Source organism: Phalacrocorax carbo, unplaced genomic scaffold (assembly GCF_963921805.1).
Source record: "Phalacrocorax carbo unplaced genomic scaffold, bPhaCar2.1 SCAFFOLD_32, whole genome shotgun sequence".
NCBI classification, from domain to species: Eukaryota; Metazoa; Chordata; class Aves; order Suliformes; family Phalacrocoracidae; genus Phalacrocorax; species Phalacrocorax carbo.
This window is the reverse complement of record NW_026990280.1, coordinates 1664904-1736219: the sequence shown is the minus strand read 5'-3', so window position 1 is coordinate 1736219 and position 71316 is coordinate 1664904. Positions and strand designations below refer to the sequence as shown.

Genomic DNA, 71316 nt, shown 5'->3' with positions numbered 1-71316 from the left:
CTTTTAACACTCAAAGCCTCAGTTTTAACACCCAAAACCGCACTTTCAGGGTCCAAACGCCTCTTTTAATGCTCAGTGCCTCATTTCCAGGTCCCCAAAACTCACTTTAAAACAACCAAACCCCTCTTTTAACATCAAAGACTTAGAGTTGGGACTGCAAACCTCACTTTTAGGGTCCAAACCCCTCCTTTTCAGGGACAAACCCTCTTTTTTAAATTCCAAACCCTTACTTCTATTACCCAAACCCCTCTTTTCACGCTCACTGCCTCATTTTTAGGTCCCAAACCCTCTGCTTTTAGCATCGAACTTGGACTTTTTATGGTCAAACCATCATTGTTTTGTTCCAAATAGTAATTTTTAGAGTCCAAACCCCTCTATTAAGCTTCAAAAACTCATTTTTATCATCCAAACCTTCACTTTCAGAATCCAAACCCCTCTTTTAATGCTCAGTGCCTCATTTTTAGGTCCCAAACCCTCTGCTTTTAGCATCGAACTTGGACTTTTTATGGTCAAAACATCATTGTTTTGTTCCAAATAGTAATTTTTAGAGTCCAAACCCCTCTATTAAGCTTCAAAAACTCATTTTTATCATCCAAACCTTCACTTTCAGGGTCCAAACCCCTCTTTTAATGCTCAGTGCCTCATTTTTAGGTCAGAAACCCCCTGCTTTTAGCATCCAGGCCTTCACTTTCAGCAACCAAAACATCATTATTAATGCCCAAAGCCCTCTTTTAAGGCTCAAAGCCTCATTTTCAGCACCCAAAGACTCACTTTAAAACACCCAAACCCCTCTTTTAACATCAAAGCCTCAGAGTTAGGACTGCAAACCTCACTTTTAGGGTCCAAACCCCTCCTTTTCAGGGACAAACCCTCTTTTTAAAATTCCAAACCCTTACTTCTATTACCCAAACCCCTCTTTTAACGCTCACTGCCTCATTTTTAGGTCCCAAACCCTCTGCTTTTAGCATCGAACTTGGACTTTTTATGGGCAAACCATCATTGTTTTGTTCCAAATAGTAATTTTTAGAGTCCAAACCCCTCTATTAAGCTTCAAAAACTCATTTTTATCATCCAAACCTTCACTTTCAGGGTCCAAACCCCTCTTTTAATGCTCAGTGCCTCATTTTTAGGTCAGAAACCCCCTGCTTTTAGCGTCCAGGCCTTCACTTTCAGGAACCAAACCATCATTATTAATGCCCAAAGCCCTCTTTTAAGGCTCAAAGCCTCATTTTCAGCACCCAAAGACTCACTTTAAAACACCCAAACCCCTCTTTTAACATCAAAGCCTCAGAGTTAGGACTGCAAACCTCACTTTTAGGGTCCAAACCCCTCCTTTTCAGGGACAAACCCTCTTTTTAAAATTCCAAACCCTTACTTCTATTACCCAAACCCCTCTTTTAACGCTCACTGCCTCATTTTTAGGTCCCAAACCCCCTGCTTTTAGCATCGAACTTGGACTTTTTATGGGCAAACCATCATTGTTTTGTTCCAAATAGTAATTTTTAGCGTCCAAACCCCTCTATTAAGCTTCAAAAACTCATTTTTATCATCCAAACCTTCACTTTCAGGGTCCAAACCCCTCTTTTAATGCTCAGTGCCTCATTTTTAGGTCAGAAACCCCCTGCTTTTAGCATCGAACTTGGACTTTTTATGGTCAAAACATCATTGTTTTGTTCCAAATAGTAATTTTTAGAGTCCAAACCCCTCTTTTAAGCTTCAAAAAGTCATTTTTATCATCCAAACCTTCACTTTCAGGGTCCAAACCCCTCTTTTAATGCTCAGTGCCTCATTTTTAGGTCAGAAACCCCCTGCTTTTAGCATCCAGGCCTTCACTTTCAGCAACCAAAACATCATTATTAATGCCCAAAGCCCTCTTTTAAGGCTCAAAGCCTCATTTTCAGCACCCAAAGACTCACTTTAAAACACCCAAACCCCTCTTTTAACATCAAAGCCTCAGAGTTAGGACTGCAAACCTCACTTTTAGGGTCCAAACCCCTCCTTTTCAGGGACAAACCCTCTTTTTTAAATTCCAAACCCTTACTTCTATTACCCAAACCCCTCTTTTAACGCTCACTGCCTCATTTTTAGGTCAGAATCCCCCTGCTTTTAGCATCGAACTTGGACTTTTTATGGTCAAACCATCATTGTTTTGTTCCAAATAGTAATTTTTAGAGTCCAAACCCCTCTATTAAGCTTCAAAAACTCATTTTTATCATCCAAACCTTCACTTTCAGGGTCCAAACCCCTCTTTTAATGCTCAGTGCCTCATTTTTAGGTCAGAAACCCCCTGCTTTTAGCATCCAGGCCTTCACTTTCAGGAACCAAAACATCATTATTAATGCCCAAAGCCCTCTTTTAAGGCTCAAAGCCTCATTTTCAGCACCCAAAGACTCACTTAAAAACACCCAAACCCCTCTTTTAACATCAAAGACTTAGACTTGGGACCGCAAACCTCACTTTCAGCGTCCAAACCCCTCCTTTTCAGGGACAAACCCTCTTTTTAAAATTCCAAACCCTTACTTCTATTACCCAAACCCCTCTTTTAACGCTCACTGCCTCATTTTTAGGTCCCAAACCCTCTGCTTTTAGCATCGAACTTGGACTTTTTATGGGCAAACCATCATTGTTTTGTTCCAAATAGTAATTTTTAGAGTCCAAACCCCTCTATTAAGCTTCAAAAACTCATTTTTATCATCCAAACCTTCACTTTCAGGGTCCAAACCCCTCTTTTAATGCTCAGTGCCTCATTTTTAGGTCAGAAACCCCCTGCTTTTAGCATCCAGGCCTTCACTTTCAGGAACCAAAACATCATTATTAATGCCCAAAGCCCTCTTTTAAGGCTCAAAGCCTCATTTTCAGCACCCAAAGACTCACTTTAAAACACCCAAACCCCTCTTTTAACATCAAAGCCTCAGAGTTAGGACTGCAAACCTCACTTTTAGGGTCCAAACCCCTCCTTTTCAGGGACAAACCCTCTTTTTAAAATTCCAAACCCTTACTTCTATTACCCAAACCCCTCTTTTAACGCTCACTGCCTCATTTTTAGGTCCCAAACCCTCTGCTTTTAGCATCGAACTTGGACTTTTTATGGGCAAACCATCATTGTTTTGTTCCAAATAGTAATTTTTAGCGTCCAAACCCCTCTATTAAGCTTCAAAAACTCATTTTTATCATCCAAACCTTCACTTTCAGGGTCCAAACCCCTCTTTTAATGCTCAGTGCCTCATTTTTAGGTCAGAAACCCCCTGCTTTTAGCATCGAACTTGGACTTTTTATGGTCAAAACATCATTGTTTTGTTCCAAATAGTAATTTTTAGAGTCCAAACCCCTCTATTAAGCTTCAAAAAGTCATTTTTATCATCCAAACCTTCACTTTCAGGGTCCAAACCCCTCTTTTAATGCTCAGTGCCTCATTTTTAGGTCAGAAACCCCCTGCTTTTAGCATCCAGGCCTTCACTTTCAGCAACCAAACCATCATTATTAATGCCCAAAGCCCTCTTTTAAGGCTCAAAGCCTCATTTTCAGCACCCAAAGACTCACTTTAAAACACCCAAACCCCTCTTTTAACATCAAAGCCTCAGAGTTAGGACTGCAAAGCTCACTTTTAGGGTCCAAACCCCTCCTTTTCAGGGACAAACCCTCTTTTTTAAATTCCAAACCCTTACTTCTATTACCCAAACCCCTCTTTTAACGCTCACTGCCTCATTTTTAGGTCAGAAACCCCCTGCTTTTAGCATCGAACTTGGACTTTTTATGGTCAAACCATCATTGTTTTGTTCCAAATAGTAATTTTTAGCGCCCAAACCCCTCTATTAAGCTTCAAAAAGTCATTTATATCATCCAAACCTTCACTTTCAGGGTCCAAACCCCTCTTTTAATGCTCAGTGCCTCATTTTTAGGTCAGAAACCCCCTGCTTTTAGCATCCAGGCCTTCACTTTCAGGTACCAAAACATCATTATTAATGCCCAAAGCCCTCTTTTAAGGCTCAAAGCCTCATTTTCAGCACCCAAAGACTCACTTTAAAACACCCAAACCCCTCTTTTAACATCAAAGCCTCAGAGTTAGGACTGCAAACCTCACTTTTAGGGTCCAAACCCCTCCTTTTCAGGGACAAACCCTCTTTTTAAAATTCCAAACCCTTACTTCTATTACCCAAACCCCTCTTTTAACGCTCACTGCCTCATTTTTAGGTCCCAAACCCTCTGCTTTTAGCATCGAACTTGGACTTTTTATGGGCAAACCATCATTGTTTTGTTCCAAATAGTAATTTTTAGCGTCCAAACACCTCTATTAAGCTTCAAAAACTCATTTTTATCATCCAAACCTTCACTTTCAGGGTCCAAACCCCTCTTTTAATGCTCAGTGCCTCATTTTTAGGTCAGAAACCCCCTGCTTTTAGCATCGAACTTGGACTTTTTATGGTCAAACCATCATTGTTTTGTTCCAAATAGTAATTTTTAGCGTCCAAACCCCTCTATTAAGCTTTAAAAACTCATTTTTATCATCCAAACCTTCACTTTCAGGGTCCAAACCCCTCTTTTAACGCTCAGTGCCTCATTTTCAGGTCCCCAAAACTCACTTTAAAACACCCAAACACCTCTTTTAATGCTCAAAGCCTTATAGTTAGGACTGCAAACCAAAATGCTAGGGTCCAAAGCCCTCTTTTATGCTCAAAGCTTCATTTTTAACAGCCAAAACCTCACTTTCTTTGCCCAAACCCCTCTTTTAATGCTCAATGCCTCATTTATACCTCCCAAAGACGCACTTTAAAGCACCCAAAGCCTCTTTTAACCTCAAAGCCTTTTAGAGTAAGACTGCAAATCTCACTTTTAGGGGCCAAACCGGTTTTAACGCTCAAAGCCTCATTTTTAACAGCAAACCCTCACTTTTAGGACCTAAAGCCCTCTTTTAACTCCCAAAGCCTCGGTTTTAACACCCAAAGCTGCACTTTCAGGGTCCAAACCTCTCTTTTAATGCTCAGTGCCTCATTTCCAGGTCCCCAAAACTCACTTTAAAACACCCAAACACCTCTTTTAACATCAAAGACTTAGAGTTAGGACTGCAAACCTCACTTTTAGGCTCCAAACCCCTCCTTTTTAGGGACAAACCCTCATTTTCACGTCCCAAGGACTTCCTTTAAAGCACCCAAACCCCTCTTTTAATGCTCAAAGCCTTATAGTTAGGGCCGCAAACCACAATGCTAGGGTCCAAAGCCCTCTTTTATGCTCAAAGCTTCATTTTTAACAGCCAAAACCTCACTTTCTTTGCCCAAACCCCTCTTTTAATGCTCAATGCCTCATTTATACCTCCCAAAGATGCACTTTAAAGCACCCAAAGCCTCTTTTAACCTCAAAGCCTTTTAGAGTAAGACTGCAAATCTCACTTTCAGGGGCCAAACCGGTTTTAACGCTCAAAGCCTCATTTTTAACAGCAAACCCTCACTTTTAGGACCTAAAGCCCTCTTTTAACTCCCAAAGCCTCGGTTTTAACACCCAAAGCCGCACTTTCAGGGTCCAAACCTCTCTTTTAACGCTCAGTGCCTCATTTTTAGGTCCCAAACCCTCACTCTTAGCACTGAACCCGGACTTGTAATTGTCAAACTCTAGTTCTAGTACAAATCATGACTTTTAGAATCCAGCCCCTTGTTTTTAAGCCTCAAAGCCTCATTTTTATCATCCAAACCTTCACTTTCAGGGTCCAAACCCCTCTTTTAATGCTCAGTGCCTCATTTTTAGGTCAGAAACCCTTGCTTTTAGCATCCAGGCCTTCACTTTCAGGAACCAAAACATCATTATTAATGCCCAAAGCCCTCTTTTAAGGCTCAAAGCCTCATTTTCAGCACCCAAAGACTCACTTTAAAACACCCAAACCCCTCTTTTAATGCTCAAAGCCTTATAGTTAGGACTGCAAACCTCACTGCTAGGGTCCAAACCTTGGTTTTAAAATTCAATGCCTCATTTCTAACAGCCAAACCCTCACTTTTAGGACCTAAAGCCCTCTTTTAACACTCAAAGCCTCAGTTTTAACACTCAAAGCCAAACTTTCAGGGTCCAAACGCCTCTTCTAATGCTCAGTGCCTCATTTCCAGGTCCCCAAAACTCACTTTAAAACACCCAAACACCTCTTTTAACATCAAAGACTTAGAGTTAGGACTGCAAACCTCACTTTTAGGGTCCAAACCCCTCCTTTTTAGGGACATACCCTCATTTTCATGTCCCAAGGACTTACTTTAAAGCTCCCAAACCCCTCTTTTAATGCTCAAAGCCTTATAGTTAGGGCCGCAAACCACAATGCTAGGGTCCAAAGCCCTCTTTTATGCTCAAAGCTTCATTTTTAACAGCCAAAACCTCACTTTCTTTGCCCAAACCCCTCTTTTAATGCTCAATGCCTCATTTATACCTCCCAAAGACGCACTTTAAAGCACCCAAAGCCTCTTTTAACCTCAAAGCCTTTTAGAGTAAGACTGCAAATCTCACTTTCAGGGGCCAAACCGGTTTTAACGCTCAAAGCCTCATTTTTAACAGCAAACCCTCACTTTTAGGACCTAAAGCCCTCTTTTAACTCCCAAAGCCTCGGTTTTAACACCCAAAGACGCACTTTCAGGGTCCAAACCTCTCTTTTAACGCTCAGTGCCTCATTTTTAGCTCCCAAACCCTCACTCTTAGCACTGAACCCGGACTTTTAATTGTCAAACTCTCGTTCTAGTACAAATCATGACTTTTAGAGTCCAGCCCCTCGATTTTAAGCCTCAAAGCCTCATTTTTATCATCCAAACCTTCACTTTCAGGGTCCAAACCCCTCTTTTAATGCTCAGTGCCTCATTTTTAGGTCAGAAACCCTTGCTTTTAGCATCCAGGCCTTCACTTTCAGGAACCAAACCATCATTATTAATGCCCAAAGCCCTCTTTTAAGGCTCAAAGCCTCATTTTCAGCACCCAAAGACTCACTTTAAAACACCCAAACCCCTCTTTTAATGCTCAAAGCCTTATAGTTAGGACTGCAAACCTCACTGCTAGGGTCCAAACCTTGGTTTTAAAATTCAATGCCTCATTTCTAACAGCCAAACCCTCACTTTTAGGACCTAAAGCCCTCTTTTAACACTCAAAGCCTCAGTTTTAACACTCAAAGCCAAACTTTCAGGGTCCAAACCCCTCTTTTAACGCTCAGTGCCTCATTTTCAGGTCCCCAAATCTCACTTTAAAACACCCAAACACCTCTTTTAACATCAAAGACTTATAGTTAGGAGTGCAAACCTCACTGCTAGGCTCCAAACCCCTCCTTTTCAGGGACAAACCCTCTTTTTAAAATTCAAAACCCTTACTTCTATTACCCAAACCCCTCTTTTAACGCTCACTGCCTCATTTTTAGGTCCCAAACCCTCTGCTTCTAGCATCGAACTTGGACTTTTTATGGGCAAACCATCATTGTTTTGTTCCAAATAGTAATTTTTAGCGTCCAAACCCCTCTATTAAGCTTCAAAAACTCATTTTTATCATCCAAACCTTCACTTTCAGGGTCCAAACCCCTCTTTTAATGCTCAGTGCCTCATTTTTAGGTCAGAAACCCCCTGCTTTTAGCATCCAAGACTTATAGTTAAGACTGCAAACCTCACTTTTAGGGTCCAAACCCCTCCTTTTCAGGGACAAACCCTCATTTTCACGTCCCAAGGACTTACTTTAAAGCACCCAAAGCCTCTTTTAACCTCAAAGCCTTTTAGAGTAAGACTGCAAATCTCACTTTCAGGGGCCAAACCGGTTTTAACGCTCAAAGCCTCATTTTTAACAGCAAACCCTCACTTTTAGGACCTAAAGCCCTCTTTTAACTCCCAAAGCCTCGGTTTTAACACCCAAAGCCGCACTTTCAGGGTCCAAACCTCTCTTTTAACGCTCAGTGCCTCATTTTTAGCTCCCAAACCCTCACTCTTAGCACTGAACCCGGACTTTTAATTGTCAAACTCTCGTTCTAGTACAAATCATGACTTTTAGAGTCCAGCCCCTCGATTTTAAGTCTCAAAGCCTCATTTTTATCATCCAAACCTTCACTTTCAGGGTCCAAACCCCTCTTTTAATGCTCAGTGCCTCATTTTTAGGTCAGAAACCCTTGCTTTTAGCATCCAGGCCTTCACTTTCAGGAACCAAACCATCATTATTAATGCCCAAAGCCCTCTTTTAAGGCTCAAAGCCTCATTTTCAGCACCCAAAGACTCACTTTAAAACACCCAAACACCTCTTTTAATGCTCAAAGCCTTAGAGTTAGGACTGCAAACCTCACTGCTAGGGTCCAAACCCCTCCTTTTTAGGGACATACCCTCATTTTCACGTCCCAAGGACTTACTTTAAAGCACCCAAACCCCTCTTTTAATGCTCAAAGCCTTATAGTTTGGGCCGCAAACCACAATGCTAGGGTCCAAAGCCCTCTTTTATGCTCAAAGCTTCATTTTTAACAGCCAAAACCTCACTTTCTTTGCCCAAACCCCTCTTTTAATGCTCAACGCCTCATTTATACCTCCCAAAGACGCACTTTAAAGCACCCAAAGCTTCTTTTAACCTCAAAGCCTTTTAGAGTAAGACTGCAAATCTCACTTTTAGGGGCCAAACCGGCTTTAACGCTCAAAGCCTCATTTTTAACAGCAAACCCTCACTTTTAGGACCTAAAGCCCTCTTTTAACACTCAAAGCCTCAGTTTTAACACTCAAAGCCAAACTTTCAGGGTCCAAACCCCTCTTTTAACGCTCAGTGCCTCATTTTCAGGTCCCCAAATCTCACTTTAAAACACCCAAACACCTCTTTTAACATCAAAGACTTAGAGTTAGGAGTGCAAACCTCACTGCTAGGGTCCAAACCCCTCCTTTTCAGGGACAAACCCTCTTTTTAAAATTCAAAACCCTTACTTCTATTACCCAAACCCCTCTTTTAACGCTCACTGCCTCATTTTTAGGTCCCAAACCCTCTGCTTCTAGCATCGAACTTGGACTTTTTATGGGCAAACCATCATTGTTTTGTTCCAAATAGTAATTTTTAGCGTCCAAACCCCTCTATTAAGCTTCAAAAACTCATTTTTATCATCCAAACCTTCACTTTCAGGGTCCAAACCCCTCTTTTAATGCTCAGTGCCTCATTTTTAGGTCAGAAACCCCCTGCTTTTAGCATCCAAGACTTATAGTTAAGACTGCAAACCTCACTTTTAGGGTCCAAACCCCTCCTTTTCAGGGACAAACCCTCATTTTCACGTCCCAAGGACTTACTTTAAAGCACCCAAAGCCTCTTTTAACCTCAAAGCCTTTTAGAGTAAGACTGCAAATCTCACTTTCAGGGGCCAAACCGGTTTTAACGCTCAAAGCCTCATTTTTAACAGCAAACCCTCACTTTTAGGACCTAAAGCCCTCTTTTAACTCCCAAAGCCTCGGTTTTAACACCCAAAGCCGCACTTTCAGGGTCCAAACCTCTCTTTTAACGCTCAGTGCCTCATTTTTAGCTCCCAAACCCTCACTCTTAGCACTGAACCCGGACTTTTAATTGTCAAACTCTCGTTCTAGTACAAATCATGACTTTTAGAGTCCAGCCCCTCGATTTTAAGTCTCAAAGCCTCATTTTTATCATCCAAACCTTCACTTTCAGGGTCCAAACCCCTCTTTTAATGCTCAGTGCCTCATTTTTAGGTCAGAAACCCTTGCTTTTAGCATCCAGGCCTTCACTTTCAGGAACCAAACCATCATTATTAATGCCCAAAGCCCTCTTTTAAGGCTCAAAGCCTCATTTTCAGCACCCAAAGACTCACTTTAAAACACCCAAACACCTCTTTTAATGCTCAAAGCCTTAGAGTTAGGACTGCAAACCTCACTGCTAGGGTCCAAACCCCTCCTTTTTAGGGACATACCCTCATTTTCACGTCCCAAGGACTTACTTTAAAGCACCCAAACCCCTCTTTTAATGCTCAAAGCCTTATAGTTTGGGCCGCAAACCACAATGCTAGGGTCCAAAGCCCTCTTTTATGCTCAAAGCTTCATTTTTAACAGCCAAAACCTCACTTTCTTTGCCCAAACCCCTCTTTTAATGCTCAACGCCTCATTTATACCTCCCAAAGACGCACTTTAAAGCACCCAAAGCTTCTTTTAACCTCAAAGCCTTTTAGAGTAAGACTGCAAATCTCACTTTTAGGGGCCAAACCGGCTTTAACGCTCAAAGCCTCATTTTTAACAGCAAACCCTCACTTTTAGGACCTAAAGCCCTCTTTTAACACTCAAAGCCTCAGTTTTAACACTCAAAGCCAAACTTTCAGGGTCCAAACGCCTCTTTTAATGCTCAGTGCCTCATTTCCAGGTCCCCAAAACTCACTTTAAAACACCCAAACACCTCTTTTAACATCAAAGACTTAGAGTTAGGACTGCAAACCTCACTTTTAGGGTCCAAACCCCTCCTTTTCAGGGACAAACCCTCTTTTTTAAATTCCAAACCCTTACTTCTATTACCCAAACCCCTCTTTTAACGCTCACTGCCTTTTTTTTAGGTCCCAAACCCTCATTTTTAGCATCGAACCTGGACTTTTTATGGTCAAACCATCATTGTTTTGTTCCAAATAGTAATTTTTAGCGTCCAAACCCCTCTATTAAGCTTCAAAAACTCATTTTTATCATCCAAACCTTCACTTTCAGGGTCCAAACCCCTCTTTTAATGCTCAGTGCCTCATTTTTAGGTCAGAAACCCCCTGCTTTTAGCATCCAAGACTTGTAGTTAAGACTGCAAACCTCACTTTTAGGGTCCAAACCCCTCCTTTTCAGGGACAAACCCTCATTTTCACGTCCCAAGGACTTACTTTAAAGCACCAAACCCCTCTTTTAATGCTCAATGCCTCATTTATACCTCCCAAAGACGCACTTTAAAGCACCCAAAGCCTCTTTTAACCTCAAAGCCTTTTAGAGTAAGACTGCAAATCTCACTTTCAGGGGCCAAACCGGTTTTAACGCTCAAAGCCTCATTTTTAACAGCAAACCCTCACTTTTAGGCCTTAAAGCCCTCTTTTAACTCCCAAAGCCTCGGTTTTAACACCCAAAGCCGCACTTTCAGGGTCCAAAACTCTCTTTTAACGCTCAGTGCCTCATTTTTAGGTCCCAAACCCTCACTCTTAGCACTGAACCCGGACTTTTAATTGTCAAACTCTCGTTCTAGTACAAATCATGACTTTTAGAGTCCAGCCCCTCGATTTTAAGCCTCAAAGCCTCATTTTTATCATCCAAACCTTCACTTTCAGGGTCCAAACCCCTCTTTTAATGCTCAGTGCCTCATTTTTAGGTCAGAAACCCTTGCTTTTAGCATCCAGGCCTTCACTTTCAGGAACCAAACCATCATTATTAATGCCCAAAGCCCTCTTTTAAGGCTCAACGCCTCATTTTCAGCACCCAAAGACTCACTTTAAAACACCCAAACCCCTCTTTTAATGCTCAAAGCCTTATAGTTAGGACCACAAACCTCACTGCTAGGGTCCAAACCTTGGTTTTAAAATTCAATGCCTCATTTTTAACAGCAAACCCTCACTTTTAGGACCTAAAGCCCTCTTCTAACACTCAAAGCCTCAGTTTTAACACTCAAAGCCAAACTTTCAGGGTCCAAACCCCTCTTTTAACGCTCAGTGCCTCATTTTCAGGTCCCCAAATCTCACTTTAAAACACCCAAACACCTCTTTTAACATCAAAGACTTATAGTTAGGACTGCAAACCTCGCTTTTAGGGTCCAAACCCCTCCTTTTTAGGGACATACCCTCATTTTCATGTCCCAAGGACTTACTTTAAAGCACCCAAACCCCTCTTTTAATGCTCAAAGCCTTATAGTTAGGGCCGCAAACCACAATGCTAGGGTCCAAAGCCCTCTTTTATGCTCAAAGCTTCATTTTTAACAGCCAAACCCTCACTTTCTTTGCCCAAACCCCTCTTTTAATGCTCAATGCCTCATTTATACCTCCCAAAGACGCACTTTAAAGCACCCAAAGCCTCTTTTAACCTCAAAGCCTTTTAGAGTAAGACTGCAAATCTCACTTTTAGGGGCCAAACCGGTTTTAACGCTCAAAGCCTCATTTTTAACAGCAAACCCTCACTTTTAGGACCTAAAGCCCTCTTTTAACTCCCAAAGCCTCGGTTTTAACACCCAAAGCCGCACTTTCAGGGTCCAAACCTCTCTTTTAACGCTCGGTGCCTCATTTTTAGGTCCCAAACCCTCACTCTTAGCACTGAACCCGGACTTGTAATTGTCAAACTCTCGTTCTAGTACAAATCATGACTTTTAGAGTCCAGCCCCTCGATTTTAAGTCTCAAAGCCTCATTTTTATCATCCAAACCTTCACTTTCAGGGTCCAAACCCCTCTTTTAATGCTCAGTGCCTCATTTTCAGCACCCAAAGACTCACTTTAAAACACCCAAACCCCTCTTTTAACATCAAAGACTTAGAGTTGGGACCGCAAACCTCACTTTCAGCATCCAAACCCCTCTTTCAAGGCTCAAAGCCTCACTTTTAGTTCCCAAACCCTCATTTTTAGCATCCAAACCCCTTACTTTTATGGAGCAAAATCTCATTTTTAACGTCCAAATCCCTCTTTTAAGGCTCAAAGCCTCTATTTTAGATGCCAAACCCTCACTTTCAGGGTCCAAACCCCTCCTTTTTAGGGACATACCCTCATTTTAACGTCCCAAAGATGCACTTTAAAGCACCCAAACCCCTCTTTTAATGCTCAAAGCCTTATAGTTAGGACCACAAACCTCACTGCTAGGGTCCAAACCTCTCTCTTAAAGCTCAGTGCCTCATTTTTAACAGCCAAACCCTCACTTTTAGGACCTAAAGCCCTCTTTTAACACTCAAAGCCTCAGTTTTAACACTCAAAGCCAAACTTTCAGGGTCCAAACCCCTCTTTTAACGCTCAGTGCCTCATTTTCAGGTCCCCAAAACTCACTTTAAAACACCCAAACACCTCTTTTAACATCAAAGACTTAGAGTTAGGACTGCAAACCTCACTTTTAGGGTCCAAACCCCTCCTTTTTAGGGACATACCCTCAATTTCATGTCCCAAGGACTTACTTTAAAGCACCCAAACCCCTCTTTTAATGCTCAAAGCCTTATAGTTAGGGCCGCAAACCACAATGCTAGGGTCCAAAGCCCTCTTTTATGCTCAAAGCTTCATTTTTAACAGCCAAAACCTCACTTTCTTTGCCCAAACCCCTCTTTTAATGCTCAATGCCTCATTTATATCTCCCAAAGACGCACTTTAAAGTACCCAAAGCCTCTTTTAACCTCAAAGCCTTTTAGAGTAAGACTGCAAATCTCACTTTCAGGGGCCAAACCGGTTTTAACACTCAAAGCCTCATTTTTAACAGCAAACCCTCACTTTTAGGACCTAAAGCCCTCTTTTAACTCCCAAAGCCTCGGTTTTAACACCCAAAGCCGCACTTTCAGGGTCCAAACCTCTCTTTTAACGCTCAGTGCCTCATTTTTAGCTCCCAAACCCTCACTCTTAGCACTGAACCCGGACTTTTAATTGTCAAACTCTCGTTCTAGTACAAATCATGACTTTTAGAGTCCAACCCCTCGATTTTAAGTCTCAAAGCCTCATTTTTATCATCCAAACCTACACGTTCAGGGTCCAAACCCCTCTTTTAATGCTCAGTGCCTCATTTTCAGGACCCAAAGACTCACTTTAAAACACCCAAACACCTCTTTTAACATCAAAGACTTAGAGTTAGGACTGCAAACCTCACTTTTAGGGTCCAAACCCCTCCTTTTCAGGGACAAACCCTCTTTTTAAAATTCCAAACCCTTACTTCTATTACCCAAACCCCTCTTTTAACGCTCACTGCCTCATTTTTAGGTCCCAAACCCTCTGCTTCTAGCATCGAACTTGGACTTTTTATGGGCAAACCATCATTGTTTTGTTCCAAATAGTAATTTTTAGAGTCCAAACCCCTCCATTAAGCTTCAAAAACTCATTTTTATCATCCAAACCTTCACTTTCAGGGTCCAAACCCCTCTTTTAATGCTCAGTGTCTCATTTTTAGGTCAGAACCCCCTGCTTTTAGCATCCAGGCCTTCACTTTCAGGTACCAAAACATCATTATTAATGCCCAAAGCCCTCTTTTAAGGCTCAAAGCCTCATTTTCAGCACCCAAAGACTCACTTTAAAACACCCAAACCCCTCTTTTAACATCAAAGCCTTAGAGTTAGGACTGCAAACCTCACTGCTAGGGTCCAAACCTTGGTTTTAAAATTCAATGCCTCATTTCTAACAGCCAAACCCTCACTTTTAGGACCTAAAGCCCTCTTTTAACACTCAAAGCCTCAGTTTTAACACTCAAAGCCAAACTTTCAGGGTCCAAACGCCCCTTTTAATGCTCAGTGCCTCATTTTCAGGTCCCCAAATCTCACTTTAAAACACCCAAACACCTCTTTTAACATCAAAGACTTAGAGTTAGGACTGCAAACCTCACTTTTAGGGTCCAGCTGCAGGTTTTTGTGCAGAGGGAGGCCAACATGGACATAGCCAACGACTACGGCTGCCCATGACCCACCGGCCCAGCACCATCCCCTGCTTGTGAGCTGCCTTCTCCTCTCTAGCATTTGACTACTGACAGAGTAGTGCCACAGCAAAGGCCTCATTCAACAGCTTCCTTCTGGCTGCCCTGCGAGGTCTTTAGACCTATCGTGGTCAAGACAGTCTTACCCTGCTCTACCTCATTTGGCTGCAAGTAAAGGAAAGGAAGAATCAGCTACCAGAAGCTTCAGCAAAGAGTTGGGCCAGGTCTTCTAGCCTGCTTCCACAGTCACAAGACCCAATTGTGTTGGTATTACGTCTTGTTGCCTTCTCTAGAAAGCCACTGAAACAGAACGGCCTCCCTGTCACTACTCGCTACCAGCAACAACAGAGTCCTCAGACGGACCAGGATTTCGAGTCTTTCACCAGCAGGCCAGGAGTAGTGCCTACTACAGGATGTGGCCATTGTATGCACTTGCAGTCCAGACACTCAAGCTGGTTTTAGCTTCAACTGCGGCGGTTGTAGCCGCTGAAACTTAAACCCAAAAGGAAGGAGAAAAAGAACAGCTGCCCAGGCATATGCTGTTTGGAAGTTAAAGCAGAAGAAAGGCCGGCGTGGCACGCGCTCAAGGACAGGGCTGCCTATAGCCCTTTGGCAGGGAAGCTGCTCCCCAGCTAAGCACATTTCTTCTCCTCTCCTACAATTCCCCTCCCTCTATATCCATGTACCTACACCTGGAAGGTCTGACTGTGATTCAGCACTGCCCAGAAATTGAACTGTCCCAGGAGCGTTCCCTGCTCCTCAGGTTCTTGTGCTCCCTAAGGGCCCCCGCGACCTCACGCCCTGGACCTCTGCAGGCACCTTTTCCACTCTGCTTCCGTGCCACGCTGACAGTTTTCACACTGACTCGGAAGACACAGACTGCAGGACCAAGTGACCCTGTTAGAAGCTTGTGCAGAGGACCTGGGGCACTCCGGGGGAGAAAATACTAATTAAAATTCATTAAAAGAGTTGGGTGTTGCCTTTGCAGCACCTCTCTCTGCCTGCGGGCATTTGCTCAGCGGGAGGGAGTGTGGGGTTGTTAATGCAGCCCCTGCCCACCCCGTGGGTGGCTGAGCTGGGCCGGGCATAGCTTACATACAGAACAGTGTATTTTTTCTGTAAAATACTACTATGCTATACTTATAAATATTAAAGTATGTATAAACAAGTATTTCATGTTATAAGATTTGTATTATGTCTATGTATAATATAAATTACATACATACACATAAATACATATGTACCTACATATCCCACCACAGAATCCACAGAGGGAAAGGGAAGAGGGGTTTCAGGAGGGACTGGGGTGCGGAAGAGGGGTGACAGGATCCCAGGGGCCCAGGACTCACCGCAGTTCCTGCTCTCTGCACTGCCACGCACATGGCACAGCTCAGGCACTTCTGTCTCTCTCGGTCTGTCCATCCCTCCCTCCCTCGCTGCCTCCCTCCCTCTGCTGCAGCCCCACTCACTCGACTGCCTTCCACCTCAGGGAATCCACGGGTGCCTCACAGCTTGTGAGCTTGCCGGGCGGCCATGTTGCCCCGGCCCCAGCCCCTGCCCCAGGCCTACAGCTCCCAGCATGCCCCGGGGCGCGCCCTCCCGCCGCCCGACCCTGGGCGGGAACCGCCCCCCCGCAGGCCCCGAGAGCAGCAGGGCCAGCCGAGCGGGGGATACAGGCGGGAGAGAGGGGACAGGCGGCAGCACAGAGGGGAAACAGGCGGCCAGGACGCGGTGACAGAGGAAGGAGAAGGCCAGGGAGCGGGGGAGAGAGGTGTGGGGAAAGGAAAACATAGGAACAGGCTGCAGGACAGACAGACAGGAGTCAGGAAATACAGGCGGGGAGTCAGGCAGAGGAGAAAGAGAAAGGGAAAAAAGAGTCATGGGAATTGGGGAGAGAGCAAAAATAGAAATTCTGGGCGACTGCCCGATTTCTTGATCAATCCCCAGCGACTGCATTACTGGGAGCCTCAAGAAATGTGCTGCCTGCAACATCCCTGTTCTGGGCCCTCTCCTGCACCCTAATATTGGTGACAAGCATCGCCTTGCAGAGTGGCCAGGGCTGGGGAAAACAAGCCCAGCTGAGGGGGAAAAAAATCATCCAGCTTTTTTTTTGTTGGTTTCCTTGTTGGTTTTGCCTTTAAAAAAACCTGAGGCTTTTCACCATTGGCAATAGCATTTCACCCAGGAGGAGGTGGTCTGTGGTGGAAATTTTGGCCCCTTACCACCTGACTAATGTAGATTGCCTTGTGTTCTCCCTAGCCCGTCTTCTGTGAGCAAGGTCTCTCAGCTCTCCCGTAGGAGACAGGTACAATTGAGAACAAGTGCCCGCATTTCAGATGTTACCACCCTCTTTGCTCTCCAGCCTGGCAGGAGGACGAGGAGCCACAGCCAGGCAAGCTGAAGAAGGAGGGGGATGAGGCAAAGCTGGGCTCACAAACCCTGTGGCAAAACAACCCCACCCCTATCTGCAGCCAGTTTCTGAGGCAAAAGCAAGGCAGAAGACTGCTGCCCTAGAAGCAGTCATGCTGCGGTGACTTTGCCTCATTAGATGTCTGAGCAAGAGGACAAGCCTGAGAGCAATTTTTGTCTGTGCCCCGTACAGCTGTAAGCCAAGCAGCCAGCTTAGCCATGCTCATGGTGATAACTCCCTAAATGAATACTTGCAAGGCTCTGAAATACAAACAAGCATCTTCCTACCTTATAACCGAAGCAGTAGCACACGTGCACCCCTGATTTCCAAGCAGGCAGTGGATGGTCCCAACCGGCAGTAAGGAGAAAAGGCAAGCTTTTATTATCCGTTGTTACTGTGTTTGGAGATCAGGGCGTGCTAAGGCAGCAGGAAAGGCTTAGTCTGGCCAGTCACAAGAGACTTGCTTTTCAGACTTAGCCAAAAGAAAACGGGTACGTCGAGGAAGAAGTTCCCCTCTAGCCCGCGGGGGATTTGCTGCTGCACAGGTTGAATGTGAGCCTGCTTTCCAGCACTTTCTCCTGTGACTGTTTTTTGCAGAAAGAGAGGCAGGAGGGACCAGGCGCTGCATATACTGATGTCCTGGATGGTTGTGTTGTTTGCTGAGTCAGTCTTCCAGATCAGAGGAGCAACATGTAAAGCCTGAAGGTTTTACAGGCAGCATTGTCTTGGCAGGAACCTTGCGAGCGCCAGCAGACACAACCACTGCGGGCACAAGAGGAGACCTCCGAGAAGTGGGCAGCTTGGGCGTCTGCTCAGCAGGTCTTGGCTGAGCTTGTTCCCTTGGTCTTTAATAGCCTTTGCTATTCAAGTGAGAATAGCAGTGAGAGCGAGTGAGTCAGGAGGAGAAGGTAACACCTGAGAATTTTAACAAGATAATAAACAATGCTTGGGCCAGAGAGGAGGCTATTAGCAATGACTGCCCCATTGACAGGAACCTCCTAAAAGAATACAAATCAGTAGAACTTCAAGGACTGACAGTGGGAACATCCTGCTACAAAGAAGGGTGTGAAGGGAAGGCCCCAACTCAGTCAGCAGTGATCAAAGGGAACTTCTGGCCCCAGAAGGCCCTGAAAAACTGCACATTTGCCCACGCAGAGTCACTGGGGGAAAGGTAATTCCAACAGCGGGAGATAGTGACCCCCGACTCAACTGAGGGATGAAAGGGCTGACCCCCATCCCACTCCTCTTGAGCATGCGCAGTGAATTAAAATCACACTGTACCTTTAAACTTAAGCGGCGGAGATAGAGACCCATGGAAGAAGGGGGTGCCCAGCCAGGTCAATGATTATGTATTAGAGAGGTGCGGTGTGTTAACTTCCATGTATGAATGTCAGAAAGGAACTATGGCAGGTGTGCACGCTTGGAGGAATCATCCCCCGTTCGTTACATTTACATGAATGTTAATAATGGGAGATAAACTAACTGACTGACCCACAACTGTGTATTACTGACAGCTGCTTCCAGTTGGTTCTTTGACTCAAGGCTTACCTGGCCCACATCACTGTTGGATCCTGCGGAGACGAGCGTGCCGTTCTCGTCCTTCAGGAAGCTGCTATGAGACCAATAGGCTAGATCAGAAGCAAAGCTTTTCCTGTGCCCTGGATTCCTAGGGTCATCTACGCTTGTGCTGTCGGTGTTCACAGAAATCACACACCTACTTCCTGCATCCCTCTCTCTCTGTGTATTAACATTACAATTGTAGTATCAAACTACCAGCGATCGGGCTTTCACTAATAAGTCGTGGTCTAGTCTGGGTTTAAACCAAGTTCAACGCAAGGCACACCACACCCATGGCTGCTGTGGGATAAGCCTGCTCTTGAGCCATGCCGGGTGATGCACAGCCCAGGAGTGAGTGACCTGAACCAACAGGCACATCAGGAACCGTCACCTGCATTTTTCCCTCTGCCTCACATATGGGTCACCCACACAGCACAGTGCATTGGAAAACGCTTTTTATTTGAGGAACAGCTGTAATTCAGAAGGAACCGCAGAACATTTCTCTCTGAGCATCTCAAAGGCACTCATTATCGTGACTGCTTTGGTGAGAACAGCATTCCTGCTATGGAAACCTGCAAGTTTTGCACAGAAGACAAAAGTACCAACAACATAAGAAACAAATGCTATCTTTCGACGAGAAATTCTATTCTTTCATTGCATTTTCCGACTGGCCTAGGCTAAGAGGTTACAAGCATTGCCTAACAACTCACAAGAGGCTATGGGTTGGCTTCTGCCTGGAGCTTGCTTCTTCCCCACCAGAAGCTATTTATGGTTGGTTACATGGGAAGGGATGAATTGCAGCAAATAAATGGAGTGCGCTGACAACCCTGAGAGTCATCTTCCATGAGAAGGGGTTCTGATGGGGGATTAAACTACTTAGTTATCTGCGGCCTTATTTGCACGCCGGGCATGCCCTTATAGTACGATCTGCCCAAGGTCTTGGTCTTTTCTCATGGCAAAAGGACAGCAGAGAAGGGCAGTAACTGACCTTCATTGCCCTCAAGGCCAAATATACCCGAACTGGGGTTGATTTGGCCACACCACCTGTAGGAAACTCATCTGACAGCTACTGGCCTCTTTCCTGCTCTTTATCGTTCTGCCTATTTTTAAGTAAAAGAGGCAGAAACAAAGCAGAAATGTGTCAGCAAGTGGGAAGAGATCACTATTTGATCACACAATCAAGTCTAGCAAGATGTGTACACCAATAGCTTGATGGTAATCATTGTTTTAGTTTCAGCTCTCTTAAATTCTCTAAACATATTTACCATAATATAAATATATGTATTTTGCATAACAAACATTATCATAACAGAAAAACTCTCTCTCAACTGGGTTTCTGCTCATTTCCTACCCATAACTCTCTAACTTTGGCCAACACACGACTGCTGAAAGGTGCCCTTGGATCCACATTTCCTGCATTAGCTGGTTTTGTTACTGTTGAGAATGGCTTTGGTCTTGCAGCTGTAAAGCACGAGGGAAAAACGATCAGCCTTGTGCAATCAAAGCGATGGTGAGTTGTGCGTTATGTTCCCCCCCTAAAAATTACCTTCTCTTGGTCCGGACGAAGGCAGATGGTAAGGCTTGGCTCTCTCTACAGCCAGCTGCCTCTGACCTCTAGGAAGGGTCTTGCCGTGCTGGGCTGAGAGAGAATTTCTGGCAACTGCTCTCTGTCTCCAGCGAGGAGCACGATCATTCTGGTGAACAAAAAGCGTAAAGCAAGAAGTTTCACCCTGTATATTTAGCCAAGTGGAAGGAAGACTAGAATAATAGCAGAACCTACAACTTTAAGTTAAAACCATGCCGGCACCCTGCAGAACCTCATTCTGACACGCTTGTCAGCACCCACAAGTTTCACGCGGCTGACAAAACAGCAGCCTTTCCCTTGTTTTTCCTGAAACGCCACTGCCCCAGGTGACTGAATCTCCAGGGCAGCGGCGGGTTACGTTGGACAAAAGGAAGTGAGGATTAAAATGAGGAAGAGAAAGCTACCTACACACCCCTTCCCCTGGGATGGAAGCTTTCAAATGCAGGACCTAAACCTTCCGGAACCACCCCACAAGTTTGCTTCCCTGGAGAACTATGGTTCCGGAAAGCAGCAAATGGATCACAGAACCACAACAGAAGTTCACATAACACAGAATTTGACCTGGCTACTTTGAGACTCAGAAGTTAGGTAAGAATTTCTGTCCTAAAAGTGGTAAAACAAAAGCTGTGGAATTGCAGACCTCACGCTATAACCTGAGGAAATAATAAAAAGAACAACCCATGATGCAAACGTTGCCTGTGGGTTGGCACCCAGAGTTGCGTGCGAGATACCAGCGATGACATACAACACACTCTTCATTCCACAGTGACCCAAACAACTTCCAATCTTCTGAACGCTACATAACGTACGTCGCTGAATATCTGAATGGTAAGAGTGGCTGACAGGAGATACTTATTTAATCCTCAGACACAAACAAACTGTTCGAAGTGGAGTCAACAACAGCCTGGAACACAGAATTTCCAACTGCACGGGGTAGCTTTGGAGTAGTGACACATTCTGTTCAACTTTTAGGTTCAGCTGTAACGTAAGGTGCAGAGGCTTATTGCAAGTATTTCAAAGAAGGGTGTGATAAAGAAAGCAGGATTCTTACTGAGCGCTGTTAAACCGGTCAGTAACCCCTGAGAGAAACTGGCACACTTGGCAGGACTTTTACGCTTACCATGAGATGAACGTTCATCGCCTGGTTCAGCTGTGGTGCTGCCATACAGTTGGCACGCTGCAGGTGCCGGGCTAAAAGAATCTTATGAATCCGTAAAAATTTCTCCAAACACTTCTATGAGAAATAACACATTTTAAAACATATCTGATGACCCTGCCTCTTCTCTTGGCAAAGAAGGGATTCAGATTTTCCTCTTGCCCACACTTACTTGTTCAGAGTCTGTGAAAGGCAGCCTCAGGAAGTCTCCCACTAGTCCCATCCCCCGACAGATGTCATACATGTCTTTTAATAGCTCTTCCTCCTTTAACTGAGCGGTGTCTTCCTGCAGCAGAGCCCAAGCCTCCGCCATGCACCTGTAGTTAATTTTTTGAGATGTAAAGGCGTATTAATAGTATAACTAAAAAGGTGCCCCACAGTTATTGTGCTCAGAGTTTAAAGGAAATTTAGGGGATTGTGATTTCTAGTGTTTGTTCTCCACCTTTCACAGTATTTCAATGCCAAAATGGTGGCATATATTTCTTTACCTATTGGACAACAGCACAGTGAGGAAAAGCCGCTCTTCACGACTGCTTGAGAACGGTGGCTTCATCACCTGCATGTATCTGAGGGCTCGCCTGTGCTCTCCTTGGCACATGAGGGACCGAAGAATTCTCACGTGTTGCCACGACACAGGTTTGATTGTAGCTGGGTGAAAGAGCAGGGCCAGGGAGTTCTGCCGAAGGTGGAGATAAGGTTTACTAAGATCACAGAATCCCAGGTTGGAAAGGACCTCAGCGATCATCTAGCCCAACCTTTCTGGGAAGAGCCCAGTCTAGACAAGATGGCCCAGCACCCTGCCCAGACGACTCTTGATGGTGTCCAACGTGGCTGAGTCAACCACGTCCCTGGGGAGATTATTCCAACGGTGACTGTCCTCAGTGTGAAAAATTTCCCTCTGGTGGCCAGTCGGAATCTCCCCAAGAGCAACCTGTGTCCATCCCCCTTGTCCTCTCTATGGGACTCCGTGTAAAAAGGGAGTCTCCACCTTCTTTGTAGCTGCCCCCTAAGCCCTGGTACACGGGGATGAGATCCCCTCTGAGCCTCCTTTTCTCAAGGCTGAACAAACCCAGCTCTCCCAGCCCATCCTCGTATGGCAGCTTCCCAGTCCTCTGATCATCCTGGTGGCCCTTCTCTGGGCTCCTTCCAGCCTGGCCACATCCTCTTTGTATAGAGGGGATCAGACTGGACACACAAGCACACAACAAAACCGTTCAAAAGTTTCTTCAGTAAGGGTGAATGTCCTTGATACCGGACAGGTAAATATAAATTCTTTACTATTTGCAGGAAAAAAAAATCAGTTAGCCATACAGAAAAAAACCAGAGTCTTTGAAAAGGAGTGATTCACACTCGGCTAGGGTAACCAAATCCCCATAGGCAAACATCACTTCTTATAAATACAAGTTATTCTCCCAGACAGGTTGTATTAAAATTGTGACAGGCAAAGAGCAACCTTCAGCATCAGAAGGAACATGAATTAGATTGAAGAGTCACTTTTGCGGTCTTCAGTCTCAAATCTTGCTGCTAGGATGATCATTTGACTATTTAAAGTACCCAAACCACTGCTTTTGAGAAAGCGCTCGACTGCTCTGCTGAGAACAACCTGAACAGACGGCTTTGGCAAGTCACACGTCAAGCATTAACGTTGACTTCTTCATTGTCTTAATCCACTTCCTGTCAACGCAATTAAAACCAAACTGCAGATCATCACATATTGCTGAAGGTGCCGCTGAAGCAGGATTACAAAAGAAGCTTCCCATGTTTTATCACCTGTTGTTAGCTAAGCACCAGGTTTTTAAAGTCATTTGCTAGATCATAGCCTTGTACTACAACGTATGCCTAACTAAACTGTCACATGCTTACTTCATAGTCCTTGTGGTCTAGAAGCCAAAATCCTTGAATAAGCTTAACAAGGCCCGAAGGGATGGCAAAGGCAGCTGCGAAGGAGTCGACGGAAGCTTCTGTTTTGTTCGGAAAGGAATGTATGATGTCTAGCAGCAAGTAAATTGTCTGATATCAAGTATCTAATTAAGGCTAATAAATTTGCAAGACCAACAATTTATCAAATGAAATAATATTATTCCTATGATTAATATAATAGGAATAAATAATAAAAGGAAATAAGAATATCATAGTGGTAGGACGCAGAAAATACTCATGTATTAGTCTTGCCGTTTCATGCTGTTGCAACCTGAAGATAGTCAGGTCCTGACAACAAAATTGCATTCTGAATAAATAACCAGAAAGACAGACTCTTTGATTTCTCTAAGGCATTCAGAAAGGTTGCCTTTTGATATTTAAACAGTCCCGTTGGAAACACAGGCTCCCTCTTTAGTCACTGGAGCCACCAGCTGGACATTCAAAACACGAGAACGGCCAATGCTTGATTATTAAAGCAAACAAATTCTACAGCTGGTTTCTTCCCTCCTTTCCAGCGTATATAAAACAAGTGAAATTAGGGTGTCCTTACAGCACAGCTTAGCTCTGGATGATTAAAACTGGATTTAAACCAGTATGTGGATCACTCATCGGCAGTGTCGTTTTCTCTTTCTGACAGCTGTTTTGGGGGGTCTATTCTCATCAGAGGGCTCCGGGGTGCAACAGCTTTAAAGCCCCTGCTCTCTAGGCTCCCCTCTCGGGTCAGGCAACAAACAACCAAAGCAACACAGTGTATTTCGGCAGCTTAAAAATTCAGTTTCTGCCCAATGACTTTTCCCTTCTCTCTCTCTATTATTCTGTGTGCCCGCACTTGTAACAGCACAAAAGCAAGCCCTGTTAGCTGTGCTGGAAAATGGATGATTTCAGCAACATCAGGTCCTGGTAAACCGCTGTCAGAAATCCTTTTGCTCTGAAGCAGCACATTCCAGTGCATCGCTCGAGGAAGCAGCTGTTTGCTACAGCTGTGGGTGCTTCAAAAATGAAAAACAGTTTACATTTTGAGAAAATCTAGGGGGGCTTTCTACCTTTAACATTGCTTAGTAAACCTGTTTTCTCACATCAGAAAAGACTTTGCAACAAAACATTTCAAAAATTCCTAAACAATCCACAGTACAAAGAAATCAAACAATGCTTCTGTCTGCGACTTAATTCTTAACTACACGTGTTCATCCGCAGTGTGTTTGAAGCACAAATTAGAAAATGCATCGAACACGTAGGTGACAGACATTTCAGACCCCTGATGCGCGTATACTGGAGGTGTAACAGAAATAACTCCAAGGGATACGATTGCATGTTTGTGGCTTTCTTCAACGCCTTCTAGCAAATAGAGCTCCATCAGTGCCTGGAATGAAAAGGTAGAAGCTTTTTAAAACTCCTCTCTTTGAGAAATCATTGGCTTTGGGGGAGGGCTGGGCTGGGGCTGGGGTTTGTTGTGGCTGTTGTTGTTGCCTTCAGCGAACACAACACTCACCCATAAGCTAGGAGGTGGGTATTTCCCCGTTCCTCCTTCATCTCTCCGCCACAGCTTCTCAACTCGGTCCCCTAACTGGGAAACCATCCCATCGATCATCAGGCAGTCAGAGTCCCGTTTGCCTCTGGAACAAAACGTAGCGAGGATTTGCACAGAGGAAAACACTAATTGCGGCCTCTCGGTGTCACAGATTTCCTCCAGCCAAAACAAACCCAGCTAAAGCTCCCACGACTCCAAGAAAGGAACAAACAGACAAAGGCACGATCGTGACTTGAAATCGACTGGAAAGAAATTTCGGAGTCAGGTGAAAGGTGCTCATTAGATCCTAGTGAATTATTAAAGGAGCTCCAAATAGGAATCCAAAAAGCTCCCTTATTAAGGGGAAAGTTGCAGCGACCTTTTAGTTTTCAGTTTTTCTTTTGTGCCGCATTACTTGTAATACAAGGGCAGTGTAAGCAAAGCTACCCCAAACCTCACGCCCCCAGCGGGAGTGTTCCCACACACAGTGGTGAGACCACAGCACGGAAATGTCAGGCTTTGGTCTCAGCACCTCGCTTTTGTTACTGAAAGACAGTCACGGTCAGAAAGCTGAGCCCACAGCTGAATTCTGGTATCACCTGAAGCAGCACGTTTGCGCCTCTGCACGTGCCATCACAGTGACGGAGGGCTGGCCTGTGAAACACTGCATTCCTCAGAAGCCCATCGCAGGCTCCTGCGGGCTGCGATGCCAGCCTTTCATTTCCCGAGGAGGACGAGCAGAAGCAGCACGCTGGAGGTGGTGCTTCTAAGGAGCCCGTGAGCCTGTACGAGAGTTACCCGAGAAGGACGCGCAGGAAGAGGAGCTTGAAAGCCAACGCCTGACATAGAGCAGCTTCCACCTGGACTCCTCCTGCTGCACCTTGTTCACGGTGCCACAGCCATGGCTACTTGAGGACTTTCTTTAGGTTACAGAACAGTTGCCAAAGAAAAATCTGTTCTCACCTAACCCAAGGCACATCACCATTATGCTCGTGAGCCAGCCCAGGAAAGGGAGTTCCCGTGGGGAAGGGACTTTTATCCAGTAGCCAGGAGAGCGCTGGCCGTGCCAGCTGCATGTGACTCTGCCCATCTCCTTCAACGACACCGCGGTGCTTGGGAGTAGGAGATTTGGGCCTATCCCCTTATCGCCATCTATCACTGGTCATTGAGAGAGATTATTTTTGCTTTGTTTTTTGTTTTTGTTTTTTTTTTTCTAAAACATGCTTTCTTCTGTGTCCAGAACAATTGCTCTGCAAAGGCCGTGCCTTGCTGACCTGGCCGTGACTGATCCTGTCCTCACCACACGACCTTTTCCAGTGGTAACAAATGACACAGAATTGCCAATGAATTACGTGCACGTCAAAACAATGATGATACCAACAAAGGGCACTAAGCAGAGGTATATATCAACATTTCAACACGGGAAAGGAACCTCTCTGTTCAGCAGGACACACGCATCACTCCAGTCAAGAGTGTTGCCAGCAAATGCATGAAGCGTAGCAAATACAGCTGCTGATGGAAAAACCACTTGCTGCCGCTTCTGAATTTGCAGTGGAACTGCTCTAGAGCTTTCCTGCACGTCCTACCTTGATAAACGCTCCAGTTGCTGTCGACGACCAGCGTAGTAGCTCCGAATCAGAGGATAATTGTAGAAAGGTCTAGAGAAACGCATCTCATCACCTACAGGCAATAAATAAGAAGTAAGTTAAAGAAGTCATATCACATTTTCAACCTACAGTTTTTGACTAAAAAGACAGAAGAACACACAAGCTAAGCATCAAAAGCACAGGCAAGCCTCCGACTTTGAAAGAAGCCCATCCTCCTTCTGCCTTTGCTAAAAGAGACCTACGACACAGGAGTCAATTCCTCCTTGTCCTAAGTGCCATTTCAAGCTTACAGGTGATGTAGCATCCAGAACATGTAGTGTCAGCTGAAGTTCACTCTAAAAAAAAACCCCCAGTTCTCAAAGGAAATGGGTTTTTAAACGTGTCACGTGAACATGCGTAAGACAGTTAAGGCTGACAACAGGATTTATAACCCATCCAAATGATGAACTATTTCCAAGGTGTATTTTTTCCTCAAACAATCCGTAAAAAGTTCAAAACACGCACGTCAGGCTTTTACTGTAAAATCAAGCATTCCCGTGTTGGTGCTTTAGGAGTTACTTGTTTACAATCCCAAGGATTTCAAGCTGTGGGCACGAGCAACTCCCTCCCTCAGAGGCTTATTGCTGTTTATGAGAAACACCCCGGAAAGAAACTGTTGGCATCATTCTGCACGACGTAGTTGAAAAAACAGTGAAATCTCAATTTCAGCAGCAGAACTTCAGCATCTGCTGTCACTGAACCGGCACGACTTGGTATTGATGAAGCCTTGACAAAACCATGGGGAAGCACGTGTTCATAGGAAGCACTGACTGCTACAGACGCGTGACAGTTTAGGCTTACCTGAGCCCTCGGGCAGGAGGCGGGACCCACAGAACCAGAGGAGCACTCGTGCATACAAAGCTGCGAGGCTGGTCACCGCCAGCTTATTTGTCAAGTCTGCAAAACATGAAAAGAAGCTTAAGAGGACTGTTGCTGTGCAATTTCTTTTGTTTTTTATAAAACTCCCCTCATTGCACTAAAGAGAAAGTAGAAAAATAGCACGGTAGAAATCTTTGCCTGTGCATTTTTCACTCCGTATCACGTCCTTCTCTGAAGTAAAAGCCCACAATCACAAGCAACCCCTACAAAGAAGAAGATTCACTAAAGGTTTAATAAAAAGAAGTGAAGTCGGAACTACTAAATCCACTCATGGATAAGGCACCTGTTCTTCACGTAGCAGAGACGTTTACTCTAGCAAAGGGACATTCTCTTTTCTCCTCAATATGCCAGGAACAAGTTCTAATAGAAACAGCTACAGAAACTCATGCAACTCACTTTACATGTTACTCATTTAGGCTTCCTCTCTGATTTTAGTAATTTCCAATCCAATATTTGCATGCAATCACGCACTGCTAGCTGACAATCAAAGGGAGTATTTGTCACAGTGCCACATCCCGTTGCTGTAATTTCAAGCCGGGTGCTTGCACAGCTCCTTGCTGAACGCAGCCTCCCCACCCACTCGCACCAGCTCCCCAACAAACTCTTGCCCTGAACTCAACGCACATTAAGTGGCAGCCCCAACCCCTCCCATTTAAGCCCCTTCTCCCCGCTACATTTGACTTTCTGCCAATCAGCAAAACCAACAGAAGCTCCTCTTTCCACAATTACAGTCCCCAGCATCGTTCCAAATCTTCATAAGACATACCAGAGAGTTAGAAATACTGTGACAAACCTTCTCCAGAGAGCTCTTGTGCCTCTGTTAGAAAACAGTTCAAGACTGTGCTAAGGTTGCTCAAAAGCAACTGGTGGTGCTGCAGAGCCTGTAACATCTGCGGGTCAGTGGAGCTGCAGGAGCCGTCAAACAGCGCAACACCTTTTCAAGAACAGGTATGAAATCGTTAGCCTACAGAGCCATTGCAGAGTTTCAAAGTGCACTTCCAGATCTGCGGGCAAGACCATCTACCAGCAGATCACTGAATAAGCTCAACTGGAAAGACTGATTCTAGGTTTGCAGCATGGCTGCACTAGTACTCACAGATTCGGTCAAATGCGCCTTTTGTATAGATCACTCTGCTCCACGTCCAGTCAAGGGCCAACTGTAAATTAGCAGCAGAACTTGGCTGCTCTTTAAAAAGAGAGAACAAAAAAGAAATGAATCAAGAATTCCAAACGAAGAAACCATGCAACATAAAAAAAACATAACAAGTCTTACCTTTAGATGTCCAAAGCTTAATGCAGCCAGTCAGAAGCCCTACAGAACCTGTCTGGGCAGCAGCTGACAAGACCGCCTCTAACTGCTCCTCCTAAAAGTAACAGGCAAAATCAAAGGAGAATCCTACCTGCTTTCAACATCCAAACCACCAACAGTAAGTGCTTGTTTCTAACCCTACACTCACTCAGGCATCACAGGCTGGGCTGCTTGTTGCTGTGAGGAGCACATGGAATTTTCCCCCTGACATGACAACTTCCCAAAGGCTAATTCTAATCTTTATTTGCATGCCTCTGCATTATCCTCTCAATTTACTGCGTTCCAATTAACTATTCCCAGCAACATGCCCTGCTTATACCCATGGCACATGGGGTGCAGAGAAGTTTGCCATCAGGAATGCGCGAAGGGGACAGAACAAACAGAACTGCAACGTTTGCATGGAAGCAGTGAAGCCAAGATCAAGCAGCTTTCCAGGCTATGAAGACATGAAGGAGTTACGACACCCCAAACATTAAGTTGTCATTTCCCAAAATGACAGAAAAGAAGTGAAACATTGATGTTCTAATAGGTTTCAGTTTTAGGCGCTTCAAACACTGTGTTCTAATGCTGTGGTGATCCTTCAGAAGGGCAAAGCACAGGCAGGCACAGACGTGCACTGTTAAGGAGTAGCTTAGTGCAGCTGGTGTTCTGGTACTTCTTCCAGGTGAAATGATCATAGAAACATAGAATCATAGAATCCTTAAGGTTGGAAAAGCCCTCTAGGATCATTGAGTGCAACTGTCAACCCAACACTACCATGTCTCCTAAATCAGGCCCTCAAGTGCCACGTCTACATGTCTTTTCAATACCTCCAGGGATGGTGAGTCCCCCACCTCTCTGGGTAGCCTCTTCCAAGGCCTGACCACCCTCGCAGTGAAGGCATTTTCCCTAATATCCAACCTAAACCTCCCCTGATGCAGCTTGAAGCCGTTTCCTCTCGTTCTATCGCTAGTGACCTGGGAGAAGAGACCAACCCCCACCTCACAACAGCCTCCTGTCAGGCAGTTGCAGGGAGCGATAAGGTCTCCCCTCAGCCTCCTCTCCTCCAGGCCAAACAATCCCAGGTCCCTCAACCTCTTCTCATGAGACCTGTTCTCCAGACCCTTCCCCAGCTTTGTTGCCCTTCTTTGGACACACGCCAGCAACTCTATGTCCTTCTTGTCCCGAGGGGCCCAAGACTGAGCCCTCATCAAATTTTCCTTTTTAGGGCTTTTGCTTTTTGTTTGCTTCTTTCTTTGGCTTTTTAAGCACATTCAGAAGTATCTTTCCCTTCTAAATAAAATCATCACATTCAAAGCCATTTCTGCACATTCAAATACACACATCAGATTTCCATCTTTTTCTGAAACCAGTCTCAGACAAGGAAACACACCGAGTACAACTTACAGTGGCAAACAAAACCCCAAACCAAGCTTCTTGTCCCTAATTCTGAGATTTGTCTTACTCACATTCACAAGCAATTCCTGCTCAAATCCCTAACAAGCCTCTGAATGATCTAGTCTCAATTCAGCAAAGGGTATGACAAATTTCTGCACTTCCCAATTATTTCCAACGTGGAGCTGACATCAGATCACCCAATCTGAATGGAAGAGCCTACATCAGGTTTGCAAAAGAAACAGCCTATGGGCCAGGCCAACCTGCCAAGACGTTCATGTTAGCTACCACACTGTGCACAAGGGCTCTTTGCCCCAACGCACCCCCACAGATCTGGTGAGGAATCCAGTAGAGAGGAAGATGAGGGCAGGGAAAGACTGCTCTCCCCTTCCTACCAAGTGCTCCTCTGCCTGATGACTCGCGTGCTGAGCATTTTGCTTAGAGCCTGCCTGGGTGAAGATGGGTTCTTCATCACAAAGGCTGCATCTCTCATGGAAATCCTTCAGAGGAGAGAGAAAGGTTGGTGCCCTGCAAATGGGAAACCTCTGAAGGAGGGGGGTGAAGTCACTGCGGTGGGATAAAGCAGAGAGAAGGTGGCGGGTGTCACGAGCTAAAGGTGACTGAGGTGTTGCAGCAACAAGAGGGCAGTCCCAGAGGAGTCAATTGGGCACCTGTAGCACAAGGCAAAGGCTACAGAGGTGAAGATCTGCTTTGAGAGGCTGCAGAAAAGCCGACCGATGAAGGGAAAATACAGGGAAGTCATCGGGTAGAGCTGCCAACAGCAATTGTTTGCTGCAGCCCACGTCCTTGGAAGCAAACGATCAGGTACAGTGCCGCAAGCGGATGTTCGCAGCCACTCGCATCCGAGTGAGACACCCCCATCATCAGCTCCTGCACGGAACCTCATGCTTTGAGAGACTGACGGGGGGAAGGTTGTTCTGAGGGAACGATGCTTCCTTTTCTCCAGTCTGCCCTCCTTTTCCCAGCTCATCAGGGATCAAAACCCAAACTCAGGACCACGCAGGCAGTTGCACTCATTGATGAGAGAGAAGGAACAGCTTTCCCCGACTTTCTCTTCCTGCTCCTACAGCAGCGCTCTCTTCCTTTCTAGACATTCAGGCCCTGATCGTGCTTCAACGGGAGGCAACGGTGGGTTTACACTCCCAAGAGGGGACCTCAAACATTACATTTGATAAAACTGGCAGGGTACAATTGCAGTTATGCGTGTGGATGGGCAGGAGGAGCATAAAATGGTCTCTGACGCTAAAAGCAGCGCCATGGAAAGCTTAGGAAAGGTCCATCTCTTGACATTCTCAATAAAGATACAGTAAAAGATCACCTCCTTCTGGAAGCCGCTGCACGTCACATGAACAACTCCAGAGCTCAGCAGGCACGTGCCATCTGCAGAGACAATGAACGTTGAACAACATTCCATACTCTCACCGTGATGGTAGCACCAGTTTACATTTTTGTCACAGCAACCTCTGGAAAGGTACAACTGAGTACCCGTTTTCCTCATGACATCACTTACAGCCTTTTTTAGAAAAATAATGGCTGAGTGTAGAAGTTTTACCCCTGGGGCTATCGAGGTGCTGCGCTTTGAGCTTCAGCCCAGAGTCATTTCATCTGATCACCAGCACCACTTCACGGGCTGCGTTACAGAAGCACCCAACCCCCAGACCCAGCCGCCTGTCAGGCAGGTGTCACAACAGCACACACTTGGTCAGTACAACGTCATCACAGTTGGGTGGGTGGGGGGTTGGGGTGTTTCGGTTTGGTTGGGTTTTTGCGTGACAAACAGTGAACAGGAGAACCAATAAATGGCATTTGAGCTCGGTTTAAGCTTATCACTACTCAAAGCCGTGTAATACCTACCAAAATTATAGGTGCTTGGATGAAAACACAGCTCAGGTTGTGGATAAGAAGGAGGAACTCTCCAGCTTAGGCTGCGCTCCTGCACCACAACATCCAGAAGGAGGTTTGGAGCAGTCGTGCTTGTCACAGCGTCCAGTGACCACAGTGCAAAATAGGGGCAGTCCTGAAGGGATTCTTCTGGCCTGAAAGAAAACAAGTGCAGAAGCTAAACGCCGACTTTCCAATGAATTACGGGGAGGGATACTGAAACCAGCTTCATAAAAACCTACCTTAGTGAGCCTGGCATTTGAGCCTGATACCAGCAGTCAAAGTCAAATACACCCAAATAAGTAGATGGTTTTCCCTGGCCACGTGTATTCACTTGCCAGCTGAAGATGGAGACACTGGTGCCAGGAGATATGACTGGAAAAGACAAGACATTGTTTCTTATTGAGAGAAAATACAATCTATCTGACATTTTCAAAACATCACTTTCTATTTTGGCTTCGTTCTGTTACGTCACTCATGAAACGCAACACTTGACTAAGAAGAATTTTAAAAATGTACACCATAGCATCACCTCTGTGATAGGTTTCAGTCATGCTGCCCCCCTTTGCGAGTTCAACCTGTGTCCGTCCTAAGACAAATCCAATACACAATTGTCAGGTAATCAAGTTTCCCATACAGTAAGAGTGCATCAAGATGGTTAGAAAAAAACAAAAACCAAAAAACAACCCACCACCCTAGGAAAACATACATTGCTGCTTTTAGAAAGCATACAAATACTTGTCGTATACACTTGATCACTCAGCTGGCATTATTAATTTCCAGATTCGACTCGATTACGAGTGTTACGAATAGCTCCTTTCCAGCACAGTCAGAATGAAAGAACACAATTATCACACAAAACAAACACCAAAACCCAACCCCAACAAACAGGAGGTTGGAACAAAGGGTTTAACATCAAACATTGACCATGTTACACTCGGGTTCTCTCAAGAAGTGGCATGGTCTGTCGTCTCTGGGGAGAAGGCATTCTCCAGATGTGAGCAAAGTGGGGGGTGCATCCTTTACCCTGACAGAGTAGGGAACCAGGAGACAGGTCATTTGGCAAAATGGGTCTCTGTTCTCTGCTGACTTCATCAGGGCTGCTCAGGGAGCCTCCCACGCTTTACTGTGTTTCATCGTGAACTTCTGTGCCCTTTCACTTGTGTGAGCCGCTGAAACTGCCTTTGAAGATGTCAATTAGTTTCATAAATCAGAAGCCAGCTTCATTTCTAACCTCAACCCACATCCAACAGAAGCTCATGTGGGCCCACAACTTGAATAGTTTCTGGATCAAAGCTAATGAGGAGCCATCAGAAAAATGACAAGCATTTTTCCGTGCCTCAGACTTCATGAAAAGGGGACCGAAAGGGCCTTTTTTGTTGGTTTTGGTTTGGGTTTTTTTGGTGGGTGCGCCTGTTGGTTGTTTTTGACAAGGTTTTAGAAGGCCCTCTCCTCAGAATCATGACACAGGTGGAAAAAAATCAAAGGGGTTTTCATTAGATTTTGACACGCTGTTGTTAGAGGATGGCACCCCAAAAGAGGTGGAAGCTGCCTCTTCAGGACTAAGACAAAGCTAATAAACACAAATAGCCTAGAAAGTCATGCCAGTGTCGTCTTTGTAACAGCAGACATAAGTTAAGGCCAGTAAGAAGAGAGGGAAGGGCATTCACACACCCAAACAAAAGGCTGTGAAAGTTATCACTGCAGCCGGCTCAGAGATGTGCTCAGAGCATCACTGGATGTGCAAACCCAGAGATGCACATCTCATTATTGCAAGGTAATGAAAGACACCAGAGGAGTTTTAACTGTCGATCCGGACAAGGGAAGACAGAAGCTATTGCTTTAAGAGCTTGTAGGTGTAGGAACCTATTAGACACAGAGAGGGCAAAGTGCACAGGCAGATCATAGACTCGTAGAATCATTTAGGTTGGAAAAGGCCCCTAAGATCATCGAGCCCAACTGTAAACCTGATACTGCCAAGTCCACCACTAAACCCTGTCCCACAGCGCCACGTCTGCACATCTTTTAACTCCCTCCAGGGATGGTGACGCCACCACTTCCCTGGGCAGCCTGTTCCACTGCTTCGCAACCCATTCTGTGAAGAAATTTTTCCTAAGATCCCAACTAAACCTTGTGCTCTAGACCCTTCACCAGCTTCGCTGCCCTTCTTTGGACACACTCAGCACCTCAGTGTCTTTCTCGTAGTGAGGGGCCCAAAACTGAACACAGGATTCGAGGTGCAGCCTCCCCACCGCCCAGTAGGGGGGGACGATCACTGCCCTACTCCTGCTGGCCACACTATCTCTCATACAAGCCAGGATGCTGGTGGCCTTCCTGGCCACGCGGGCACACTGCCGGCTCATCCAGGTGGTTGGGGAAGGTATCAAACAGATCTGGCCCCAGGACCGAGCCCCAGGGAACACCACTCCTGACCGGCCGCCAGAGGGATGCAGGTGCAGGCATAGGTTGGAAGAGGGGAAAAAAGAAAGTTGAGGGAACATTCCTAAGCAATGGAGGGGATGATCCTACTGTTCAAAGATGAGAGCTGGAGGAATAAAATGACTGACAGGTGTTATAGAGGTGACCCCACCATACATCGCTACAGCATGTCAGCAAGCATTGAAGGGAAAAATAGGGTTTATTTTAACAAGTCCCACAGAACCTAAGCACTCAGTTTTTCCTTTGAAATAAGTCCAAGAAGTTAGTCTATACAGATATTGAAGACTTTCAGGCTGTGGGTATGGAACAGCATTCATTGCTTGGATGCCTAAACCATTTAGTTTAGAATCACCAAACACGGGCATCAGGAACAAACCTTCACCAACGCTGTCTTCTCTGTCAATGCAGTTGGGAAAGATTTCTACAGCCTGACAGCTGAGTAACTTGGCCTTGCTGCCCTGCCCTCTCAAGGGAAAGGCTCCACCCGTCAGATCCAAACTGTACTTTTCAACACAGGATGCCAAACGCTGCGGAAAAAATCACAGGTGAGAGAAAGGTCATTCTGAGAGAAAAGCAGACATTATACCTCAGTAGGAAAGAATGTCTATGTCTAATAGAACCTGCATATTGTACTGTATCTCTCCCAGGTACTTAATCTGATGGCAAAGAGAAACTACAGCTGACACGCAAGAGAACTGAGTGTCAAACCGTAACGGGTAAGTTTGGTCGTAAAAGCTTTGCACATTTTCAGAACTGAGCATTTCCCTCGCATTACTGGTTCTAAATGTGTTTTGCAGAATTCCTTGCACCATCCCGATTTCTTCACAAACCTACTTATTTATCTAGAAAGAGAGATCTGAAATAATGCAATACATAGGCATGCAAAGCGCTTTGTTCCATGACTTGATCACAGAACTGATGAAGTTAGAGGAGTCGTGGCCTTCCAGCAGCCAAAGCTCTCTTGCGAGGCATTATCTATAGGCACACACCACTAGAGTGAATGCCCATCCCTCGGGAGTAGCCATGAGAACTTCTTACTGAGTCACAGCTTCTCTCAAACCACGTCAGCTCCTGCCAGCTCCTCCTCTTGCCTCCTCAGGGACTGATGGGTGAAAGGTCCCTCCCTGCCTTCACCAAGTGCAGCCAACAGCAAAACAACACGGCAGACATGGCATGCACGTGGGCAAGGCGTTTAGGGGCACGAATTACTACAGAGTCAGCAAACTAATCTGAGACCTACAGAAACTCCAGCAGGATTGTGTGGAACCTCTGAGACCACCATTTGCTAAGCAAGCATTGACTGAAATACTGTCTTTCCAAATACAGCACTTGGTCAAATGATCTACCCTACAACACATGGGTGTGTGGATTGTGGACAAAGAGCAGCTCTACAATTAAAAACCAACCAAACAAAACCAAAAGCTAAGCAGCTAAAAATCTCCAAAAACCTACCAGAAAATAAAAAAATTGATTGTACCTCATTCTACCCAAGTTTCCTAAAGTTTCAGAGCTCTAGAAGGAACTGGCATGAGACAATCCATTCTCGTATGACCTGATATGTTACATTTAACTCACCTACTCTGAGAACAGGCAAGCTTTCTCTTAACCATTCTAGGAAATACTACTAATAAATATCAAGGCTGTAGAGCACAGATCCTCTCCTACCGCACCTCAACAGGAAAGACATGCTCTGAATTAAGATTACTTTCCCATCAAAAAGATTTTGCAAGGGTTTCAGGCGTAACACTGCATAAAATTATACATTCTAAAAACGCGTCTTCTATCTGTTAGATAACAGAGAGATAAGGCTAGTTCATCTCTATTTTAAACACAACCTCTTTGGAGCCACTTCTAAAAATTTACATTATACTTTTTTGACCAAATCAGACCACTCTTTACTGTATTTGCGTATTTTGCTGGCTTCAAGAGCAGAGTTCATAGGTAACGCAGCCAAAAAGTAGAAAGAGTTCTCTTTAGAGCTACTAAGTTTCAGGACCAGCACCGAAGAGACCCTGCCGGTGAGCGTCATGTGAAGTCCTGCTGACAGAGCTCAAAGGCAAAACAAGAATTTAAACCTGAAGACCGGAACAGAATAAAGCTGTACGCCCGTGTTTTAAGGAAGGGAGACAGACAGAACCTTATTCAACTCTGCAGTTTGGTTAAACAGAGCTACTCAAAGCCCTGTCTTCTCTTCCTACATGCCATTCACTTGGTGTTTAAATGAAGAATCATTTTATTTGTAAAAGCTGCTGCCTCTTCAGGAACTGAATTTATACGGGCTCTTTGCAGACGGCCCTGGCTGGAACACACGACACGGCGGTATGAAATTGTACGACTTCTTTTCAAAAAGTATGGACAAAGGCCGTGCCCAGGAAGACTCAGCAAAAGATTCTTTCTTTTTAAGTCATCTCTGAATTGTCATGGTCAATATTCCCCCTGCCAACTTCACTGATACTCCCTTAGGGAAAAGGACTCTTTCCATCCTTTCACGGACGTGCACGTCTTACCTCGTACATGACTTGTCCTGAAGCCAAGCGCCTCCTGTCTGCGAACGCTAACTGCAACAGATGTAAACTCATGGCATCGCCTTCACTGGAAAAGGTACAAATGATGACATTTGGTTACAAAGCTGCTTTATAGTCCTCGTTACCCTTTCCTTAGATCTAGGCTGAGGTTTCCTGAATAGCACTGTCTTGCTGAAAAGAAAAACAGCCCTTCCCAAAACCTAAGAATTGGTCACATTTAGCCGCTAAACCACAAAGGAGGAAATTTGGACACTAACAGCTTCTGGGGCAAAGGCTACCCATACAATCTGGAAGCTTCAAGATGTTCTATGGAATAAAAATGGTTGGGAACAGTTCTTGGCATTGAAGAGCTTGCAATCAAAACTGCTTTACAGTCAAACTGAAAAAGATTGCCACTCCATGAGCAGCCGAGCTGAGTAAATAGCTTGCTGATGCTGAAAGGGGCAGATCTTTCTCCCCTTCCCTTCCCACCAAAGCTCCACTCCCTCCCCTGCACACACGGCACCTTCCACACCCTCCTTTCAGTCATTAGCCCAGCAGGAAACCACCGACTTGGCTGCTGAACACCTTCCCTGCCAGGCGAGCTGAGCTGGCTCACCAAGGCTCAGGCTGGCACCAGGGAACCGGCCATGCTGTCACCTCCTCCTTTAGGGGCAGCAGGCTGGTGGATCCGCACCTTTAGTGCTCTGGAGCTGCAGCCTCCACTGCGCTCCATGGTATTTTAATACCACGGTGTGAATATCAAGCAAATCGTGAAGCAGTCATCAGGAAACAAAGGAAGCCATTTAAGAATGCCAGCACAGAAATAGAGCCACTGTCACTTTGCTGCCTTTCAGCAGGGAGGAACTAGTAGGTCCCTCTCCATCCCTGTTACATCCTGTACAAATCGCACCGTCAGCCCCTTCCATACCGGAGAGAATCTCCTGCACGGCTAATTCAACAAAACAAATACACGTGGGTCAACTCTAGGTGAACAAATACTCAAAAAAAAAAAAAAATCAGTGGCCGATAGTAAGCTTTTATTCACCTTTCTTGCGTCGACTGAACAGCCCACAAGTAGCAGCAGTTGCGAGGATCATGCTCAGGCTCTTGAAAAGTAACGGCGCAGACAGGAATCCTTCCTCCTTCAAGCTGACAGTGGTGCCTGCAGGGTTAACAAAAACAGAAAGCAGGTGAGCCTGGTGGCCCTGCCTGTTTGTAGAAGGGGAGAAGCATCTTCTGAGCAAAGAGCCCCTGACGTGCTACTCCTCAAGGCACAGAAGGTCCCACTCCCATCTCAAACAAGGGAGTCACGGGAGCGACTGCTTTTGATGCAACAGCCACGAGGTGCGGAAATTACTGTCCATCACGGGCAATAACCTGGCTTTATCTCCTCCTCTGCCTGCGGAGCAGGAACATGAAAGATTCCTTCAGCTGCCAGGCAAAAGATTCTTCCTACTCTTGTCGCCTGCTTCAATATTGAACTGAAAATGCAGCCTCTCTTCTGCACAAGCTGAAAACAGCGCCAAACACCAGTAGTGTCTTGTTTCTTTACTTGGACTATCTAAAGCGTTTCTCCTCCAGACTTCTGAACCTTCTTTGCACCTTCACAATCTATTCTTGCCACCTCACTGTCCCTCCACTCTCTATTTATGCCGCCAATAGTTCCCGGTGAGTCACTGCAGATTTGCTTACGTGAATCCCTATCTGAATTGGGTCAGATATTCCAGGGGGGATTGCTCTTTGGCAGAGCTGAAATCATCTCCCTAATTTCTCTGTTGCTTATCCCTTGACATGACCCTTATTCCACCTCCAAGTGTTCCAAGCAGACTTTCATTCCCATGCATCGCTGCCTTGGAATGGGTCAATCCCCTCTTTTGGTCGAGGCTGAAATGTGGGAGAGAATGTCTTTTCAGCCACAGATCAGCTCTTGATCCTTCACATCTCACTCCTTTCAACCTGGACGCTTTAAAGAATATGATCACCACAATCCCATCATTAACATACTTCAGCCTTTCAATGGGTGCCCTCATTGCAGGAGCTGGTTCTGAGAAATAATGTCTACAATCTCTTTCATTGAAACACACACAACTCCTGCTGTCACTGAATACTGCTGGTGGAACAAACTGCCTTATGGAAAGCAGCTCTCTCACACCCTAACTGCTTGACAGAACCCAGAGAAGGGAGCTTTCCGCAGTTCCTCAGCCCACGGGCACAATAAGGAGAACAATCCCAGCCCGCTGGGGAGAAGGCGGCCCACTGAATCCAGGTATGGCTCAATGGTTACTTCAGAAGGGGATTCCTAAACAGGCCAAGATTACACTCCACATTTCCCTCCCTGAAAAAGGGCTCTTTAAATTAACAGACTTCCTCCTCAAGCAGAGCCTTGAGAGCCCTGCACCTCCAGGCGTGACCAAGTGCAAAGGCCGACTTACTCCCGCTGCAGAGTTTTCATATTCCACAGTGACAGGGAGCCATCGGAAAAACCCACGGCGAGCTGGTTGCTTCTGCTGATGTAGCACAGGGTCGATATTGCTGTTCCTGAAGGACACTGTAACTGAAGGCAGAGATGTCTCCCTGCTCTGGTCACGGTTGCTCTTCCTTGTGAAACGCCAGCAGCAGCTCTAGTGACAACTGTTAGACCTGCACGCACAAAACCACACAATAAAGGAATGCGTTATGCCATTCAGGTTGCATTTGAAACACTGACGTGACAACATGTATGATTTAATTCTACCGTCCCCGGCAAAATACCCATTGATGCAATACTTTGTCTGCTCTTCCCATTTTGTACGCATTCAGAGCACATAGGAACTCTCTGACTGGACAGGTATCCTCGCTCCTATTTCAAAACCAGGTGAAAGCGTAACCTCCATAGACAAATTCTTCCTGGGCTCTGCACATCAGGAGTTTGGGCCTCATGGTGAAGCTACTTGAAGTGAGACCAGCTCCCGAGGCCACTCTTGTAAGAGCAAAAACAGCATATGCAATCCGGGTACACCAAGTACAGGTTCCGTTTGGTCAAATGCAGGGATTTTGGTAAGGCATATTTACTTTAAAAAACAAGCCTAAACTTTGCCCCAAGTCAATGAACAGAAGCAGAAGAACATTCCCAAGAAATAGGGCACGTCCGACTGTCATGGTTTTAGCTGGGATAGAGTTAATTTTCTTCACTCTAGCTGGTATAGTGCTGTGCTTTGAAATTAGCATGGAAAAAAACCCTGTTGAGACAACACACAGATGTTTGGGCTGCTGCTGGGTAGCGCTTATACTAGTCAAGGACATGTCCAGCCTCCCATGCTCTGCTGGGAGCACAAGAAGCTGGGAGGGGAGGGGGCACAGCTAAGGGAGCGGATTCAAACTGACCAAAGGGATATTCCATATCATGTAACGTCATGCCCAGTATGCTAGCTGGGAGGGGCTGGCTGGGGGAGGGAGGGAGCAATCGCGGCTCGGGGACGGGCAGCGTCGGTCGGCGGGTGGTGAGCAGCTGTATTGTTTGTGTTTCCGTGGTTTTTTTTCCCTGTTTTTCCCTTTCCCTTCCTTTTCCCTTTTATTATATTAACATTACTGTCATTATTATCATAATCATTTATCATTATCATTTTATTGTAATCATTAAACTGTGCTTATCTCAACCCACAAGTTCTTTTGCTCGTCCGATTCTCTTCCCCATCCCACAGGGGTGGGGGGGGGGGTGAGCGAGCGGCTGTGGGGTGTTCAGTTGCCAGCTGAGGCTGAACCACGACACCGACACACCTTCCTGTCAGGCAGCTGCACCGACTCAGATGGTCAGATTCCTACCCCTCACTGGCGAGAATCACCGTGACAGAGGGACCCTGGTGGGAGGGGGTATTTGTAACCTTAGGAGGAGTATGAAGCCACTCCCATTTTTAATCCTTTCAGGGCCAGACGATGTCAAACCGCCACCTGTAATCAGCAGTCATAAACGTCTGCACAGCAGTAGCTTCAAAGCGGGATGCGTGTTGTCGATTTAAAAGACACAAGTTTTCTTACTTTTCTGTTCAAGTTTAGAAACCGCAAGCTCACCCGATGGTTCATTCTCCCTCTGACTGCAAGAGAGATCATCCAAACCAAGGTCCACCACAAGCAGATGACCAACATCTGTCGCCACCGCTGCCACGCCACAAAACCCTTGCAGAGCCCGGTGCAGGTGCCAAGGCCTCACGCTGGCTCCTCCGGGGTTAGTTATGGGCTCTACAGCAGTTACCTACAGGAAAACTACAAGTTAGTATTTCAGCTCTTTGACAAGCTAAATAGAAATCACTCAAAAGTGAAGCCAGAATCAGCCCATCAGAAGCAAGAAAGTAAATACAGGTTTCTCAGACTTAAAAACACAGCATTGATCCCAATTATATCCAGACAAAACAAACAAAGAAACCAACCCCCAAAAATGTCCTGTACAAAAATCCGTTACTGCCTTCCGTTTACTGGGTTTCCTGCAGGGATTTCGCTGAGCTCACTCCAACTGCAATGGTGCAGTCTATTATTACAGCTTACCAAGTTCCATTTTCTACTTAGAAACCATTAACTCGAAGACAACACAGAAAATCCGTTAAATGCAAGAAACTTGACCGTATTTAAGGGACTGGAGTAAGAAAGGCCAAACTCACTCTCGCTCTCCCACAGCTCCCAGCCCGTCAGCACTGGGATACAGCCCACGCCTTCTTTGCCAAACAGGTACTAGGGCAAATCACGGCTCTCAGTCAGACGCGGCAGCGGCCAAGTTGCAGGGGAGACACACCGCTGCCACGGCAAGGGAGTATTGTTACAGAGAGCGGAAGGGAGATACCAGCTTAGGGAAAGTTACACCAGTCCTCATTTAGAATCAACAGAGCAACCAGGGAAAGCAGAAAAGTTTTCAGTGCCGAAACAGCGGCAAAAAGCCCAGCAGCTGGTTCGCCAAAAGCCAACTCCGGCTGAGGAGAAGCGCACGCTGCTCTGTAACACGCGGAGCCGCCTGCCAGCAGCTTTAGTACAAGGCCCTGATGAAGACAGACCTTTCAGCACCTGCAGCCCCTCCCGGGACAGCCCTGACTGCTCCAGCAGAGACACCAGCACGTGAGGGCTCCTGCACTAAGGCTCCACAACAAAAGAACACGGGCTGCCCTTCAGCCTCCTTGCATAATGTCACACAGTGACACCAGGGAGCTTTACATCAACAGCAACCTGTTACACGACAACGGAACAGAGCAGTGAGCACCACAAGGAGTCCTTTTTTTATATATATTGGTTTTTCTCCCCAGAGGTGGGGAAAAATTGACCAAACCTCGAAGCCCCAAAGTTCTCTCCTCTCCCGTATCAAGCACTTGCTGTGACTGCGCTGCCTGGCAATCTGCTACAGAATTTACCTTTCCCCTGGGCCACAAGAACTCTACTCCTAGAAGTGCCCGCAGTATTTGAGACAACTTTATATTGTTTCACACTTCCTGGAAATCAGATGAAATCTCCAATCTTCTCAGCTACTCAAAGCACCACCAAAAGTGCGTTGATTATTCGAATTCTTGCTGCTCCAAGCCTTGATGACTCTCAGGAGGAAAGCAGAAACACTGCACCTATCGTGCTGCGGAATCAGCCAAAGTTCCCGTGTTGCTGTTAACTTTTTTTCTTTTAAGGTCTCGTTTTGTTGTTGTACAACTGGCCCCAAATCCACCTTTTCCACTTTTGCATACAGGTTCCCAGTTTTAACGCTTCAGTTTTCCCTGTAGAAGCTCCTGGAACTGCCTATTTTCCCACGGCACCAGGCACTGGCTTTGCACACTCTCCTACACTGCTGCCAGCTCCTTCTGGGAACGAACGCAGAAATCCTGTCTCAGCTCCCTGACTCTGCATGCTGCCCTTCTGCCTCACACAAACCAGGAAGAGTGGGGAAAATACCATTCCAGAGCTCTGAAACATGCAACCGTTATAAACCAATTTAATACCGTTAATGTTGTCAATTCAGATTTGCTTTTACAAGTCTGAATGACTGCACGTCTATGTCAGCACACAGCTTGCCTTTCCATCTCAAACGCTGAGATTTATCAGGACGATCGGCAAACCCACACAGCGGAGCACCAACCCAGCTCAGCTCGTTAGAAATCACCACCCCACAAACGCTCACTGCCAGCAATCACACTGTAGCGCTACAGACAAACAAACCCCGCCTGGCTTCTAGCAAGTCAAACCAAACCACGCTCTGGAAAGCTGAGTAATACGGAAGTATTTATCTGTCGCAGATTCTAAGGTGGTAAAGATAGAGGGAACCTTGATGTTCCATTACCTTAAGGTGACTCTTGTCTACACTCAGATAAGGAGCCGAGGGGAAAGGACGTCATTTGAGTTTATGGGTTAGAGAAGGCAGGGAAAATTAGCAACATTACACCAGAGTATCCCACCGGCACAAGCACCATATGCAATAAGCAGAGGTTCAAGGGCTTCAGGCTGAAAGTCAGTCTGTAACCACCTGCCAGGTAACGCAGTGAAGCCTGTTTTTTCCCATCCTAAGTCAACAGAAAAATGTGCTTTGCTCTGAAGTCACCTGCTTGCTAGTCCGAGACTCCTGGGAATGTGCCGAAGTCAGCTACAGCACAGCCATGGAAGTCTGAGATATTTTAAAGACAGTATTTCTGACATAATGAACCATTCAGGACATGTATGTTACCAACACTTGAAAGGCAGGGTGAGGACGAGTTCTTTGTCACTCTGGCTAAAAAAAAAGGTAGTTTTCAAGGCCTTTTTGTCAAAGTGGAGAATTAGGTAACTACGTGCTCTACTGTAAAACCAGAAAACTTGTTTGACTCTCAGCAAACTCAAAGGATAACAGTACCGTTAACCCCACGATTTCACATCAAGGTGCTCTCGACTGGACACTCTGCAGTGACAGTATGATGACACAGTAGAGAAATTGGACGTCCTAGCAAAGAGACGCTCCAAAGCTGCTCCTGAAACAGCGTTATGCAGCACCTGACAACGTTTCCCCCATTAAAAAGGACCTACCCTTCCTGGCAGAAGTACTGCTGTAACCACGCTTGATGTTCCAAGGTCGTACAGGCAGAGAACACTTCCCTCTGCTTCTCTCAAGCCAACCAGCAGCCCCGTTCCCGTCTGCCAGGAAACCTCCTTCACCACGCAGATGGTGGGAGGCTGCTCACGGGCTCCACTGAAACGGTGTGCAGAGAGCCGCTCTCCCGTCACAGCGCTCACGACCTCCAGCTGAGGGCCACACGCCAGCCAGGCCAGGCCACCTCTCCCTGGAAGAAGAGAAAAGGCTGGCTAAAGCAAACTCCCAAGAGAGGGTTGAAAACAACAGGAAAATCACAATCACTGCCCCTTTGCTTCAACAGAAGTACCTCACAGAGCAAGAGAGGCTTACCGAATTCCAGTCGATTATTGAAAATCACCCACTGAATCCTCAACCAATGCATCGTAAAATGAACCACCTTATTATTTTGCATTTGGACTTGGCATTCCTGCACTGAAGAATTCTGGTTGTTTGGGATAAAGATTACAATAGATTGGTCTCTAGTCTTTATACCATATTCAGCTTGGTTTTGCTAGAAATCATCTAAATACATATGAGAATACATCTCCTAAAGCATAATTCAAATATGGCAAAATCTCAGCCAATTCTTTTCTACTTTACTAACTTTGCTCGACACACGCCTACTTTGGGCAGGGATTTGGACTTCAACAAGGAATTACCTTAAAATGGGCGCTGCGGGAGCCAATTTCAACTTTTACACACGCTGATCACAGAGAGAAGTTAGCACATTTAGTTTCACTGAACTACTTCCAACACAAAGGGAGTATTAACTCAACTACTGCACTTACAGTCACACAGAGAGATTCTACATGGTCTTCACAGGTGCCCGGACACCCAGGCAGGCCCCCAGCACTACCTTCAGATCACCGACAAAGTCAGCTACCTCATCTGCTCAGCCGCTCTCAGCAGCTCTCCCGGGACACTCCTCTGCGTCCTACTAAATACTCTGCAAACCTGGCTGCAGCGCCTAACAGGGCTTTCCTCTTCCTTCTGTTTTTAGTCAGGCTAGGAAAGAAAAAGCAGGGGGGGTTGCCTCTCTAACACTGTGGGAGAACTAGTTCTGCACGGGATGTTATGATGGTACAAATAAATACAGCCCAAAACCACACCAGGACTTTTTTGTAAACTGCCTTTCATTCAATTAGGAGTTGAGGAGGGCTCACTGACTTGCCCGTGTTATTTTAATAGCTCAAGACTGGCGCAGGCTGTTGTCCTTTCAAAGTTTAACTCTACTAATGTTTTAATGTTAACATTTTTCATCATTTTGTCATAGTTCATCCTTTCTGTTCTCTCAAAACCTGACGCACCTGAGCAGCACCAACCTGACACAGCTGATACTGTGACCCCGTGCCTCAGGTCACCTCCAGGCAGTAACAACTTCACAGCAAGACCCAATTTCAAGGAAAAGGCTCACCTCTGGAAAACCGCCCACGCAGCACAGAACCTCGGGTGAGCTCATCTTCCCCAAGAGCCTGAATGGTCACCTCGGGAAACGGCAGCAGGCTGCTCGTTACCTGAGCCGCGAGGTCTCGCATTCTTCGCTGTGAATAGAGAAGAAAATGCAAAAAGAGGCTCCTGACAGCCATCGACATTTTTCAGATTGACAGAACTTTCATCCCTTTGCCGTGAATAATCTCCCGTCCACCTCCTGCGGCTCTTTTCCTTAACAAAAGGGCACTCAGGACAGGTTTGGATCTCACAGCAGAGCAAAAGCAGAATCCTTTGCTTTTCTGATGCCTACGAGATCACCAACAAAAAGGGACGCAGGGGTACTGACAGGATAAACAACACGGGAAAAAAGCCCAAGACACTGGAGTCAAGTCAAGCGAGGCGGCACGAGTCAGAGAGTGAGTTTTGCATTAAAAAGCTCCAGAAAATAAATAAAAAAGAACAAGTTGAGAAATTACATGTTTGAGCAGAATCACATCCAGCCAAGTCAGTGTTCTGGGATGTCACTGTTGACTGACATGTAGTACATGAAAGTCAGATTCAAAGGCCAACAATGTTACGGGCTTACTGAAGGAAAAGCTAAAGATACGGTCAGTCGCAGCTGCAGATGTGATGTCACAAACCAGGTTCACTTCAGTGCCACCAAAAGAGAGGCCTTGCTGCTGCCCCCATCTCTCCATCTGCTCCTTCCTTCTGCTCCTGTATCCCTGTGCCTTCCCTTGCCCTGACCTGCACACGTTTTAGAGCTCCTTAGGAGCCACATTAACTCCCCAAGCAGACAGGGAACGCACCCACAAGAGCAGAGAGTTTTCCACCAGCTTAGAGAGTGAAACGGGGTTGCAGAGAGAGCCAGCAAGCATAAAAGCCGGCACAAGGAAGGAGGCAGGACACTGCACCGGGGAGAAGGAGAGGGGATTTGCCCATCTCCATTCTGTGGCCGTAAGCCGTCCTGCTAGCTCATGCACGTGTGAAACCACACACTCACTTTGCAAGGAGAGCTGCAAGAAACCCCTTCGCTTTTAGAAAGGGCAGCACCCAAGGCACTCTCAGTCAGCTCTGGACTCCCTCGTGCACGTAGAGGCTCACTCTCGCACGGAGGGAGGCTGAGGCTGACGGGCGTCATTCTTTCGCTCAGCCAGATGTGGAAGCTAAAGTGATCTCAGGGAAGCGTTACTTGGTGGTCAGAGAAGGGACAGCATTGCCTGACACTGCTCGGGTCACATTGTCTAAGGAAAGAGGACAAAGAGTGGGAAGAAGCCAAAGAAGAAGAAATGGAAGAAAAACTATGCTCTGTTGAGAAAAACAGCATCCGCTTTGTTGAACAGCAGGGAAAGATCACAATTATAGAGCTTTTTGAATTACTATTAATGACTGGCTCAGTGACATTTTCCCCAGAAATACAGCCTCCAACAGCCCCGATCCCGTATCTGATGCAGACCACAGATTTCATTTCCCTTTAAATGAAAAAACCCAAACCCGAGACACATCAGCATTTGACACTAGAGCCACTTTACCCAGCTGCCTCCTGTGGTTATTCTCCAACACGACTATTCCTGCAGGCAGGAGCTGCAGTCCCTCTCCAACGCGGCAAAGCTAGCAAAAGTTCCTCAGGTCACTCCTGAAAGTGTGCTCTGTTGCACACTGCTTGGCGTACCTGGACAGGCGGGCGCAGGCGCCGAGTGTCTCAGGGCAGAGCGCACACGCAGCCGTCCCGACAGAGGCAGAGCCCAGGGAAGACAACGTTCCCAGTGCTCCCACAGCGCTGGCCCCTCGCAGCACCAGTTCCAGAGTCACGGAGTCACAAGGGAGAGAAAGGCCTTCCGGAATCCCTGGGGGCAGCTGGTCCAGCCCCTGCGCAGGCAGGGTCACCCAGAGCAGGCTGCCCAGGGCCAGGGCCCGGCGGCTGCTGAACCCCCAGTGCTCAAACACACCCCTTGCAAACAGCCGCCCGACGAGGGGAGCTGCGGAAACGTTGGCAGCCCACGCGACAGGCCCAGGGGTTTGGGGACTCGCTCCGACCAACTGAAGTATCCTCTCCTCCACACCAGTAAAACACCACCACACCAGCAGGGGCTTGTCACCATTCTTCCTCCAAAGCTCTGTCCGACGGATCACTAGGCAGAAGACACAAAGTTAAGGGAAGCCTGATTAAGTTCATTTCACTGCCTTAAACCAGCAAAGCCCAGGCACGTGGAAGCAGGAAAACGAGCTGAAGCAGGCAGGGAATGAGGAGCCGCCCTCAGCAGAGCAGGACACGGCACCGTGTGCCCAAACGCAGGTGACAGCTGCCAGCCAAGGCTGACACAGCCACCCTGACTGACGGGCCTAAGGCGGCACTTGAACCACCGCGCTCAGCCCCACACCCCAGACGGGGGGTCAGCGGTGCCGACAGGATTAAGTCCTGACTGACTCCCGACAACAGACGCTGACGCTGACTGACGCCAGCCAGCTGAGTCCGGGCAGGCGATGCTGGCCGACTGACGCTGGCCGACTGACGCACGGCTCGGGGCCTCCTTCTGCCCTCGCACCTGGGCATCACCCCTGATGGAGCTGGGCGGGCAGAGGGGTCCCTGGCGCGGCCACTCATACCTGTCGGGCAGAGCTCGGGAAGCTGGAGAGGCCCCTGACTAGCAGAGGCGCTACTTAGCGACACGGAGCCGCTACTTAACAACAGCTGAAACAACAGTGTGCCCTCAGCACTCTGCCAGCGACGCTGAAGGACATTAACTCTATCCCAGCTACAACCAGCACAGCTCTGAAGTTTTTAACCGCCTCTCCCATGGAGAGGAGTGTGGATTAAATGCCCAGCTCCCCGTTGGCTGCAGACCACAGGAAGGCACCAGAGATGGCTCTATAATTTTGTGTGAGGGAAAGGGCTGGGGACAAACCAAACGCGTTTGATATCTAATACTGTAATCACCTGCGCAGTTAGGCTCTCTTCTCAAACTCCTCCTTCCACCTGTCAAGAGGATTTAACTACATAAGTAAAAAGGGAAAAAAGCTTCCTGCCTTTTTTCCCTTTAAGTGAGAAAAGTCCTTTCCTGTTCAGGCTCTGCTTAAGTCTTAAATAGAACTGGTGACAAAGTAATTCCCTGATCTCCTCTTTCTGCTTTCAGAAGATCAGATGTGATGTTTTGAAGTAACAACCATGGGAGCTGCACTTACATCCATCACAGGAACTGTTTCCACAGCAGGCACTAACAGCGGCATCGGACATTGTATCTTCACAAATGAGACACAACAACTCATCTGGACTAGGATCACCAGAGCAGGATGAGGAGGAAGAAGAGGGCGATGGCTCCTCTGGCAAAAAGGGAGGCTTTTCCTTCTTTCCTCTCACATAAGCTTCCCTGGAGGGGGAGAGGGCCTGGTGGGAGAGAAAAGTTTAAAGATGGCTCAAAGAAAACTCTTCCAAGCTTTGGATTTTATCGAAGGAAGAGAACAGGTGGAATTCTTCTCACTCCACATTCGCCTTCTAAAACATAGGCCTTCAGAATAAACTACTCTTCTAGAGCCACAACACCAGAAGAGGGAGGGGGGAACAATATTCCTGCTGCAGAACTCTCCCTTTCCTTTGACCAAGCAAGAAATTAGCTCAGACCAGAAAAATAACTTTTTGACAGCTAGAAATCAGGTGAAATGAATCCCACCTCTCCTTTGCCAGGCGGCAAATGTACATTGCAGGCGCAGCACCAAGTTAGTCTCCGATCAAGTTCGTCTCTGAGTGATTACATTTTAGAAAGGGAAGGAGCCTGTGTTACAGCTTCTCCAGAAGGAGATCCATGGCAGCAAAACAGAAGTGCTACCAAGCGCAGTTTAAAACAGCCGCTCCTCTCAGCACACAGGAGTGTTTTCTTAATTTAAAGCAACAGGAAAAGTTCCGTCTCTTCCACACACGGGAGTTCATAGAAGTCAGAGGCGGGGGACATCTCAGTCCAGCGGAATTTTCTTACGTTTTGCAAGGAGCCTTTGCCACATCAAACAGAACCAAAACGACCTCTCAAAGAGAACGACTCTGCTACAAACACCACCCAAATGCTCTGCAGAAATACACGTTCTTAGCACAGCACAGGTTTAACCAGCTTCCAGGGGCATGAACACGGGGACCACCCTACTGCAACATGAGACAGTATCACAGATTTTAAGATTAAGACGCAATGACAGTGCTTCCTCCCCCGTCACTGCAGGCGCTGGCCAGTTCGGTTGCATTGCCACTCACACTTCTGCGCATGGTTTCTCTTGTTCACTGCTCGGTCAGTCCAATTCATTCCATACTTACGCAGGAAGAGCTGGCATCGCGTATTTCCCACTGCTTGTCAGCACAGCACCCTTTGGGTTGGGATCTTTCACCTCCACCATGGAACTCCACGGAATTCCTCTGCTCTTTCTATCTCTGGGAACAGGCTCAGAAGTTTTGTCCTGCTAAGAAAAGAGGTGCAGACTTATCTCGTCTGAAGAACCACGTTTAAAATGACATTTCCATGAGTATTTGAAGCAGCAAAAGCCTCTCATCCTCTCATTTTACCCAGCATAAGTGTTGCTCAACTAAAGTACTCATTTGCCTCAGTGACTATAGCCGGGATGTTCCAAAGGCTTAAGCAGTGTTTTGGACTCGCTCGACATTCTTTGGCTTAACTTCAGGTTCCCTAAGGGCGAAATACCCCTCAGCTCACCATCCACTCAGAGAAGGGGCACAAACCCGCTCCTCCTCCAAAGCGCAGTGCAGAGTGAGAGCTTAATTCCCTGCTCTGGATCCGTCCCTGGGGAAACTCCTATTCGCCACCTGGGTACGAAGGTTGGATTCACGCCTCACGCACACACCTTCAGTGAGTAACGTTCAATGGCATGAATACTCAGCCAGAGGCTTGGGCAATTAAAACACGCAGCTATTCAATAGGTGGGGTCAGCAGCAACATCTTGTTTTTTTTATACGAAATACTAAAAACCGTGAACTGTCATTAAAGGACTTGAATACTGAAAAAATTTCCAGCAATATTGAAATATTGAATATATTGAAATATATAAAAAGATGCAAGCTCTAAGAGGGCGATTGATGGACGTCTATGACCTGGAAAAAAGAACGTTTCATGTTTATAATTCCAGGTGTCCCTTGAATTCTGAAGGGCTTTGCAACACTGCCTTAGAACCCCTCGATTTCAGTTTTACTGAAATAAACTCAGCAGTGTTTCTTGAGAGCTCAGGCTCAAGTGCAGCTTTACCACAAGGAAAAAGGGTAACTGTCCTCTTTCTCCATTTCCAGCCTATCGAATTATATCATGCCCCAAGCCCCAGGTAAGCTTACGCTAGGAAAACATTATCAGAGAGACACGTGACTCACTGCTTATCGTCTCCTCAGTTGTTCAAAAGCGCAGAGTCAGATCTCACAGTCGGCGCGGAGGGACGGACCGCACGGAGGGACGGACCGCGGGGAAGGACGGACCGCACGGAGGGACGGACCGTGTGGAAGGACGGACGGCACGGAGGGACAGACCGTGTGGAAGGACGGACCGCACGGAGGGACGGACCGCGCGGAGGGACGGACCGCACGGAGGGACGGACCGCACGGAGGGACAGACCGCACGGAGGGACGGACCGCGGGGAAGGACGGACCGCACGGAGGACGGACCGCGCGGAGGGACGGACCGCGCGGAGGGACGGACCGCACGGAGGGACGGACCGCGGGGAAGGACGGACCGCGCGGAGGGACTGACCGCACGGAGGGACGGACTGTGTGGAAGGACGGACCGCACGGAGGGACGGACCGTGCGGAGGGACGGACCGCGGGGAAGGACGGACCGCGCGGAGGGACGGACCGCGGGGAAGGACGGACCGCACGGAGGGACGGACCGCGCGGAGGGACTGACCGCGGGGAGGGACGGACCGCGGGGAAGGACGGACCGCACGGAGGGACGGACCGCACGGAGGGACGGACCGCGGGGAAGGACGGACCGCGCGGAGGGATGGACCGTGTGGAAGGACGGACCGCACGGAGAGAGGGACCGCACGGAGGGACGGACCGCGCGGAGGGACGGACCGCACGGAGGGACGGACCGCGCGGAGGGACGGACCGCACGGAGGGACGGACCGCACGGAGGGACGGACCGCGGGGAAGGACGGACCGCACGGAGGGACAGACCGCGCAGAGGGACGGACCGCGGGGAAGGACGGACCGCGCGGAGGGACGGACCGCGGGGAAGGACGGACCGCACGGAGGGACGGACCGCACGGAGGGACGGACCGCCCCAGACCCGCGGCGGTAGCTATTGCAACACTCTCGTGTCGCTCTCGTTTTCTCTCTCCCCCCGTTCTCCCTTTTTTCTCTCTTTCTCTGCTTTTCTCTCGCGTCTCCGTCGCTGGCCAAATGAAGGGACTTGGCACTTTGATTCCGTTTTGAGTCTTAGTTCTGTTCCCGAGAATGTAGAAGGAACCTGGCCACGGCAACACGTTGGAGTCAGTCAGAAGTTAAGCCCAGCCGCCCCAAACCTCCCAGAATTACCTGAGGTCGGTTGGAAAGCAAGGGGGTTTAACCTCTGCCAAATTGTTCAGCCCGACAGTGGATCGTGACAGACTGGTAGGAGTGTTACCGAAAAACGCGGTAAAATCAGAAACAGCTCTTTAACAGCAATTTAGTATTAAAGAGCAGGCATTCTTTATTCACAGCGCCGGATGCACGCGGGATCGCTCCTCCTAACGTGCATACCTTACGCACCTTTCCCGTACAATTTATAGATCAAAAAGTTACATATTCATAGATATTCATTATTGTCCTTTCTACCGATTGGTACAAACTTGCTCGTTCCATATGTAAATTACTGCACAGGCTCAGTTATCCTCTTCTGTTGTTCTCTTTTGAGTAGGTGGTGTTACTTGGGTCGGTGGTGGTCCGTGAGTCGGTGGTCGCGATCTCCCCCTGTCGGAATTACCTTTTACCTACTCGGCTCTTAATCTTGGCAGTCCTGGCCAGTTTTCTCAGTCCACTACACGAAACCACATTTTGTCATCCTTTTCTGACAGCAGCACATTGTCTATTGTTTCGTTCACATTAATGATTACCGAGGGACTAAAATGCAGATCAAAGAATACACTGATTGGTATACTCCATGTCCCCAGACTTAACGTCCAGTTGGATAAGGCTGTACGAGGAGTATAGCAACATCTATGGTTGGTTAATTCTATCGCTCTGGTTACAGGAGCAGCAACAAAGAGGCGGCTTTAGCAGTTTTTCTCCAGCAGGCATGCCCTGCTGCAAGGTCTGTCCTATCTGCCCAAGGACTGGACTAGGAGCAAATAAAGAGGAAGCCGTCAGCTGCTTCCGTTTGCAAGAAATACCAGGTCAACAATTGCTAAGTTCTTGCTGTTCATATCTCAGGGTCCTTTAGAGAGCTTGACACCTCCGCGTGTTTCCCGCGGGGCTTCGGCTACCACGCGTGCTGTGCCTCACAGCCTCGCAGTTAAATTCCCCTTCCTGCGCTGCAGCTGCTTCGTGCAGTGGCCATAAGCTGCTCTGCTCCTCCTGCGTTTTGCTGGCGAGACGGCTGTACGAGGGCGATGCTGGCGGCACACACCAGCTACGGGGCTGCTCCGGTCCTCCTCTACACCCTTCCCTGTTCCCTCTTGCTCCTTCTAGCAAGAGGTTGTAAAAGTAGCAAGTCACTTGAGCAACTCTTCTCTAGCATGCAAGTCCTGTCAAACCAGTAACATGATACACCTTAAAGTCTCTGTTCCTTTATGGATTATAGAGCTGAGACAGAACACCAGCAACACCGCCATCACCACCCCCAGCCACGGCAAAAAAGATTACATTTCTGTACAGCCAGCCACCAGATGAGCCGGTAACAGGAGTGTGTGCCACTGGGTCGCTGAGGCCAGCAGGGACTGGGGTCCATTTCTGAGCAGCGCTGTCCTGTATAGAACCGAACCCGTTCCTGCTTTTCAAAAGCTTTCAATATTAGACATGAATGAACTGGTCAGTAAGATACCTAAAAAAGAGGTTTTCAAAAAATAGGATTTCAAAAACATTATTTTAGCAAATGGATTCATGAGCAGAGGGACCACAGAGACCTTTCACGCTTCTACAAAAGCAGGTCTTATATAAAAACCACAAGCAAAACAAGGTGAAATTAAAATGGAAAAAAAAAAAAAAAGAAATAAGAGAAAGAAAATGGATTGGGGGGCAGTGAAGACAAAGTATTGTCTAATCCTTTGGTTATTTAGCTGTATAAATATTGATTGTGCTGACAGGTCGCTGACAGTTTTTGGGGGGTGTACCTGGGTCTGCTGGTTGCTGCCAATTTGGGGGGAAACTTGAGGATTTGGGGGTGTTGCTGTGTCAGGTGCATGCTGCTAGGTCTGGTGGGTGCAGCCAGGTGTGGGGCGCCTCTGGATTTAGGGTTTGTTCCTAGACTGGGGCAATGCTACCAGGTGTAAGGGTTATTTTGGGTTTGGCGGCTGCCGCTGGGTTGACAGCAGCCTCTGTTCCAGTGGACACAAACCCTGTCCCTGCAGCAGCGCCAGCAGTGCGTCTCGTAAGGCGCTGGGCACTGCTGTGGTCACGCTGCGCTCTCTGGCTGGTTGTTTCGGCCGCACGGCTGGCCTCCCTTGAGAGGCGCTGGGGTGCCACCCTCAGGTGGATTTCACTTGCTGTGTTTGAGGTGAAACTGTGTCCCTCATGCTCAGAGTGCTTTAGGATAGCACACACCATGCCGGCTGCTCCGCCTTGGTAGTAACCAGTGTGTTTCTGTTGGTGGTTTCGTTGCGCCGTTCCTTCTTTTGAATCTCTGATGCGGATCACTCGGGGCCATTGGTGGAGGCTGATTTTTGCACTGTGCCTGCTGTGTTGCTTGTCAGTGCTGCAGGAGGGGAGCCGGGCAGCGCTGCTCCACTGCTGCCCCACTGCTGCCCCACTGCTGCTTGCTGGGGTAGCCGTGGAGGAAAGAGGCTTTAGGAAGTCCCTTCCTAAGTCCAGCGGAAGCTGAAGAGGTTTTCTGCCAGTGGAGTTCCTGCTCTGGATGAGGTTGCTGCCAAGCACTGACTTTGTGCAGCCTGTGCTCCTGTTGACTTGCTGCTCTGTGTCACAAAGGGGTTTGTCCGGCAACTGCCTGGTGAACAAGGCTTCCGGTGGTGCTTCGCTGTCTGGATATTCCAAACCAGGAGAGGGGCGCAAGTTAACATTTTTGGGGTGAGTTGAGCTTTTTAAGTTTTGGAGCTGACCGATCCAACAGAGTTGTGCTTAGGAAACCACAAATCTGGTATTTGAGGGCTTGTTGCACCCAGAAATCAAGCAGGCTGCATCAGTGTGACTCTAGGGATTGTTCTGCACAACGAAAGCTGAAGCGAGGCATACGTCACTAAAGGCGGCTGTGGGTTAGGCTAGATGAGCCACATCTACAAGCCTTCCCACCTCAGCATCTTCTGTAGTGTGCTTAGGAGATGAAGGTGTGCCTTGCTGTTGAACTTGGTCTAAACCCAGACGAAACCATGAGTTATTAGTGAAAGCCTGATTGCTGGTAGTTTGATACTACAATAGTAATGTTAATAGGCAGGGAGAGAAGGATGCGGGAAGCAGGTGTGTGACTTCTGTCATGTACCGTGTGGCCATGCTGGGGAGCTGTCAGGCAAATCTGGCAACTGGCCCGTGCCAACCGAGGAGAGAGGCTGGGACGCAAAGTCTAGCGGTACAGAGGCACCCTCACATTCGTGCCCTCGAGCTGTCCCGTTCAAACTGAGGCACCCCAGATGCAGTCTTACACGTGTTTCTTAGACCGTTCAAGCGTTCATCTCCAACGCTAGTTGACCGGTTGATACTTAACACACACGCGTGCGCTGCTGTTTTGCAAAGCAACTCTAGTTCTGTGGTGTCGTCATCCGTCTGCTTGCTTTTTCTGAGAGCCGAGTTGCAGATCCTGCTTCCTGTACTTGGAGAGATTCCCTATTCGATGTGTTTGCTTCTCTTGCTTTTAGGCTAAAGGCAGATACGCACTGTAGTGTAAACTTATAATTTGTTCCCATCCCAGAAGAGTCTGATTGTCAGTGTTTGACTATTTCTTGCATTTGGGGAGAGGGGGCAGGAGATGGCAGGTATTCTTCTGCCCCAAATCTGGGGTTTTTGCATACTAGCCATAGAGGAAAGAGCAAGGGTGCCAGCTGGCGAGCCATGCAAAAAAGCAGTTTCCTTCATAAGTGATTGCGACTAGTTTCCTAAAGACAACGTCCGTTTCAGGCAAGAGCAAAAGAACAATATCCCAAACAGTATTGTGTTTGTGCAGGTATTATGAAGGAAGCGTTAATCCTTTCCAAACTTGAAACGCAGTAATCAGTTTCGCATGTTAGCAAATGTTAGTAGTTCTCTTTCTAAGATCTCTTTTCTACCCTAAGCTGGTCCCTGTGCTCCAGGTTGTCATTCTGTATTCTGTGTTCCTCAGATTTACGGAGGACAGAGAATCAGGTGCAGTGATTGAAATTACCGCTATTGAAATGCAATCCTGGCTACAGGATTGTTGCTGTCATTCATGTATTCATACAGCCCAGTAGTATGTCAGCTCCACCGGCCTTATTTGAACGGTCGTGTTTTCCAGCCTTCTTAAAGATTTGCCTCTCCACCACAATGAGTAGCCGTTGTTAGCTTGTGGTTTTGCCATGTCTTTCTAGTGTTGGCTCTGAATAAATGAAGTACACTGGTGAGTTACAGCGTCTCTTGCACAAACACTACAGCAGCCTCCTGGTGCCCATGAAGCATCTGCAAGCAAAAAACCCTGAATTTATGTGGCTCTGGGTGCAAGCTTTGGGCGTATTGCTGCAGTAGTTGTTGCAGTGCTTTCAGGCCCTCCCCAGTAATTCTGGACACCACAGTGTTGCGCTTCTAAACGTGGCCTTGTTCTCGGGGTTAACTGAAATAGGTGTGCCTAGCGCCGTCTTGTCGATGCACGCTCCGTTTCTGGTTGGGCGGCACCCTCTCCTGGTATTGTAATGCTGCCCTAAATGAGAGGAGAGGTGCTGCTGTCATCAAGGATCAGGTAAATAGCTGTGTGCGGTTCAAGGCAAGAATGGCACTGCTGTTCTGACACAGAAAATGAACCAGGCAGATGAGCTTTCTGTTCCTTCAGCTGGAAACATTGCAGAAACCACTGTTAGAGTGGCTCCTGTTTGGGAGCGAGGAATGGAGGCTGTAGTGGTGGAGAGGCCTTCCAAAATGCGTTACTGGCCTTGGAGTGTGTTCCTCAAGGTAAGTGGATGAAGCGACCCTTGTGTGGTGATGTAAAGTACGTCCTTGTCCTTCCTCCCCTTCGGGAGGTGCGTGGCTGTAAGTGCGAGCCCGGTGGTGTTCTAGCAGTGGCAGGCAGCATGAGCCTTTCTCTTTGCCCCTAAATTCCACAGCAGCCTCTGAATTGCCCTCTGCTCATGGGGCACTTTGGATGGTGTATGAGTTGTTTGTCAACAATATCCGTGGTTGTATGTCTGATTTGTCATGAGTAGAGGGCAGCTACAGATCAATGAGTGTGTGAAATCTCAGCAAGTTTTCAAATGTAATAACTACTCCCTAAAATACTGTAGCATTTTCCAGATTATCTTAAAGCAAATTCTGGCAATTGAGACCTTTCTGGGTTTTTTCACAGGGCTCCTAAATCGCGCCTAATCCTAGGAACTGCTTTCAGGTGACGTTTCCACTCCTATTTTCAGTCGATACAGCACACGTAACAGATTTAGTATTTTGGTGCTGTGATGGCTAAGTATGGCAGATATCTGAGCACAGGGCTTGGGCTTCCACAAAGAAACGCTGTTCTAAAGGTGCTGCTGCTGACATTTCTGTGACTTCTTTGTCAGGTCACTGATGTTTGTCACTCAAGTAAACTTGCACCTCAGAGTGTCTGGGCTATGGCTGTTCTTTCTTAGAACTTGAAGTACTGTGTCTGGTAGCTGTCTGTAATCCTGGGGATATACAGCCTGGCTAAAGGTACCTTCGTATTTTGATGGTTGATTATTTAAGAACCCAAAACGGTAGCACAGACTTTGTATTTTTGATACTTCCGCAGCAGAGACAAAATACCTGAGAAGTTCTTGCACTGTTGTGTTCTGTATCTGTATGTCTGAGAGTAACCTGTGACAAAGTAGAAATGGGATTTGGGGGCTTTTTCAGTGGCACTGACTGTACCAAGAGAGAAGAGTTTCTGTATACGAATGAATGTCCACATTCTCTAGACTATCAGAACAGCATGTTTTGATGTTCAGGCTCTATAATTTGTGTTCACTGCTTGATGTTGGGTACCAGTGCTCTATTTGAAGTCCTGATCACCTTTATTTCTTCTTCTAGAAGTTGAATTGAGCCAGTGAGTGGAACACCAAAAGCAGGATGTAAAAACACACTCTCACACGTTTTTCTACACACTGCGCTTAATTCTAAACAATGTAGGCGTGTATTAACTTTCCAAACATTAACGTAAACTATTTTCCAAGAAACCATAGTCTATATTGTAAAGAGAAGGTATTTGTTTCAGCACAGTAAAAACTGAGCAATGCCATCATTTGCACAGCTCTGATGTGACTGTTGGTGTTGGTGCCCAGTAACGCGCTGTATTTCACCCTGAATATGCGAGGCTATTTCCTGAACGGCTTTGTGTTGTACAGGTAAGGTTTGATCGTTTTTAGGCGATGTAGGTTCAAGGTTTGCACAACCGAACGCGGTGACGTGCTCTGCATCTGTCTGTCTACGGCTACTAATGTGTATGTTTGTGTAGCTTGGTGTGTGCTTCTGTTCCTTGCAATAGGAATGGTTTGGAGTGTCTTTGTTGCCATTTTCGCCTTGTATCACTTAGCTTGTGGTTTTAAATACTTTTGCTTTGCCTAATGTTTTTTGAAATTGTTACCAAAACCCACTGAGGAAAGCATTGTTATTGAACCTGGCTCGGTTCCTCCCTTTTGATGTGGGGGTTCAAACAAATCCCAAACCCAACATATGCCCCATGTTAGATCTGTGCAGCGACCTGATTCCTTTTCATGTCCTTAAACACTTGGGTATTTGTTCCTAAAACTGTATAACGGAGGTGATGTTGTTTGGGCCCCTCTGGGTACAGAAATGTCTTCCATAGCTTGCCCTGAAGGTAAATAGTGTTGCTACACAACGTGGGGTTCTGCAGTTCTGCATTGGCTCTTTCCACTTTCTCGGATGTAGCGGTTTAGTTGAATAGTTTGTCTGCAAATGAAAATCCCTAAAACCCAGTGTACAGACTTTGGCACAGGGTGAGAGCCTGGTGCCTTTGTGGGTCAAATCCCTGTCATTTTTCTAAACTTGTGCCTCCGGCCCATGTTTGGATGTGGGTGACCCCAGGGTTGGATGCTGCTTTAGTTTCCCAAAGGTGAAGCCTTGCTTTAGTATAGCACCACTTGGAATTTCCATTCGGAAAAGGGGCAGCATTTTTCATCAGGTTTGAAAACACTGTCGTTCTGCTGCAGAAATATAATTAAGTAACAGAAGGAAATAGTGGCCTGGTAATGGTCTAGCTCTTGATTAGCCACTTGGGTCGGCTACTGCGTGTAACTCTGCATTTCAAAATAGTCCTTGCAGTATCCAAATTCCTCTGTGGTGTTTCTTATTTTTCATCTTTATTTTCAGTATCGCTGCTTTTTCTTCACTCGAGTGGTGTGAGGCTTTACTCTAACCCTGGCTCATTGGATGTGATCGCTTGATAAGCTGTTAGGATAACTTAACCTATGTGGGGGATGAATTTGCAAGTAACTTAGCACTGTTTGACACGTCCTTGAACTGAAGGAAGGCGCAGTAAAAAACAGAGGCAGGAGCGTGGGAAATGCCAAGAAGAACTTAAGTTAGCAAAAACAAATGAGGTAACGCAGATAGACCAGCCCGTTAGACTGTAGCATAAGGCTCGTGCCTAGAGCTAGAGCAACTAGACCAGCCTGTTAGACTGTAGCATAAGGCGCGTGCCTAGAGCTAGAGCAACTAGACCAGCCCGTTAGACTGTAGCATAAGGCGCGTGCCTAGAGCTAGAGCAACTAGACCAGCCTGTTAGACTGTGGCATAAGGCACGTGCCTAGAGCTAGAGCAACTAGACCAGCCCGTTAGACTGTAGCATAAGGCACGTGCCTAGAGCTAGAGCAACTAGACCAGCCCGTTAGACTGTAGCATAAGGCGCGTGCCTAGAGCTAGAGCAACTAGACCAGCCCGTTAGACTGTAGCATAAGGCACGTGCCTAGAGCTAGAGCAACTAGACCAGCCCGTTAGACTGCAGCATAAGGCGCGTGCCTAGAGCTAGAGCAACTAGACCAGCCCGTTAGACTGTAGCATAAGGCACGTGCCTAGAGCTAGAGCAACTAGACCAGCCCGTTAGACTGTGGCATAAGGCGCGTGCCTAGAGCTAGAGCAACTAGGACAGCCCGTTAGACTGCAGCATAAGGCGCGTGCCTAGAGCTAGAGCAACTAGACCAGCCCGTTAGACTGCAGCATAAGGCGCGTGCCTAGAGCTAGAGCAACCAGACCAGCCCGTTAGACTGCGGCATAAGGCGCGTGCCTAGAGCTAGAGCAACTAGACCAGCCTGTTAGACTGTAGCATAAGGCGCGTGCCTAGAGCTAGAGCAACCAGACCAGCCCGTTAGACTGTGGCATAAGGCGCGTGCCTAGAGCTAGAGCAACTAGACCAGCCTGTTAGACTGTGGCATAAGGCCTAGAGCTCGCTGACGAATAACAGAAATTGTGCACGTGATCGCATGAGGAATGTGTCGAAAAGATATATAAGCAGTGGAAAGCTGACAATAAAGGTCTTCTGCAGAACATCTGTCAGGAGCCCGTGACATTCATCCCTGCAAACGTAGAGATTCATGAGCTCAGGGTCTGTGTCTGTGAAGAATACAGCCTCTGATTCCCGTGGAATGGTGTACAATCAACCTAAAATTGATAACGTTTTGTATGTAGCTCTAAACCTGACGTCCGTAATTCTAACAGTGATTGGGTCAAATTCCTTTTTGGACATGAATGTTTCTCACTGTGACTTTGAGTGAGTTGAGCTGGCCCAGTGACCCTGGTGGTTAATGGAATGCTTTGATGTAAACCACCTTTAGAGTATTTGATCTAATTCAGATGGGATTTTATTTCTTGAAAACAGTTAGTTGTCTCTTAGTTTGCTAGCATGTTTATAAAAGCAATCACATGTCCATCAATAAAGTGAACATTTCTTTAGCCTGGTGTGTTCCCTGGCATGTCTGCATTACATTTCTGACTAATGTCTTACCGGAAGCCAAGAGAGATGCCTCAAAAACAAACAAACAAAAAAAACCCCAACCCACACACACAAAAAAACCCCAAAACCAAACCCAAAACCAAACACACATCCAAGGAAAGCAATAGTCCTGGAGTGGGAGGGAAGGCTTAGCTTTAGTTAGAAGGAATTCAAGTCAATGAAAGGCAAAGCAAACCCATCCCCTTCTCGTTTGCTCTGCGTGTACCTGCTTTGGGCTGTGGGTGGGCGTAGGGAGGGTGGAAGCCTTGCCTCTCTCTGGACAAGCCCCTCTCTCCCCCTGGAAAAGCACTGCAGCCTCAGGCGCTCTGGTGCTGGAGGTGCCATTACCTTTCTTCTGAAAGCCAGCTCAGCTCCTGGTCTTAAGTGTGGGGTTTGTGCTTTGGCTTTTGTTTTGTTTCTGAAGACACACATTTCTGTGTGCATTTCAAAGCAGAACGTGGGTCATGGTGTGGTAGGAATAAATCCCTGGAAAGCTTGCCGGTTATTGTTGGACCGTAAAGAGCAAAATCAAACTTACTCAAGGTTTTTTTTAAACAAGGATGCACAAAAGCTTCTCCTTTGAATATTTCTTCATTGTCTCGCCCTCATGTTAGCTGCCAAATTCGACTCTTGCCTGCAGGCCGTATGACTGATTCCTAACAAGTTACAAGAACTCATTAACAGTTTATGAACGGTTGTGTCTCAGCACTGGGCAATGCCAGGCTGTATAATGCCAGGCTCCAAGGGGGAGCTTCCCTAGTTTCTTGTTTGCTTCTGAAAAAGAGGGCTCTGAACAATGAACCCTTCTTGAGGAAACCATAATTACATATAAAAATTGAATATAACTAAAGGATCAGATGGAAAGCCAGCCTTTTGGTTACTGGCTGAACAGGGCTGAAGAAACTGATTTCCCAACAGAAATCAGCCTCCAACGTTCTTTTTTTAACAACTCAGTTGATACTGATTGAGCAAATGGTTGCAAAAGTCAATGCTGCTATTTTATGGCAGTTTTGAATTTCTTCAGTTTAGTCACCCCAGAGAGCCCAGCTGCTTTCTCTCAGGTGGAGAGAGAGGAGTCTGTTTTATCTATTATTGCAGTGTCAAGGTAGTCCTTCCTCTTGGCACATCTTTGTTACAGACAGAGTGTAAGGGTGCTTTGTGTTTATGAAACCTTAAGGGTAAAGCAAAACAAAACCCAGGATCCATCCCACAGATTGTCTAAAATCTCAAATTCAGGAAGCAAGAAAAGACCAATTCAGGGACGAGAACGGGCCCAATACATTGTTGTGAGGCAGGAACGTAGGAACCGTGTATGGCCAGAGTCAAAAGCAGTTTGAGAGAAGATCAGTTAATATCTGCGCCGTACTTTGAAGATCAGAAGTGTGAAGCATCCCGTGTATCAGGGAGTGGCAGCGGAGCGGTGGGCGCTTGGCACGAGGGGGATGGGGGTGTCTTTTAGGCACAGGCACCCTCCATCCCCAGTGGCAAAGCTGAGTATAAGGAGAGGAGGCTGAGGGAACTCTTGGAGGGGAGGATGTGGGAGGCAAGGATGAGGATGAAGAAATGAGCAGAGTCTCAAATGAACAGAAAGCAGGGAGAAAGATGCGTAAGTTGATAACAAGAAGTGCTCGCCACCACGCTCCCACTTCACCTGCTTTCCTCTCTAAAATCAGGGCAGAGCGTAACAAACAGTGACACATTTTGGGGGTTTCCTTAGAGGATCAAATCGAGGACGCCCACACAGCAAAGGTGCCCAAAGGACTCAGGCCCCAGCTCTACCAGCACCAGCCTCTGTGCCTGTGCCTCCACCTCCCCTGTATCCCCCACCACCCCACGCACTCCCTCTTGGCCTGGTCAGCCTGCCCCTGCTGGGTGCACTCTCGCCCCTCCCTGATATCCCCCAGCTCCTGCAAACATGTGCCCACCTTGGGTACCAACAGCAGCAGCACCAACGGCTCATTCAAATGCCATCCCAGCGACGCAAGCACCTCCTTTATAGAATCATAGAATTATTTAGGTTGGAAAGGAGCTTTAAGATCATCAAGCCCAACCATAAACCCAACACTGCCAAGTCCACCACTAAACCAGGTCCCAAAGCGCCACATCTACACGTCTCTCAAATCCCTCCAGGGATGGAGACTCAGCCGCTGCCCCGGGCAGCCTGTCCCGGTGCTTGGCAACCCTTTTGGTGAAGGAATTTTTCCTGATAGCCAATCTAAACCTCCCCTGGCGCAGCTTGAGGCCATTTCCTCTCGTCCTATCCCTTGCCCCTCAGCCTCCTTTTCTCGAGACTAAACAACCCCAGTTCCCTCAGCTGCTGCTTACAGGACTCGTGCTCTAGGCACTGTCGCATCCCCACCTGAGAGGAGGAGGGAGAGCGACCAAGGTCCTAATGATCCCCTTGGACTAAATTAAGGTGAAACACCACCAAACGATCAATTAAACATTTTATTTCAATGTGGAAGTAACTTGAACATGAAAAGGCAACTTGAACTTGAAAACATGGAAAAGCATTGAGGGTGGGGGTTCTTATTAAGAATATTTGTTTGCATTTGCACCTTCTCCATCCTGGCAGGGCTCGGAGGAGGCAGGATTTAGGATGGGTCGGTAATGCGGGTTGAAAGGGATGTTGGGAAGTGTTTAGGAGTCTTGAAGCAGCTGGGCTGGTTTTGGGGGGGTGCAGGGGGATGGGTGGGTGGATGCTCCCAGCCAGAAAGGGTTTCCACCCACCGAGCCCCCAAGACCCCGACTGCCCTCGCCTTGTAACCACAGAACGACTCCGGACACTTTGTTGACATAAGATACCCTTTATTAAACGCGCTCTTCAAATCCAAAACACGCTCAAAGCAAAGCCGTAAGCAGCGATCTGGTTTCCTTCCTTAAATCCCTGCCGGGTGGATCCCTGGAACAAGGGGCTGCCCTGCGAGGGAAGGGGCCGTTGCTTTTCACGCCACGCTGCCGGCACTGGCAGCTCCTGCCCACCCCTCGTCCCTGCTGGGTGGCCGAGGGCGGCGCCGGCGTCACCCACGCCAAAATCCCGTCTCTCCTGTGCCACGGCGGAGGATGCTCGTGGCTTTGCTCGCAGCACGCTGCATGGGCACAGCCTCCTCCCGGCTCCTCTCCATCGCCGTGCGCTCGCCGGCAGCCACGGTCCCTCTGAGCAAGCGTCAGGTGCCCGCACGCAGCCACCCCGCTCTGCAGCTGCCCCCTGAGCTTGCTGGGCCGCTCCTGCAGCCTTGGGGACACACAGCTCGGAGCGGCCAGAAAACCCTCCTGGTCGCCTCCCAGGACCTGCCTGTCCTGCCCCGCCCCGCCCCGACCACAAGCACTGTTGCAGCCCTACACCGGGGGGCCTGGCCAGGCCTGGAGAGCTCTCCTTGTCCCCTTTGAAACCACGAGGAAGGTTGGGCTTTGGTAGACAAGCCACCGCTGGAGCATCAGACTGATGTTCCCTTCCCTGGACACCATCCAGCGACACCGTCCCCCCGCCCCGCTCTGCCCCACCGCCAGGCCCCATGGCCGCCTCCCTGGGGCTGCCCAGGTCCTGGAGCCCTGGTGGAGCTGGGAGGAGGAGGAGGAGGGGGAGAGAGGGACAGAGCGGCAGAGAGGGACAGAGCGGCAGAGAGGGGTGGGACAGGGCAGTGGGGGGGCCCCCACGCGCCAACTGCCCCCGTTAATATACTGGTCATGGTGTCACGTGGTATGGAATGATCATCCCATTGGCCAATCAGGGTCAGCTGCCCCGGCTGTGGCCCCGCCCCTCCCAGCCCCCCACCCACATGGCAGAGCGTGGGAAGCTGGAAAGGTCCCTGACCACCGCAGTGAGGAGAATTAACCCCTTCTCAGCCAAAACCAGCACAGTCGCCTCCCCTTATTCCGTACCATTCACACCATGCCCAGGTCTACACCATGTCAGAGTCTACATCAGGCTTGCAAAAGAAACAGCCGATGGGCCAGGCCAACCTGCCAAGACGTTCATGTTAGCTACCACACTGTGCACAAGGGCTCTTTGCCCCAACGCACCCCCACAGATCTGGTGAGGAATCCAGTAGAGAGGAAGATGAGGGCAGGGAAAGACTGCTCTCCCCTTCCTACCAAGTGCTCCTCTGCCTGATGACTCGCGTGCTGAGCATTTCGCTTGGAGCCTGCCTGGGTGAAGATGGGTTCTTCATCACAAAGGCTGCATCTCTCATGGAAATCCTTCAGAGGAGAGAGAAAGGTTGGTGCCCTGCAAATGGGAAACCTCTGAAGGAGGGGGGTGAAGTCACTGCAGTGGGATAAAGCAGAGAGAAGGTGGTGGGCGTCACGAGCTAAAGGTGACTGAGGTGTTGCAGCAACAAGAGGGCAGTCCCAGAGGAGTCAATTGGGCGACTGCAGCACAAGGCAAAGGCTACAGAGGTGAAGATCTGCTTTGAGAGGCTGCAGAAAAGCCGACCAATGAAGGGAAAATACAGGGAAGTGGTGAGGACGTCATCAGGTAGAGCTGCCAATGGTAATTGTTTGCTGCAGCCCATGTCCTTGGAAGCAAATGATCACGTAGAGTGCAGCAAGCGGCTGTCGGCAACAGCTCCCATCCAAGTGAGACACCCCCATCGTCAGCTCCTGCACGGAACCTCATGCTTTGAGAGACTGACGGGGGGAAGGTTGTTCTGAGGGAATGATGCTTCCTTTTCTCCAGTCTGCCCTCCTTTTCCCAGCTCATCAGGGATCAAAACCCAAACTCAGGACCACGCAGGCAGTTGCACTCATTGATGAGAGAGAAGGAACAGCTTTCCCCGACTTTCTCTTCCTGCTCCTAGAGCAGCGCTCTCTTCCTTTCTAGACATTCAGGCCCTGATCGTGCTTCAACGGGAGGCAACGGTGGGTTTACACTCCCAAGAGGGGACCTCAAACATCACCATTTGCATAAAACTGGCAGGGTACAGTTGCAATTACATGTGTGGATGGGCAGGAGCAGCATAAAATGGTCTCTGACGCTAAAAGCAGCGCCATGGAAAGCTTAGGAAAGGTCCATCTCTTGACATTCTCAATAAAGACACAGTAAAAGCTCAACTCCTTCTGGAAGCTGCTGCAAGTCACATGAACAACTCCAGAGCTCAACAGGCACGTGCCATCTGCAGAGACAACGTACGTTGGACAACATTCCATACTCTCACAGTGATGGTAGCACCAGTTTACATTTATATCATAGCAGCCTCTGGAAAGGTACAACCAAGTACCCATTTTCTTCATCACATCACTTACAACCTCTTTTAGAAAAGTGATGACCGAGTGTAGAAATTTTACCCCTGGGGCTATCGAGGTGCTGCGCTTTGAACTTCAGCCCAGAGTCATTTCATCTGATCACCAGCACCACTTCACGGGCTGCGTTACAGAAGCACCCAACCCCCAGACCCAGCCGCCTGTCAGACGGGTGTCACAGTAGTACATACTTGGTCAGTACAACGTCATCACAGTTGGGTGGGTGGGGGGTTGGGGTTTTTCAGTTTGGTTGGGTTTTTGCGTGACAAACAGTGAACAGGAGAACCAATAAATGGCATTTGAGCTCGGTTTAAGCTTATCACTACTCAAAGCCGTGTAATACCTACCAAAATTATAGGTGCTTGGGTGAAAACACAGCTCAGGTTGTGGATAAAAAGGAGGAACTCTCCAGCTTAGGCTGTGCTCCTGCACCACAACATCCAGAAGGAGGTTTGGAGCAGTCGTGCTTGTCACAGCGTCCAGTGACCACAGTGCTGTAGGGGAATAGACAGGGATCGGCGACCGGAAGATCACGGGATGTGACGGAAAGATAGACTCCTCCCCATAGGAGTGGCAGGAACAGGAACCGCGAGAGCTATATAAGCATGTGACGCAGCTAAATAAACGGACATTTGGTATCCATCATATTGATGTCTGTGCATCACTGTCCCCAGGGTGGGTAGAGCCCTGTGTCCCGGAGATATGCGGCCCAAGATAAGTTCTCCCATTGAAGTGTACAGCAACACAGTGCAAAATAGGGGCAGTCCTGAAGGGATTCTTCTGGCCTGAAAGAAAACAAGTGCAGAAGCTAAACGCTGACTTCCCAATGAATTATAGTTAGGACTGCAAACCTCACTTTTAGGGTCCAAACCCCTCCTTTTCAGGGACAAACCCTCTTTTTTAAATTCCAAACCCTTACTTCTATTACCCAAACCCCTCTTTTCACGCTCACTGCCTTTTTTTTAGGTCCCAAACCCTCATTTCTAGAATCGAACTTGGACTTTTTATGGTCAAACCATCATTGTTTTGTTCCAAATAGTAATTTTTAGAGTCCAAACCCCTCTATTAAGCTTCAAAATGTCAATTTTATCATCCAAACCTTCACTTTCAGGGTCCAAAACCCTCTTTTAATGCTCAGTGCCTCATTTTTAGGTCAGAAACCCCCTGCTTTTAGCATCCAGGCCTTCACTTTCAGGTACCAAAACATCATTATTAATGCCCAAAGCCCTCTTTTAAGGCTCAAAGCCTCATTTTCAGCACCCAAAGACTCACTTTAAAACACCCAAACCCCTCTTTTAACATCAAAGCCTTATAGATAGGACCACAAACCTCACTGCTAGGGTCCAAACCTTGGTTTTAAAATTCAATGCCTCATTTCTAACAGCCAAACCCTCACTTTTAGGACCTAAAGCCCTCTTTTAACACTCAAAGCCTCAGTTTTAACACTCAAAGCCAAACCTTCAGGGTCCAAACCCCTCTTTTAACGCTCAGTGCCTCATTTTCAGGTCCCCAAAACTCACTTTAAAACACCCAAACACCTCTTTTAACATCAAAGACTTAGAGTTAGGACTGCAAACCTCACTTTTAGGGTCCAAACCCCTCCTTTTTAGGGACATACCCTCATTTTCATGTCCCAAGGACTTACTTTAAAGCACCCAAACACCTCTTTTAATGCTCAAAGCCTTATAGTTAGGGCCGCAAACCATAATGCTCAAAGCTTCATTTTTAACAGCCAAAACCTCACTTTCTTTGCCCAAACCCCTCTTTTAATGCTCAATGCCTCATTTATACCTCCCAAAGACGCACTTTAAAGCACCCAAAGCCTCTTTTAACCTCAAAGCCTTTTAGAGTTAGGACTGCAAACCTCACTTTTAGGGGCCAAACCGGTTTTAACGCTCAAAGCCTCATTTTTAACAGCAAACCCTCACTTTTAGGACCTAAAGCCCTCTTTTAACTCCCAAAGCCTCGGTTTTAACACCCAAAGCCGCACTTTCAGGGTCCAAACCTCTCTTTTAACGCTCAGTGCCTCATTTTTAGGTCCCAAACCCTCACTCTTAGCACTGAACCCGGACTTTTAATTGCCAAACTCTCGTTCTAGTACAAATCATGACTTTAGAGTCCAGCCCCTTGTTTTTAAGCCTCAAAGCCTCATTTTTATCATCCAAACCTTCACTTTCAGGGTTCAAACCCCTCTTTCAAGGCTCAAATCCTCACTTTTAGTTCCCAAACCCTCATTTTTAGCATCCAAACCCCTTACTTTTATGGAGCAAAATCTCATTTTTAACATCCAAATCCCTCTTTTAAGGCTCAAAGCCTCTATTTTAGATCCCAAACCCTCACTTTTAGGCTCCAAACCCCTCCTTTTTAGGGACATACCCTCATTTTCACGTCCCAAGGACTTACTTTAAAGCACCCAAACCCCTCTTTTAATGCTCAAAGCCTTATAGATAGGACCACAAACCTCACTGCTAGGGTCCAAACCTCTCTCTTAAAGCTCAGTGCCTCATTTTTAACAGCCAAACCCTCACTTTTAGGACCTAAAGCCCTCTTTTAACACTCAAAGCCTCAGTTTTAACACCCAAAACCGCACTTTCAGGGTCCAAACGCCTCTTTTAATGCTCAGTGCCTCATTTCCAGGTCCCCAAAACTCACTTTAAAACACCCAAACCCCTCTTTTAACATCAAAGACTTAGAGTTAGGACTGCAAACCTCACTTTTAGGGTCCAAACCCCTCCTTTTCAGGGACAAACCCTCTTTTTTAAATTCCAAACCCTTACTTCTATTACCCAAACCCCTCTTTTAACGCTCACTGCCTCATTTTTAGGTCCCAAACCCTCTGCTTCTAGCATCGAACTTGGACTTTTTATGGGCAAACCATCATTGTTTTGTTCCAAATAGTAATTTTTAGCGTCCAAACCCCTCTATTAAGCTTCAAAAACTCATTTTTATCATCCAAACCTTCACTTTCAGGGTCCAAACCCCTCTTTTAATGCTCGGTGCCTCATTTTTAGGTCAGAAACCCCCTGCTTTTAGCATCCAGGCCTTCACTTTCAGGTACCAAAACATCATTATTAATGCCCAAAGCCCTCTTTTAAGGCTCAAAGCCTCATTTTCAGCACCCAAAGACTCACTTTAAAACACCCAAACCCCTCTTTTAACATCAAAGCCTTAGAGTTAGGACTGCAAACCTCACTGCTAGGGTCCAAACCTTGGTTTTAAAATTCAATGCCTCATTTCTAACAGCCAAACCCTCACTTTTAGGACCTAAAGCCCTCTTTTAACACTCAAAGCCTCAGTTTTAACACTCAAAGCCAAACTTTCAGGGTCCAAACCCCTCTTTTAACGCTCAGTGCCTCAATTTCAGGTCCCCAAATCTCACTTTAAAACACCCAAACACCTCTTTTAACATCAAAGCCTTATAGTTAGGACTGCAAACCTCACTTTTAGGGTCCAAACCCCTCCTTTTTAGGGACATACCCTCATTTTCATGTCCCAAGGACTTACTTTAAAGCACCCAAACCCCTCTTTTAATGCTCAAAGCCTTATAGTTAGGGCCGCAAACCACAATGCTAGGGTCCAAAGCCCTCTTTTATGCTCAAAGCTTCATTTTTAACAGCCAAAACCTCACTTTCTTTGCCCAAACCCCTCTTTTAATGCTCAATGCCTCATTTATACCTCCCAAAGACGCACTTTAAAGCACCCAAAGCCTCTTTTAACCTCAAAGCCTTTTAGAGTAAGACTGCAAATCTCACTTTCAGGGGCCAAACCGGTTTTAACGCTCAAAGCCTCATTTTTAACAGCAAACCCTCACTTTTAGGACCTAAAGCCCTCTTTTAACTCCCAAAGCCTCGGTTTTAACACCCAAAGCCGCACTTTCAGGGTCCAAACCTCTCTTTTAACGCTCAGTGCCTCATTTTTAGGTCCCAAACCCTCACTCTTAGCACTGAACCCGGACTTTTAATTGCCAAACTCTCGTTCTAGTACAAATCATGACTTTTAGAGTCCAGCCCCTTGTTTTTAAGCCTCAAAGCCTCATTTTTATCATCCAAACCTTCACTTTCAGGGTTCAAACCCCTCTTTCAAGGCTCAAAGCCTCACTTTTAGTTCCCAAACCCTCATTTTTAGCATCCAAACCCCTTAATTTTATGGAGCAAAATCTCATTTTTAACGTCCAAATCCCTCTTTTAAGGCTCAAAGCCTCTATTTTAGATCCCAAACCCTCACTTTTAGGCTCCAAACCCCTCCTTTTTAGGGACATACCCTCATTTTCACATCCCAAGGACTTACTTTAAAGCACCCAAACCCCTCTTTTAATGCTCAAAGCCTTATAGTTAGGACCACAAACCTCACTGCTAGGGTCCAAACCTCTCTCTTAAAGCTCAGTGCCTCATTTTTAACAGCCAAACCCTCACTTTTAGGACCTAAAGCCCTCTTTTAACACTCAAAGCCTCAGTTTTAATACCCAAAACCGCACTTTCAGGGTCCAAACGCCTCTTTTAATGCTCAGTGCCTCATTTCCAGGTCCCCAAAACTCACTTTAAAACACCCAAACCCCTCTTTTAACATCAAAGACTTAGAGTTAGGACTGCAAACCTCACTTTTAGGGTCCAAACCCCTCCTTTTCAGGGACAAACCCTCTTTTTTAAATTCCAAACCCTTACTTCTATTACCCAAACCCCTCTTTTAACGCTCACTGCCTCATTTTTAGGTCCCAAACCCTCTGCTTTTAGCATCGAACTTGGACTTTTTATGGTCAAACCATCATTGTTTTGTTCCAAATAGTAATTTTTAGAGTCCAAACCCCTCTATTAAGCTTCAAAAACTCATTTTTATCATCCAAACCTTCACTTTCAGGGTCCAAACCCCTCTTTTAACGCTCAGTGCCTCATTTTTAGGTCCCAAACCCTCACTCTTAGCACTGAACCCGGACTTTTAATTGCCAAACTCTCGTTCTAGTACAAATAATGATTTTTAGAGTCCAGCCCCTCGTTTTTAAGCCTCAAAGCCTCATTTTTATCATCCAAACCTACACTTTCAGGGTCCAAACCCCTCTTTTAATGCTCAGTGCCTCATTTTTAGGTCAGAAACCCCCTGCTTTTAGCATCCAGGCCTTCACTTTCAGGAACCAAACCATCATTATTAATGCCCAAAGCCCTCTTTTAAGGCTCAAAGCCTCATTTTCAGCACCCAAAGGCTCACTTTAAAACACCCAAACCCCTCTTTTAACATCAAAGACTTAGAGTTGGGACCGCAAACCTCACTTTCAGCGTCCAAACCCCTCTTTCAAGGCTCAAAGCCTCACTTTTAGTTCCCAAACCCTCATTTTTAGCATCCAAACCCCTTACTTTTATGGAGCAAAATCTCATTTTTAACGTCCAAATCCCTCTTTTAAGGCTCAAAGCCTCACTTTTAGTTCCCAAACCCTCACTTTTAGGCTCCAAACCCCTCCTTTTTAGGGACATACCCTCATTTTCACGTCCCAAGGACTTACTTTAAAGCACCCAAACCCCTCTTTTAATGCTCAAAGCCTTATAGATAGGACCACAAACCTCACTGCTAGGGTCCAAACCTCTCTCTTAAAGCTCAGTGCCTCATTTTTAACAGCCAAACCCTCACT

General features: G+C 47.0%; 1 protein-coding gene across 1 annotated transcript; it reads right to left on the bottom strand.

Annotated features, from left to right (window-relative positions):
- Positions 1-19645: 19645 nt before the first annotated feature.
- Positions 19646-45332, bottom strand: LOC135310957 (protein ELYS-like). The gene is made up of 24 exons (XM_064440090.1): positions 45200-45332; positions 43740-43993; positions 40791-40971; positions 39176-39383; positions 37789-37905; positions 36744-36828; positions 34613-34763; positions 32040-32172; positions 31771-31952; positions 31106-31296; positions 30341-30361; positions 28486-28576; positions 28309-28398; positions 28002-28146; positions 27135-27250; positions 26274-26367; positions 24670-24793; positions 24484-24540; positions 23124-23270; positions 21749-21936; positions 21433-21577; positions 21225-21338; positions 20066-20213; positions 19646-19980 (listed from the first exon to the last, which is right to left on the bottom strand). Exons 1-24 carry the CDS (start codon positions 45318-45320, stop codon positions 19844-19846), a joined length of 3240 nt encoding a protein of 1079 aa, XP_064296160.1. The 5' UTR covers positions 45321-45332; the 3' UTR covers positions 19646-19843.
- Between the last annotated feature and the right edge of the window lie 25984 nt (positions 45333-71316).

Coding starts and splice junctions, on each gene's coding strand:
- LOC135310957 (XM_064440090.1), bottom strand. CDS start 45,320: ATGCGAGACCTCGCGGCTCAGGTAACGAGCAGCCTGCTGCCGTTTCCC. Junction 31,297..31,770: donor TCCAAGCACCTATAATTTTG/GTAGGTATTACA, acceptor TTGTCTCTGCAG/ATGGCACGTGCCTGCTGAGC. Junction 24,541..24,669: donor ACCCACCTCCTAGCTTATGG/GTGAGTGTTGTG, acceptor TTTTCATTCCAG/GCACTGATGGAGCTCTATTT.